We start from the raw sequence: 72089 nt of genomic DNA on the forward strand, positions 1-72089 counted from the left end.
TGTCTTGACCTCTTGACCTTGTAAAGAGTTTTTCTGAGAAGATGGCTGTACTGCACTTAGTTGTGCTCTGGCTTGGCTTCGTGTATAGGGGCGAGCTGTGGTTTTGTGCCCTGTGCCAGCCAGATCTGTGTAGGGATTGCAGGGGGGTGCAGCATCCGGAGGTGCCACTATGGTTTGGCTACTGGATGGTGTCTGTAATTTATCTGTGGAGAGGGTCTGGGTTTGGGTCTGGTGTGGTTGATTGGAGATGGCGTTCTGTGTGCCTCTGGTTCTGGTGTCGGTTTTTGTGGGGAGGGCTAATTTCCAGATGTCTGGCAGGCGGGACGTGTCGTCACGCTTGTTCATGTTGTGAGGGTGTTTCTCTATCTCGATGGCTTCCATGATTATTCTCTTGTGGTGATGTTCCATGTTAAAGAGCAATTTGGAATCTGCAAAATTAATTTCGTGTCCTGTTTCTTTCATGTGTTGGTAAAGAGAGGAAGTTTTTTCTTCTTTTTTGACGGCATTCTTGTGTTCTGCGATACGTGCATTTATTCGTCTGTTTGTTTGTCCAATGTACGTGGCTGGGCAGACTTTGCAGGGTATTTCATAGACCCCTTGGTTTTCTAACTGGATTTTATCTTTTGGGTTTCTGAGGATATTGGCTATTTTTTGGTTGGTGCAAAAGGCTGTTTTGATATTGTGTTTATGGAGGATTTTGCTAATTTTATCTGTAGTGCCCTTGATATAAGGAAGGAGGGCCATGCCATTGTTTTCTTCTGTGTCTTGGTTTTTGGGGGGTGTTTCTTTTTGGATTAGCTTCGTAACCCTGTTTTGCTGGTATCCGTTGGCGATTAACACATTTGAGAGATTCTGTAACTCAGTTGTCAAGTGGTCTTTGTCAGCCAGGCGTTTGGTTCTGGAGATGAGAGTCTTGGCTACGGAGTTTATTTGTGCAGGGTGGTGGTGTGATTGTGCATGTAAGTAGCGGTTGGTGTGTGTTTTTTTCCGGTAGATAGTGTGTCCTAGGGAGCCATCAGGTTTTTTGTAGATTAGGACGTCAAGGAAGGGAAGTTGGTTGTTGGCTTCTATTTCCATAGTGAATTGTATTTTGGGGTGTAGGCTGTTGAGATGTGTGAGGAAGCTATCTAGTTTTTCCTTCCCGTGTGGCCAAATTACAAAGGTGTCGTCAACATATCTGAGCCAAAGTTTGGGTTTGTGTTCTGACTTGTCTAAAGCATTGGTTTCAAAGTGTTCCATGTACAGATTTGCGATGACCGGTGAGAGGGGTGATCCCATAGGTGCTCCTTCTATCTGTTTGTATCTTTGTCCATTGTGGATGAAGTACGTGTTGGTTAGGCAGTGGTTGGTCAGGTCCAGGATGTATTCGGGGGGATTGTATTTGTTTTGAATGGCTGTCAAGGCTTCATTAATGGGCACTTGTGTGAAGAGAGATACAACATCGAAGCTCACAAGTAGGTCATCGGGATGTAGGTTTTGCTTCTTTATTGTTTCTATGAACTGGAAGGAGTTTGTAACGTGTGAAGCGATAGATTCTGCATAGGGCTGAAGTTGCTTAGCGAGAAATTTAGCGAGATTTTGTAGAGGTGAGCCTATGGAGCTGACTATTGGTCTGAGTGGTGTTCCTTCTTTGTGTATCTTGGGGAGACCGTAGAGTTTGGGGCATCTGGATGATTTTTCTCTGGGGATGATTCTTAGCTGGATTTCTTCACTGATAGGAGAGGCTTTTATTTTGGATTTGGTGGTTTTTTTCCAGATAGGTGGTGGGATCTGTTTTTATAGGTTGGTAGGTAGGGTCTTGGAGTAGATTTGATAGTTTTGCTTGGTAGTCCGATGTGTTCATCACAACAGTGGCATTACCTTTGTCTGCTGGGAGAATGATTATGTTGTTGTCTTTCCTCAGGTTGGTGAGTGCTTTCTGTTCTTCTTTGTGTAAATTGCTTCTGGGTGGTTTGCTGGAGCAGAGGATGTTGGTGACTTCAAGTCTGATTTTATTGGCTTCATCTGGGTTGATTTTGGTTAGGCTAGCTTCGACTCCGCATATGATGTTTTCCGTGGGGATGCGTCTCGGGGCGACTGCAAAGTTGAAACCTTTGGAGAGTACTTTGGTTTCAGTTGAGGTGAGGATCCTGTCTGATATGTTATGTACTGTTTGTTTCATGGGTTGTTGTGGAGGGTGGCTGGGCTTCTGGCGTTTCTCTAGTTTGTGGAGTTTGTTGGTGTGTATGTCTGTCTTATGTGAGGACTCTGTTTCAGCTCTCCAAACGGCTAGTTGTTTGCATTTGTCCCAGAGTGCAGGGTGGATTTTGTTACAGAGTTTGAGGTGAAGAGTGAGCAGATCTTTGTTGGTTTGGTTTAGTAGGTATCTTTTCTTATGTAGTTCGTTTCTGATTAGGGATAGTTCAGTTCGTTTCAGGATCCTTTCGGTAGCTGGGGTTTTAGAGTGGAATTTAAGTTGGAAGCATGTGGGAATTAAGTTGTTGTCTCGGCAGTTGCGTAGGAACAAGAGATCACATAAGATGGTGGCTCTTCGGATTTCTAGTTTCTCGTAGGTTCTTGTCAGCTGGAAGGTTTCCTCCCCGTAGAGGTGAGATATTTGCTTTCGTAGATTTTCACGGGTACAGGAATGTAGGTTTTGGTGTCTTCGGGTGTCTTCCCGTGTAAGAGTTGGGGTGTCTAGGCGACGTTTCGACGAGGTCTCACTCGTCATCTTCAGGCTGGTGCTTTCGGCTTCTTGTTACTAGAACAGAGCAGGATCTCAGTGTTTGAGTTCCTATAAATACTGTTGAGGGGGTGTGGTGTATAGCCTCCAACGTTCTGGGCAGAGAGGAAGTTCCTAGGTTAATGTGCCTTTTCTTCTTTTGTTCATTAATTACTTGAGGGATATCTTGAGTGATTACTTGAGTGATATTCTGAGTACCACTTAGGAGGGTCATTAGGTGTGGATTAGTTGCTAAAGCTTTCGTGTCTTGACCTCTTGACCTTGTAAAGAGTTTTTCTGAGAAGATGGCTGTACTGCACTTAGTTGTGCTCTGGCTTGGCTTCGTGTATAGGGGCGAGCTGTGGTTTTGTGCCCTGTGCCAGCCAGATCTGTGTAGGGATTGCAGGGGGGTGCAGCATCCGGAGGTGCCACTATGGTTTGGCTACTGGATGGTGTCTGTAATTTATCTGTGGAGAGGGTCTGGGTTTGGGTCTGGTGTGGTTGATTGGAGATGGCGTTCTGTGTGCCTCTGGTTCTGGTGTCGGTTTTTGTGGGGAGGGCTAATTTCCAGATGTCTGGCAGGCGGGACGTGTCGTCACGCTTGTTCATGTTGTGAGGGTGTTTCTCTATCTCGATGGCTTCCATGATTATTCTCTTGTGGTGATGTTCCATGTTAAAGAGCAATTTGGAATCTGCAAAATTAATTTCGTGTCCTGTTTCTTTCATGTGTTGGTAAAGAGAGGAAGTTTTTTCTTCTTTTTTGACGGCATTCTTGTGTTCTGCGATACGTGCATTTATTCGTCTGTTTGTTTGTCCAATGTACGTGGCTGGGCAGACTTTGCAGGGTATTTCATAGACCCCTTGGTTTTCTAACTGGATTTTATCTTTTGGGTTTCTGAGGATATTGGCTATTTTTTGGTTGGTGCAAAAGGCTGTTTTGATATTGTGTTTATGGAGGATTTTGCTAATTTTATCTGTAGTGCCCTTGATATAAGGAAGGAGGGCCATGCCATTGTTTTCTTCTGTGTCTTGGTTTTTGGGGGGTGTTTCTTTTTGGATTAGCTTCGTAACCCTGTTTTGCTGGTATCCGTTGGCGATTAACACATTTGAGAGATTCTGTAACTCAGTTGTCAAGTGGTCTTTGTCAGCCAGGCGTTTGGTTCTGGAGATGAGAGTCTTGGCTACGGAGTTTATTTGTGCAGGGTGTTGGTGTGATTGTGCATGTAAGTAGCGGTTGGTGTGTGTTTTTTTCCGGTAGATAGTGTGTCCTAGGGAGCCATCAGGTTTTTTGTAGATTAGGACGTCAAGGAAGGGAAGTTGGTTGTTGGCTTCTATTTCCATAGTGAATTGTATTTTGGGGTGTAGGCTGTTGAGATGTGTGAGGAAGCTATCTAGTTTTTCCTTCCCGTGTGGCCAAATTACAAAGGTGTCGTCAACATATCTGAGCCAAAGTTTGGGTTTGTGTTCTGACTTGTCTAAAGCATTGGTTTCAAAGTGTTCCATGTACAGATTTGCGATGACCGGTGAGAGGGGTGATCCCATAGGTGCTCCTTCTATCTGTTTGTATCTTTGTCCATTGTGGATGAAGTACGTGTTGGTTAGGCAGTGGTTGGTCAGGTCCAGGATGTATTCGGGGGGATTGTATTTGTTTTGAATGGCTGTCAAGGCTTCATTAATGGGCACTTGAAAACATGAAATATGAAAACATCATATGCGGAGTCGAAGCTAGCCTAACCAAAATCAACCCAGATGAAGCCAATAAAATCAGACTTGAAGTCACCAACATCCTCTGCTCCAGCAAACCACCCAGAAGCAATTTACACAAAGAAGAACAGAAAGCACTCACCAACCTGAGGAAAGACAACAACATAATCATTCTCCCAGCAGACAAAGGTAATGCCACTGTTGTGATGAACACATCGGACTACCAAGCAAAACTATCAAATCTACTCCAAGACCCTACCTACCAACCTATAAAAACAGATCCCACCACCTATCTGGAAAAAAACCACCAAATCCAAAATAAAAGCCTCTCCTATCAGTGAAGAAATCCAGCTAAGAATCATCCCCAGAGAAAAATCATCCAGATGCCCCAAACTCTACGGTCTCCCCAAGATACACAAAGAAGGAACACCACTCAGACCAATAGTCAGCTCCATAGGCTCACCTCTACAAAATCTCGCTAAATTTCTCGCTAAGCAACTTCAGCCCTATGCAGAATCTATCGCTTCACACGTTACAAACTCCTTCCAGTTCATAGAAACAATAAAGAAGCAAAACCTACATCCCGATGACCTACTTGTGAGCTTCGATGTTGTATCTCTCTTCACACAAGTGCCCATTAATGAAGCCTTGACAGCCATTCAAAACAAATACAATCCCCCCGAATACATCCTGGACCTGACCAACCACTGCCTAACCAACACGTACTTCATCCACAATGGACAAAGATACAAACAGATAGAAGGAGCACCTATGGGATCACCCCTCTCACCGGTCATCGCAAATCTGTACATGGAACACTTTGAAACCAATGCTTTAGACAAGTCAGAACACAAACCCAAACTTTGGCTCAGATATGTTGACGACACCTTTGTAATTTGGCCACACGGGAAGGAAAAACTAGATAGCTTCCTCACACATCTCAACAGCCTACACCCCAAAATACAATTCACTATGGAAATAGAAGCCAACAACCAACTTCCCTTCCTTGACGTCCTAATCTACAAAAAACCTGATGGCTCCCTAGGACACACTATCTACCGGAAAAAAACACACACCAACCGCTACTTACATGCACAATCACACCACCACCCTGCACAAATAAACTCCGTAGCCAAGACTCTCATCTCCAGAACCAAACGCCTGGCTGACAAAGACCACTTGACAACTGAGTTACAGAATCTCTCAAATGTGTTAATCGCCAACGGATACCAGCAAAACAGGGTTACGAAGCTAATCCAAAAAGAAACACCCCCCAAAAACCAAGACACAGAAGAAAACAATGGCATGGCCCTCCTTCCTTATATCAAGGGCACTACAGATAAAATTAGCAAAATCCTCCATAAACACAATATCAAAACAGCCTTTTGCACCAACCAAAAAATAGCCAATATCCTCAGAAACCCAAAAGATAAAATCCAGTTAGAAAACCAAGGGGTCTATGAAATACCCTGCAAAGTCTGCCCAGCCACGTACATTGGACAAACAAACAGACGAATAAATGCACGTATCGCAGAACACAAGAATGCCGTCAAAAAAGAAGAAAAAACTTCCTCTCTTTACCAACACATGAAAGAAACAGGACACGAAATTAATTTTGCAGATTCCAAATTGCTCTTTAACATGGAACATCACCACAAGAGAATAATCATGGAAGCCATCGAGATAGAGAAACACCCTCACAACATGAACAAGCGTGACGACACGTCCCGCCTGCCAGACATCTGGAAATTAGCCCTCCCCACAAAAACCGACACCAGAACCAGAGGCACACAGAACGCCATCTCCAATCAACCACACCAGACCCAAACCCAGACCCTCTCCACAGATAAATTACAGACACCATCCAGTAGCCAAACCATAGTGGCACCTCCGGATGCTGCACCCCCCTGCAATCCCTACACAGATCTGGCTGGCACAGGGCACAAAACCACAGCTCGCCCCTATACACGAAGCCAAGCCAGAGCACAACTAAGTGCAGTACAGCCATCTTCTCAGAAAAACTCTTTACAAGGTCAAGAGGTCAAGACACGAAAGCTTTAGCAACTAATCCACACCTAATGACCCTCCTAAGTGGTACTCAGAATATCACTCAAGTAATCACTCAAGATATCCCTCAAGTAATTAATGAACAAAAGAAGAAAAGGCACATTAACCTAGGAACTTCCTCTCTGCCCAGAACGTTGGAGGCTATACACCACACCCCCTCAACAGTATTTATAGGAACTCAAACACTGAGATCCTGCTCTGTTCTAGTAACAAGAAGCCGAAAGCACCAGCCTGAAGATGACGAGTGAGACCTCGTCGAAACGTCGCCTAGACACCCCAACTCTTACACGGGAAGACACCCGAAGACACCAAAACCTACATTCCTGTACCCGTGAAAATCTACGAAAGCAAATATCTCACCTCTACGGGGAGGAAACCTTCCAGCTGACAAGAACCTACGAGAAACTAGAAATCCGAAGAGCCACCATCTTATGTGATCTCTTGTTCCTACGCAACTGCCGAGACAACAACTTAATTCCCACATGCTTCCAACTTAAATTCCACTCTAAAACCCCAGCTACCGAAAGGATCCTGAAACGAACTGAACTATCCCTAATCAGAAACGAACTACATAAGAAAAGATACCTACTAAACCAAACCAACAAAGATCTGCTCACTCTTCACCTCAAACTCTGTAACAAAATCCACCCTGCACTCTGGGACAAATGCAAACAACTAGCCGTTTGGAGAGCTGAAACAGAGTCCTCACATAAGACAGACATACACACCAACAAACTCCACAAACTAGAGAAACGCCAGAAGCCCAGCCACCCTCCACAACAACCCATGAAACAAACAGTACATAACATATCAGACAGGATCCTCACCTCAACTGAAACCAAAGTACTCTCCAAAGGTTTCAACTTTGCAGTCGCCCCGAGACGCATCCCCACGGAAAACATCATATGCGGAGTCGAAGCTAGCCTAACCAAAATCAACCCAGATGAAGCCAATAAAATCAGACTTGAAGTCACCAACATCCTCTGCTCCAGCAAACCACCCAGAAGCAATTTACACAAAGAAGAACAGAAAGCACTCACCAACCTGAGGAAAGACAACAACATAATCATTCTCCCAGCAGACAAAGGTAATGCCACTGTTGTGATGAACACATCGGACTACCAAGCAAAACTATCAAATCTACTCCAAGACCCTACCTACCAACCTATAAAAACAGATCCCACCACCTATCTGGAAAAAACCACCAAATCCAAAATAAAAGCCTCTCCTATCAGTGAAGAAATCCAGCTAAGAATCATCCCCAGAGAAAAATCATCCAGATGCCCCAAACTCTACGGTCTCCCCAAGATACACAAAGAAGGAACACCACTCAGACCAATAGTCAGCTCCATAGGCTCACCTCTACAAAATCTCGCTAAATTTCTCGCTAAGCAACTTCAGCCCTATGCAGAATCTATCGCTTCACACGTTACAAACTCCTTCCAGTTCATAGAAACAATAAAGAAGCAAAACCTACATCCCGATGACCTACTTGTGAGCTTCGATGTTGTATCTCTCTTCACACAAGTGCCCATTAATGAAGCCTTGACAGCCATTCAAAACAAATACAATCCCCCCGAATACATCCTGGACCTGACCAACCACTGCCTAACCAACACGTACTTCATCCACAATGGACAAAGATACAAACAGATAGAAGGAGCACCTATGGGATCACCCCTCTCACCGGTCATCGCAAATCTGTACATGGAACACTTTGAAACCAATGCTTTAGACAAGTCAGAACACAAACCCAAACTTTGGCTCAGATATGTTGACGACACCTTTGTAATTTGGCCACACGGGAAGGAAAAACTAGATAGCTTCCTCACACATCTCAACAGCCTACACCCCAAAATACAATTCACTATGGAAATAGAAGCCAACAACCAACTTCCCTTCCTTGACGTCCTAATCTACAAAAAACCTGATGGCTCCCTAGGACACACTATCTACCGGGAAAAAACACACACCAACCGCTACTTACATGCACAATCACACCACCACCCTGCACAAATAAACTCCGTAGCCAAGACTCTCATCTCCAGAACCAAACGCCTGGCTGACAAAGACCACTTGACAACTGAGTTACAGAATCTCTCAAATGTGTTAATCGCCAACGGATACCAGCAAAACAGGGTTACGAAGCTAATCCAAAAAGAAACACCCCCCAAAAACCAAGACACAGAAGAAAACAATGGCATGGCCCTCCTTCCTTATATCAAGGGCACTACAGATAAAATTAGCAAAATCCTCCATAAACACAATATCAAAACAGCCTTTTGCACCAACCAAAAAATAGCCAATATCCTCAGAAACCCAAAAGATAAAATCCAGTTAGAAAACCAAGGGGTCTATGAAATACCCTGCAAAGTCTGCCCAGCCACGTACATTGGACAAACAAACAGACGAATAAATGCACGTATCGCAGAACACAAGAATGCCGTCAAAAAAGAAGAAAAAACTTCCTCTCTTTACCAACACATGAAAGAAACAGGACACGAAATTAATTTTGCAGATTCCAAATTGCTCTTTAACATGGAACATCACCACAAGAGAATAATCATGGAAGCCATCGAGATAGAGAAACACCCTCACAACATGAACAAGCGTGACGACACGTCCCGCCTGCCAGACATCTGGAAATTAGCCCTCCCCACAAAAACCGACACCAGAACCAGAGGCACACAGAACGCCATCTCCAATCAACCACACCAGACCCAAACCCAGACCCTCTCCACAGATAAATTACAGACACCATCCAGTAGCCAAACCATAGTGGCACCTCCGGATGCTGCACCCCCCTGCAATCCCTACACAGATCTGGCTGGCACAGGGCACAAAACCACAGCTCGCCCCTATACACGAAGCCAAGCCAGAGCACAACTAAGTGCAGTACAGCCATCTTCTCAGAAAAACTCTTTACAAGGTCAAGAGGTCAAGACACGAAAGCTTTAGCAACTAATCCACACCTAATGACCCTCCTAAGTGGTACTCAGAATATCACTCAAGTAATCACTCAAGATATCCCTCAAGTAATTAATGAACAAAAGAAGAAAAGGCACATTAACCTAGGAACTTCCTCTCTGCCCAGAACGTTGGAGGCTATACACCACACCCCCTCAACAGTATTTATAGGAACTCAAACACTGAGATCCTGCTCTGTTCTAGTAACAAGAAGCCGAAAGCACCAGCCTGAAGATGACGAGTGAGACCTCGTCGAAACGTCGCCTAGACACCCCAACTCTTACACGGGAAGACACCCGAAGACACCAAAACCTATATATATATATATATATATATATATATTGTATTATACAATACAGTCTCCATAGAGAAAAGAACAATTTTATTTTACATGGTCTTAGAACACTGGCATATAGGTTCTCCACAGACAGGCTTGTGAAGCTGGTGGGAGGGCTTTACTTTCTTTTCCCCTTAGGTATGAAAAGAAGGGAGACAAGGTTTCATCAAAAGTATTTTCCTTTATAACCTCATTTGCAACTCTTTTAAGCCCAGTTAGTTGTTCTGAACTAGCTATATCCCAAATATTATTAAACCATATCTCAAGAGGTAGCTCCACCTGGAATTCCACTGATACACTATCACTAGATGTGCAGCTACCAATAGAAAAAAAATTAAATCCTTATGCTGGATTGCAATCTCGGTTTAGTGAAAGCAAGGTTTGCCGAGAGAAGTTGTTTAACAATTTTGGAGATAATATCGAAGATCCCGGTCCAATTTTGCATTCCCACCAAGCATAAAAATATGTCCCAAGGTTCCCGCAGCCCCTCCAACAAAGGGGGGTTAGAGATTTATTGATTTTGGCTAGACGAACCGGAGTCCAGTGCCACTTGAGAATGACCTTCAGAGAAGCTTCTTAAAGGTGAGATAGAATAGTTTTCAAGGATGGGGTCTTCCATATGCCATCCCACTTAGTGCTGTTAATTCTTTTGCTTATATCTGTCTCCCATACTGAACGTAGACCCTTTGCATTCTCCATATAGTGTTCTATGATCCTACACTTTGTCAAAGGGAAACTCCCCACCGGAGTAGAAATCATATATTGAACAGATGGAAAGCTCTTCAATCTGAGCAGGCTGAAAGCAAAGAGTAAGGTTACCGTAACTTCCATCATAGAGCTTCAGCATGCTGACGACAACGTAGCGTGCGCACGCTCAGAGGATGACCTCCACACCATCCTAAATATCTTTGCAGAAGCTTACAAAAAGCTTGGCCTATCACTTAACAAGCAAAAAACCAAAGCGCTGCGCCAACAAGTACAAAATAACCCCTCTGCAGCAGCACAAATCCAACTCAATGGTGCAATGTTGGAAAATGTCAATCACTTCTCCTACCTAGGCAGAAATCCAGCATCGCCTGAGCTCTGCGAGTGCGGCTTTCTCCCGATTGAAGTGCAGAGTGTTTGAGGAGTGGGAGATTTGCAGGGAAACCAAACTGCTTGTTTACCAACCTTACTATATGCTTGTGAAACATGGACCACTTATAAACGCCATCTCCAACTCCTTGAAAGTTTCCATCAACGGTGTCTCCGAAAAATTTTACACATCACTTGGGAAGACAGGAAAACTAATATCAGTGTACTGGAAGAAGCAAAGATCACCAGTGTTGAAGCAATGATTCTTCAAAATCAACTTCGCTGGACTGGTCATGTTGTGCGGATGCCTGATGCTCGTCTTCCAAAGCAACTACTCTATTCCGAACTTAAAAATGGAAAGCATAATGCTAGTGGTCAACAAAAGAGGTTTAAAGACTGTCTCAAGGCAAATCTAAAAAAATTGTAGTATAAACGCTGATAACTGGGAAACACTGGCCTGTGAGCACTCCAGTTGGAGAACAGCCTTTACCAAAGGTATCATGGGCTTTGAAGACACTTGAACTCAGGATACAAGGGAGAAACGTGCTAGGAGGAAGGCACACTTGGAAAATCCACACCATGATCAACTCTCACCAAGAAACCAATGTTCCCACTGTGGAAGGACGTGTGGATCCAGAATTGGCCTCCACAGTCACTTACGGAGTCATTGTTAAAACCGTGTTTATGGAAGACAATCTTACTCAGCTATGAGTGATTGCCGAAGAAGAAGAAGAAGAAGAAGAAGAAGAAGAAGAAGAAGAAGAAGAAGATAGATAGAAATTTCTATCAAATTTGATAGAAATTTGATAAAATCAATTTTGATAACATCACTGACTCTTGCTGTGGTCATAATGAATCATAAAATCATAGAATTCAAGAGCTGGGAGGGACCCTGAGGATCATTTAGTTCAACCCCCTGAAATGCAGGAATAGGCAGGTCTCCCATATGGAGCTCAAACCTGCAGCCTCGGTATTATCAGCAGCACGCTCTATCCAACTGAGCTGTGAGTCACAGAACAGGTTGCATCTTTCACACCGATGAGTTGAAGGTGACAGAGGAGTTCGCGGTGATAGATTTGCAACCCCCGGCTTGGAAATAAACTGAACTACTTCCCCCAATTTGGGAAGCAGCTCAGGGTTTTTCTGAGCCTGCCTAAAGTTGCCATCTTTACATTTGCCCATCCATTTCAGCTGCTCTCATTTGTCCTCAGTGCCATGTTCTTTCAGCAGGGAAAGTGCAGCAGCGGGAGCACTAAATGGGTTGCATCTCTGTGCCTGCAGTGCCCCACTTCTTCCTTCCTGATGGTCATCGCAGAGTCAGTGCTGGTGGAGGGGGCAGGGTCATCAAAGCTGATGACACATGCACAGAAATGTTTCAGGGAAAAGAAAATTAAACTTTGTGTTAAACAGTACTTATGCCAAAAGATTCTGCAGACCTTACCCCCAAAATAGAAAACTCTCCTTTGTTTTGAATGCATGCTTCAAGCAAGACTTGCTCTCTGGAGCCATAACTAAAACAATCTCTGTCAATCCTAGTCCCTTTTTCAGGAAGGTAGAAGGGTGAGAAGGTTATATGTCTGGGAACAGAAGTGCAAACAGAAGGAATCTTTCTCTTATCCTGTGAAGTAAACGTCACACTCTTGACAAAATAAATGATAAATCATTAGCGAATCAGCTTCCATGCATTATGAAACACCAGCAAGGTTGGTCTTTAAAAAGTCAGTCCTTGACATATGACTTGGGCATCATTAGCCTTGTTTTCAAGGGGTGAGGAGAGACAGGCCTGTGGTTATAATGCCAGTCCTAGGGCTGAAGATAGACTGTAATTCATTTTGCCTTATACCAGCAGTTTATACCAGTATAAACACTGTGAAAGTTGCAAGTAGACAGTCAGCTCTAGGGGCTGGGGAGGAGGCAGCATGAGAGTGGACTGGAGGTTGTGGCATCCCAAAATAATGGGATTAGACTTCTGAAGGAAATGTAGTGGAAACGTTTACAGGAGGTCTAAGTCTGCAAAGGTGGGGAGACAGATAGACTGGGAATTCGGCTGAGAAGTGCAGTATTTGGTGGTGTTGATGGCCTATCTACACAGCCAGATAAAGCCAAAATATTACTGGTGTCCAGGCACAGATTAACCTGAAGGTAAATATAACAAGGACTGTTGCTCAGTAAAGCAAACCAATCATGCAGCATGATATGGTGCCAAACACATTTTTGATAAAAGTGTCCCTTACAAAGATGTTCAGAACTCCTACTAAAGTGTGGGACAACCCATCTGTGGCCCCTGCCCTCTTCCTGCTGCAATTCCTCACCTCCTTCCTAAGTTTCCATGTGGGGCACTTAGTACTCTCTGCTCCAGGGGTCAGCAAACTTTTTCAGCAGGGGGCTGGTCCACTGTCCCTCAGACCTTATGGGGGGCCGGGCTATATTTTGAAAGGAGGAGGAGGAGGAGGAATTCCTATGCCCCACAAATAACCAGAGATGTGTTTTAAATAAAAGCACACATTCTACTCATGCAAAAACATGCTGATTCCCGGGCTGGATTTAGAAGGCGATTGGGCCGGATCCGGCCCCCGGGCCTTAGTTTGCCTACCCATGCTCTGCTCATCATAGCATTTAAGAAAGAGGAGCAGGCATGCAGAATTCCTTCATTTGTATCTCACCATCAGACTGTCAACAAAGGGGATTGCAGATCCATATAAAGCAACAGAAGTTAACATCCATAGAAATCAGATCCCCGAAAAACCTTATGAAGCATAGACCAAGGGTGGGGAATGGGACCACCCCCACCCCCACCCCCGCCAGTCTCCTGACATCAGGTGATTTGACACCTACTGTCACCTCCTTTGAGGATGCACTTTCCATGCTAGCCAGGTGAACACACTGGGAACACATCTTCAAAGAGGCTTAGCAGCTCATCGGTAGCTACAGGGAGCCCCTTTGAAGTCTCTGCAGAGGGGGAAAGGCTCCTAACACCGGAACATTTTGCAGAAAGCGGTTTGTATTAAAAGTGCTTCTTCCAGGGCTTTGAATACAAACTGCTTCCTTTGGAAAGAAAAAAGAAATACTGGAAACTCAACCCAGTTGAGAGATCCATGATAAGCTAAGCAGAGTCCTCTGCCAGGTTTTAGGAAACAGAGGGACAATCTGAAAGGGTAGCCAAGGCACCTTCTAAGTTACTCTGGCCCTGGACATCTTACTGAGGATGATTGGCGCCTGCACGAGGGAAAGGGAGTCTCTTTCCCACACGCCAAGGGTTGCGTTCCCTCAGGAGAAGTGGCCAGGAGCTGCAGACTGAAGGCAGCTTCAGAAGACCCAGCATCTCTGAAATCAAGGTGGGAGGGTGTCACCCATTACTGGTTTTTGTGTGGTTGTTGTGACTGCTGTATTGACCGATACTTTTTTACTCACTCTAAAATCCCCCATTCACTGCTTCAATTTTGCTACTGTTATCTATAGAACAGGCTAGTTAAAAGGCCTCATCCTGTGTCAGGGCCTGCCATAGCACGAGGCAACCTGAAGTGGCTGCATCAAGTGGCGGAGAACAACAGCAGGATGCTGTGAGGACGGAGCCTGCCTCCCCTCAGTGTCCCCTCTTCAGTCTGGAAATGAGAGGGGGTGTCATCTTGACCTCTGCCTCAGGCAGCAAAACACCTTGTGCCAGCCCAGACCTGCATCCAGGCTGGAGCCCTGCAAAAGCTGAAGAGAGGGAGAAATCCTTTCCCTTTGAAAAGGAACCTAATTTGAACGGGATGTTAGAACCATCGCTTCTTTTGTCAAAACCTGTCATTTCCTTTCTCCTTTTCTCACATTATGGAAAGTGGGGCTTATTTTCCTATCTCCAAGTGGAAACAAAGATCTGTATTTAGTTTTGTGGCTTTGTGCTGCACCCTTCAAGCTAAATGCAAAAGGGCTGCCTATAATGAGCTCCTCACTTGCCGTTACCTGAAGACCATAATTGCTACTTCCTTAGAACAGGAATGAAAGCTTTTCAGTGACCATGGCTCGGTTGCTGTGGCAACGGGCTTTGCTGTTTACCACCTCACAATGTGACATAGAGAAAGAGGGTAAGAAAAAGCCCCCCCCCTTGCTTCAAGAAGCGATAGTAGGTATGTGCATTTTCTGGTCTCCAATTTGCAGATGGTTTCTAAAAGAGGATCAAAATGTGCTCCCTTTCGTAATGGCCCTCTTAAGGAAGAAGACGCACTTGTCAGACGAACAAAGCCTGATCTTTCTCAATGCCACCTCCAGTCATTCTGCTCAAGTAGTTGTTGTCGACCACTCAACCTTTTATTTTTTATTAACCTAGAAATGGAATAGAAAGCGTGATGGCAGGTCAGGCCAAATACAAAAGGTTTATTAACAAATAGGGATCACGGTGTTGTTCCTGAGTGGAACTAAATACTACAGTGACCAGGGCTGGATTTAGGTTTGATGAGGCCCTAAGCTACTGAAGGTAATGGGGCCCTTTATATGTCCAGCTGTCCTTTGTCAACAACAAAGTGCCACTGTTTTTTGTGTTGAATGTATGCTATATGGAAATGAGCAAACCAGTAATATTTGAGGGAGGAGGCTAGCAGGCGAGGCCCATATGACTTGCATCGTAGGAGCCTACACAACACAAAACACTGTTGCTGTTATGTAGCTTTTATTTCATTTGTTTTTTATCTTATATTTTGGAAATGTACATCCAGGGGTTTTTTCCTTTAAATTTTTGGGGACCCCCAAGAGAGTGGAGCCCTAAGCTATAGCTTGCTTTTTGTTGTTGTTTAGTGGTGCCCGCCTCTTCGTGACCCCCTGGACCAGAGCACGCCAGGCACTCCTGTCTTCCACTGCCTCCCGCAGTTTGGTCAAACTCATGCTGGTAGCTTCAAGAACACTGTCCAACCATCTCGTCCTCTGTCATCCCCTTCTACTTGTGCCCTCCATCTTTCCCAACATCAGGGTCTTTTCCAGGGAGTCTTCTCTTCTCATGAGGTGGCCAAAGTCTTGGAGCCTCAGCTTCAGGATCTGTCCTTCCAGTGAGCACTCAGGGCTGATTTCCTTAAGAATGGATAGGCTTGATCTTCTTAAATCTGGCACTCACAGTGACTGACATATGCACTGGATATATAACTCAAGGTACTTTGATCAAAATTATGAGAGTCTCCGATTGAAAACAGCAGAAACTGATGTACAATGTACCCACGTTTCAAGGGGGTGGAAATACAATGCCCAATGCCAACTACTTGCATCGCACACTGCCACACAAAAGCAGGGCTGTCAGAGGGGAGAGACTGCCAGCTGTCGTGCTTTCACTGGCCCCAGGTGGCAATGGCTAGCGGCCATGCTGAGGGGGGGGGGCAAGCCAGGGTTGGCAGAGGCCTGTAGGTGGCGCTGTGCCAAAGGCCAACTCAAACCTGGCAATGGGAAAAGCTGCCCCTCTGCCCTGGGCAAGTGCCCACCTCTCTCCCCGTTCCTGTTTCTTGTATGTATGTTTCACTGGATTGCAAGCTTTCAAGCAAGCAGTGCTTTTAATGGGCTTTTGATTTTGGTACAGTGTCCAGCATAAAATATTTAACCTGTGCCACCACCATCATCATGAGCAAAATACAACAAACACCATGCTAGCACAGCAAAGGAGCACATGCCAGCATGTTTCAGTCAATTGCCGCCAAATGCTTGGGCAAATATCTGGGACTGAATGATAACTAAGTTAATGCCAGATGAACAGTTTGGGTGAGGGAGTCCCAAGAACTCTTCCCGGGAGCCAGCTGTCTTGTCTCAAAAGGCACATTTTATTTTTTATTTTTGAGAGTATGAGTTGTAGGCGTGATGGGAAGTTCCCCCTACAAGAGAGCCAGTGTGGTGTAGTGGTTAAGAGCGGTAGACTCGTAATCTGGTGAACTGGGTTCGATTCCCCGCTCCTCCACCTGCAGCTGCTGGGTGACCTTGGGCCAGTCACACTTCTCTGAAGTCTCTCAGCCCCACTCACCTCACAGAGTGTTTGTTGTGGGGGAGGAAGGGAAAGGAGAATGTGAGCCGCTTTGAGACTCCTTAAAGGGAGTGAAAGGCGGGATATCAAATCCAAACTCTTCTTCTTCTACAAAATTTAAAAAACTGCATTTTCTATACTTTATAATAGACATCACTACAAAAAAATCACCATGCATTGAAAGAAACCGGAGAGTCAGATTTTTCTTTTCTTTTCAGAGCTTAACATTGCTAAGTTGAGCCTTAAATATTTCAGTGTGGCATTTTGAACTGACAAACATGGAAATGTGAAACCTGGATGAGAAGTAGCACCTTATTACCTCCTGCTGTGTCCCATGTTCAAAAAAGAAGCAGAAAAAAGAAATGAAATGAAAACAAGATGCTCCTCTAGAAGGTAATAGAATTACATAATCTTTGCTTTCAAAATGCATGCAAGATATCTCAGCCTGTCACAGGTAGAAGGTGTTTATGGCACATCTGGACAGATGCAAAAGAGTTTGCAGGCAGCCGAGGTTAGGCCTTGGCTCCTACCAGCTTTGCTCTGCTGCCTGCTTCCCAACACAACCACCAGAGAAAAAGTCCAGCAAGGGGATATCAAAAATTATTTTAACAGAAAGCCCAACTGTTTTTTGGGCTAAGCTAACCTTCTTTTGGGTATGTTAAGGGCAGTTTAAAATCACAGGCCTGGTATTTTGAATCATAACTCCCATTACCCCTAGCTAGCATAGCCAGTAGTCAGGAATGATGGGAGTTGTAGTCCAAAACATTTGACCAGCACCAGGCTGGGGGAGGCACAGGCACTGGGTACCGCCCAATTTCGGGGGGTGGGGGTGGCACACATGTCATGTGGTGGGAGGAGGTCTCAGCTGTGAGTAGACCCAGTGGGGCTGCAGGTACACCCAAGAGTCCCAGGTACTATAGAAGTCCCAGAAGGGTAGTGGGTGGTGTGATGGGGGAAATCCTCAGGAAAGACTGAAGTGGGGAAAAGCCACCCCTCCAATCCCAAATCCTGTTCGTGAGAGGTGGCCTATGCCCCAGATGAAGGCATAGATCCATGTGAAAAATTTACACAGTTTTTGATCTTTCTCCCCAAATCACTGTGATTGGAGTGGAGGGGACTCCAATTCACTGTGACTGAAAGCTAGATCTCATCTTCTGGGTTCTTCCCCAACCAAACTGGCCTCTCTCCACGGATGGGGGATGCGTTTTTTCACAGGCAAAGGCACAGAGGCACTCAGAAACTGAAAAAGTCCCTGATCAGCCTTGAGACAACTTTTGAATGACACAATCTGACCTGGAAACATGAGAACCTTCCCTGATTCATCCCAATTTGCCTTGTGATTTGGAGTGCCCACAAAATCAGTACCAACCCCTAATATATGTATAAAACCAGGACAGAACAGAAAACAACATGCCACAGCCTATTAACATGCCGGTTATGGAAAATATTCATGACTCAATAGTGCATACAATTGGATTGACTCTAAAGCTACAGAGAGAAAAGCATTTTGAAATTTACATTTGGATTATCTGCACTTAGACAAATTCTCTTTGCAGCAATATTTCCGTCAGAAACAAATGGGGGAGAAGCTGATGCTATTGTCATATTGCCGTGAAATCTAAGTAGAGCTTTTGCTAAGTCAAACCTAATGCACATTACTTTCTATGTCACAAGAGAGAGAGAGAGAGAGAGAGAGCGCTGAATGGGAAAGATGACTTGCAAATTTATTTCCAACAAAATAGACCTGGAATGTGTCCCAGAGCTCAGCACATGCAAGATGACTAATGATGTAGCACTCCTAACAGATACTATTAGTTTTGAAAGCCACCTACAGCGCTGGTAGTTTCAAACAGCTTGTGATATACATAACAAGACACGCAGACGTGAATTAGATTCACTAAGGCATTCCCTATAAACAGAAACACGGGATGAACCTTTACATATAATTTCTCCATTACTTCTGTTACAGAAATTATGGGGGGTGGGGCACGTCTTTAAAGTTAAATGTTACAAATATTATGCCTGAATGTATCCTTTCAACTTGACAGCTCAGGGAAGTTACCTAGCTTAAAAAATAATATAAAATCAACTCCTTTGCCAGTTTCCTCCATTCCAAAGCTATTTTCCCCTTGAAAAGGGACTCCAGGAAGTGCCCAGAGGTGACAATCGCTGGGCTCATTGTTAGCCAAGGGAAGCCAAATCTCATCACTTGACTTGCCTCAGGCTCCAGACATGCAAAGGAACTTCTATTGTACTTTTGGGTGGTGGGTACTTAAGACAGATTTGTCTATGCTAATCTTATACCTGAGTGTTGCCCTGCCATGTCTGCTTATGATAATCTTGTACCAAGGACTTGTCTGGACACGTTTGCCAAGGTTGAAATAGTGTAACCCCTGTCTACCCCTCCCCTTTTGTGACATGTCAATGATGTAGCAATGATGTAGCAATGATGCTGTACGAACTGTATTCTGCGATATGGTAGGAAAGTTTTAAAAGTCTGGTGACTGAGCAGCCTCACACCTAGATTTTTCCGTAACACTTCCCTCACAGGACTCTCAGATTGGATAGCATGAATTTATGGTATTCATTGATGGGTTGGGACACACAAGATGGGTCGAGGTCTCAATAGCAGTCACATGCTGCCAGAATAACATAGGAACTGGGCAAGTATCTCCACATAAGGAATTCCTCTAAGTGTTCACCAGCCTGGAGTGGACATCTTATTCCTGAAGGAGAAGGTTGTGCTATACATTTCTATGAGCTTTGTATGATCTAACAGACGGCAGGGCTGCATTGAATATTCAATACTCACTTCGGAAATAGGAGATTTAGCACACAGAAAAATCGCCAAAAATTAGCAACAGGAATTCGCAGCCCACCAAATATTTGCAGTTCCAATGCTACTTGACATCCATTTTGTCCCCCTGGCTGTGACTGCAGTGCGGTGAGGGCAGAGGCACAGAACTGCCCTCCCCCTGCCCCTGGCATCATTGCAGTTTGCCAAGACAGGGCTGGACCAGGGGGTCAGCAGGGGCAGGGCTAGGTGGGTGCCTTGGTTCCTCATCCTCCTGGGAAGAAAGGGCCACACGGAGTGCTACAGGGCTCTGTCCTGGAACCGTTGTTGTTCAATGTCTTTATAAACGACTTGGATGAAGGAATTGAGGGGATGTCCCCACTAAATGCTAGAAACTGGGAAATGATCAGATTTTGATTCTTTGGAGTATTGAAGTGAAGACCAGAGACCAGGCTAAGCTTTCTTTCCAAGCCAGGGCTTCACCTTGGATAGAGGCATGAACATAACAAAAAGGTGTTGATGGCCCATCTAAGAGGAATCTTGGGTCTGGGCAGACAGAGGTTGGCAGGGTAACTGGGAGTGAGGGGACAGGAAAAGAGCATCTTTAGCAAGGTGTGCTGGGAAGAAGAAGCAGAAGAACAAAGAATGAGATCCTTCTTGGGCAGGTTTGGACTCCAGGGCTGCACTGCTGTGGGGAACAAGCCCCTCTTGAGATGACCATGCTGTAAGATCAGGACCCCCTCCATGCAGACTGAAGGCGCAAATTGGTGAATAAATCATATTTCGTAAAGTTGCGACAGTCTCCACTGTGTCTTCAATTCTCCAAAGGAGCAAAAACCCTGGATGAGCACCTGCAACCTCCTGTAATCTTGGTCCCCCTCAGCAGAGTGTGGGGGCAGTGCCCAACTTTTGTAACAATATACAAAATACAAATTCTAAAAATCTGGTCTTTGGTGGTAGTGTGGTGTGGGGGAAGTAAAATAATAATTTTAAAAATGCACATTTGCATTTGCAGATAAAAGTTCCAAACTTGCAATGTCACTTTTCAGGAAAGTGAAACTAGCTGTTTAAGAAGCTCTGTCCTTTATTACTGTTAATGCACCAGCAAAGGTAGCCAGCAGTGAAAAGAGGCATCTTTTGAAGGTTGTGCTGACTACATTAGAAGCAAGCATTAATTCTTTGCACTGCTGCATATTACAATAAAGCCAATTGGTTTCAGATTGTGTTAGAAATGATGCAATATAAATGCAAGTTGTACAAAAGAGATTCAGCTTTATGCCTCATAAAGCAGACAGAATGGAAAATCAATATATCTTTATGCAAGTGATAGAGTTTAGAATTAATCACTGTACTTGGGTAAAGTAGCAGACCATTTTCCTAAGCAGAAAGAAGTCAGAGTAAGAAGGGCAAAGTAATTAACACTGAACAGGTATGGAGTGAGAGCCGAGTGGAAGATTTTGCACTTCATGACAGGTTGCTTTGGTGCCAGAAGTACAGCTGTCAGCAATCAAAAAATTAGTTTTCATAGAAAACTTTGGTTCAGGGGAAAATGGTTTACAATTTGAGCAAAAATGTTCAATTTAAAACTTGGTAGCTGGAGCATAAGAAATTTATTCTAAAGTTATGATTATTTATATATTTTTTTAAATCCTTCACTGGGATTGTAAGCCAGGTTGCCATCTGTTGCCAACAATGTTATTTCAAGCTTTGTACTCATAGAATCATAGAATTGTAGAATTGAAAGGGACCCTGGGGGTCATCTAGTCCAACCCCCTGCAATGCACGAATACAGTGGTGCCTCGGGTTAAGAACTTAATTCGTTCTGGAGGTCTGTTCTTAACCTGAAACTGTTCTTAACCTGAAGCACCACTTTAGCTAATGGGGCCTCCAGCTGCTGCCACACTGCCGGAGCACGATTTCTCTTCTCATCCTGAAGCAAAGTTCTTAACCCAAGGTACTATTTCTGGATTAGCGGAGTCTGTAACCTGAAGCGTATGTAACCCGAGGTACCACTGTATGCAGCTGCCCCATACAGAGATCTAGCCTGCAACCTTTATGTTGTCAGCACCAATGCTCTAACCAACTGAGCTATAGACAGTAAGTTCATTCTCTTGTGGCCTTAACTGTATAGTCATTTCCATTGATTGGCTGTATACTACTTATTTATCTTACTAGTAATGCTAAATGAGAGGATTGTGTAGTGAAACTGGCTTTTCCCCAAACTGATGGGTTGTTTATTTATTTATTTATTTATTTATTTATTTGCTTCCTTGCTAATCATAAGAAATAATCTTAGGTGTACCCCTAACAATATAACGTGAGAATTGTCCCCAAAAAACATGTGTTTTCAAGTGCCACTCCCTGTTTTGCTGTTTTAAAAAATGTTTTGCACTATATTGCCCTGGGATCTTTGGATGAAGGGTGGTATACAAATTTAATAAATAATCAGATAGCTAATACTGCAAATCTGGGAGAGGTTCAGAAAAGGACAACCAAAATGATCGTGCAACTCCTTTGTGGGTATTTGGGGCTTTTCAGAGAAAAGTCATGTAAGATGGGACCTGACAGAGGTGTTAAATTCTACAAAACATTGAAGCTCAATGTTAGAAGACTCAGGAGGACAGATGAAAGGAAGTATTAATCATAGAATCATATAATTCTAGAGCTGGAAGTCATCTAGTCCAACCTCCTTCAATGCAGGAATCTCAGCTAAAGCATCCATGCCAGGTGGCCATCCAAGCTCTGCTGAAAAACCTCCAAGGAAGGAGAGTCCACCACCTCCCGAGGGAGAATGTCCCACTGCCAAACAGCTCATGGTCTCAGAAAGGTCTTCTTCCAGATGTTTAGTCTGAATCTCCTTTCTTGTAACTTGATCCCATTGGTTTGGGTCCTACTCTCCAGATCAGGAGAAGACAAGCTTGCTCCATCTTCTTCACAGCATAGCTAGTTGACGGCCTGTTGAAGGATGATGCCCATCAACAGACTAACTAATGATGGAATTCACTGCCGTGGAAATGGTGACATATGCCAACTCAGATGGCTCTAAAGGGGATTAGACCAATTCATAGAGAAGCAGCTCATCAGTGGCCTACTGTACATGATGGCTATGTTCTGTCTCCAGTGTCGGAGGCACCACTTCCTGGAAGTCACAAGCAAGGAGAATGCTGCTGCCCTCAGGTCCTGTTCGGTCACTATGTGACCAGAATGATGGACTAGATGGGCCTTGTGTTTGAGTCAGCAGGGCTCCCCTCACCTTCTTACGAAAGCACAGCATGCAGAAGCTCTCAGCTTCTAAATGAGCTATTCCTCTGTGTTAGCTTTTCCGATAATGAATAGCATTTAGCACCATTTTGACTTAATTAGCCAAGCACTTGCAAACATTTATTAATTTAAGCTTTTTATTATTAATTGTGATGCACAATAACAAAAGGACTTATTACAGTAGAAGGGAAACAAACCATTAATGACCCACGATATATAAAGATGTAATTCCAAAATGATTACTGTTCGCTTGCATCCTTTGGGAAGTGTCAGAAGAGATTGGTATATATACTGTAGACTATTTGCTGAAGGTTGTCAGGTGGGAGAGTTTTAACCCTTTCCTAGTCCTCCTGTCTGGCTTCTCTGTTCCTCCTCCCCATTCCCCGATTCACAGGTCATCGAGTGGCAGGGTGACTCTTGGGCCTCAGTGCTTTGCTTCCAAAAGCCAAGCACACTGTGCCCTGTGGAGGAGCATGAAATGCCCCACCAGCGCTACCCCCCAGAAAATGAAAGCAGCATTTGCCATGGGAAGTGGGGGAAGAAGCCAAGTTCTGCATTTCCCCCTTTCTTTTTCTCCTTCCCAAAACAGATCTTCCAGTTTGCAGGCGAAGCGTAGCTATCTTCCAGAAGGAGAGGGGGAGGGGAGGATAGACAATATTTCTTCCCACATACAATCCTTTGCAGGGCCAAATCTACTCAGTGTCTGGCAGTGGGCAGATTTGTTCCACCTAAAACCTTATAATAATCCACATCACAAATTTAAAGCACATTCAACACACATGACCTCTCCCAAAGAATACTGGGAACTGTAGTTTGTTAAAGGTACTGGGGATTATAGCTGTGAGAAAGAAACTCCAGCTCCCAGTATTCTTTGGGGAAGCCATGTGCTTTAACTGTGTGTTGGCTGCACATTATGGTATGGCTCTGCCCCTCTGACATTGTCCTTTCCCCCATAGAAACAAATAACAGCAGCCAATTATATGGGCAAAAATGCCCCTGGTGATCCCAGTGTTCTGGGCTCCTTTCCACTTCAGTGGCAGCTTGTTTTCTTGGTTTTTGTTCCCCAGAACTTCAGTGGGAGCCACTGAGAAGAGAGTCAACCCCAAAACTTCTTGACTCCATCACAGACATGATTTCTTTCTCAGGCTTCTTCCATCTGATAGGATGCTGGGAGAGTGAGGTGGAAGATTGGGAGCTGGCTTTGAGAGAAATGAAGACACCAAGCAATTCTCTAAATCACACAAGCAAAATACCCGCTGTATGTTGGCAGTACCTTTGTTTTCGATTACAATCCTATTATAAAGACGGGCATTATTCAGAGAGCTGTTTACCAATCCGATTATTTTCCTCTTCTGAAGTGAACCATGGATTATCTCATATTTAACACTGCGAAAGTAAACAAGGGCTGTAAACAGAAAGAGAAAATGACAAGAGATACCTGATGCTTGAGAGCCAACCTAGGCATTACACGGTGGGGAGAGAGAGTTGTAGGGAGGGGCTCGTGTTAAAATAAAAATAACTGTGGAGTGGAGGAGAGGAAGCAAAGGAGAGTTGCTTAAAGAGGGGACACCTCTATTTTCAGAGAGAGGACAGAGGCACAAAGCTTTTATACAATGGCCTTGCAGTTGCAACTGGGGATACAGGGTGGTTGTAACTGTGAGAACGTGTTTATGTAGACGCGGCGCTTGTTGTGCATGTGATGTGATCATTTCAGTGTCATGATACCTCTGAATTATGGCACCCAGGTATGGCACTCAGTATCAGAGACATGTACTGTGTGAGCAGAGAGACAGAGGATGTGGGCATATGTGCATGATGTTCTGTGGGTCTTGACAGCTTCCCCAGGTGATGGCATTCACCTGGGTCCCAGGTCATGACACCCAGGTATCAGGAAGAGGCTCTTGAGGGAAGGTTGAAGCTGACATAACAGCTTGCCTGAGATTATGTAGTTGCTGACAAGGTGAGCTTGGCTTGGGAATTTCTGGGCTCCAGGAAAAGCCTACAAAAGCCCTAGGTGTGGGCTTTCTAATAATCCAGTAAGAGGATTTAAGGACAAAACTGGAAATTGGCAAGAAGAGCAGCTAAAACTGCTGAGGAACATCAAATCTCCTGCATGAGCCACATGCATCTTGGAATCACAACTGTACATGTACACACAAATTGTGGAAATAGGCTTGTGTGAATTCATATCTAGAAAATATATATATTCTAAGGATCTAAATTGCACTGCAGAATATAATGCAATATAGACTCAACATGCTTGACATTATTTTATAAAAGCACTGATAATGGAGATTTAATGTACTGATTCTCCATGCTTTAGAGTCATAATAAAATAATTTAATGCACACTGAGAAAACAGTTTTCAGAGTGACTTACAAATATCGACAGCAAGACACTCCCTTTAATCAGATTTAGCATGTAAAGCAACTCCCAATCCCCTCTATTTGTCCCTCGTACCTGGTATTCAGAATATATGTTGCCTATTGGTTTATCTATATTTTATTTAAGATTCAGTTTGTATCCCATCATTCATCACTTTCTTGATGCCGGGACCCATGGATAGAGGGGATCTATTCAGCATTCTTGGATAAGACTTCACCAGCAAAAAGGGATATCCAAAGAACATTGCAGTTTACATGAATATAGGCCCACAGCTAAGTGACAGGGGAGCAAGCTGGAGGCCTCAGGTTCATTCCACAACATCTACTTAGTTTAGTGTTTGTTTTTTAGTGGGTTTGGGAAGTCCTTTGCTCGGAAGGTGAGAGGACCATGGCTCACCAGAGGAGACAATGCTAGGCTGGATAGATCAATAAGCTGACAATATAAAGGAACTTATGTTGTGAGCAGCACATCCTCCCAACAAACTTATTTAATTGGAGCCAGAAGTCTCTTTGGCATCATCTTGATGAGGAAGAATAAAAAGTTGGGGACGCAGGTTAAGGCCACAGCTGAGCCCAAAATGTTTCCAATTCCAACTGTCGAGCAAAGCCAGAAAAGAGATGGGCTTTAGGTTAAATAGATCCTTTTAAAGAAACTGATTGTTTACCACAGACTTGTATTCAGAAAAAAAAATATTTGTGCTTTTCTGAGCCTCTGTCCCCTGCTGCTCTGAGGCAGGTGTTCAGATAGGAAATAATACAGGTTAGCGTTAAGAATACGGAGAGCTCCATTTCACACACTTCCACCTCAGCGGGTGAGACGCATCACTATAATTATTGTTCAAACCACACAGAAATCCCTCTAAATAGCTCCTGAAAGCTTTTCGGTCATGAAAGTCTTCCTCCCACTCCTCTAACATAAGGAGAAAGAGGATAGATATGAAATATACTATCTATGGAGAACACTGTCCTTCCTCACAAAGCAGTTTCACTTTTCTAGTCCATGCCTTTGTCTGCCAGATCAGTTGATTCTATTACCTCGTCACATATGGGAACCTCATTTTGTTTAATCCTGCACATACCTTGAAACAAGCCATTACGGACACGGTGGGGCTTAATTCTGAGCAAATATGCATATGACTAGGTTTGCTGGCCAATTTTCTATTGAAAACATACCCCAAAGCAAAACACAATGCTAAAATGTCTCACATATTATTTTTTTGAACACTGCAATAAGCTCAGTATCATCTCTCCACAAAATACAGATATATCCTCCAACATGAATCACACATACAAAAGCAGGAAAACATGGACCTGGGCAGGAGTGGAGGAGGCCAGGGCTCCTGTACCTTTAACGCTTGTGAAAAAGAGATTTTCAGCACATACAGCTTGAGGGGGGCATTGCGGGGGGGGGGATTCCTTCTGAGGATTGTACTTGTTGGTGCAAACATACAGTATACACAGAAAGGAGAAATTCTGGGTGCCAAGATCCAAGTTTAGATCAAGTACTCTTGGGTGAGAGAACCCCCACAGAGATTTGAAGTCATAAAATATGCAGCAAAGTGTGGAAATATAGGCTGTCAGACCTTTAAAATATGTCCTTCTGGGTGAGTTCCAAAGTTTCTCATTTTTGCTAGCATGGGAAAAGACCACACATTTGGTAAGTTAAAAATGACATACTTACAGACTCTTCAAAGGTGTGGTGCATGTGCACACGCCTTGAGGCATCAGGCATAAGCCTGCATTTTATTAATGTTTGATCAGGACTTGTATATTAAAGAGTGAGCTTAAAAGATTTTCAAACGATTCATGCCAGGCAAGAAGGCTAGCTGCTTAAGAAAACCTTGGCCATTCTCCTAAGACAAGGGGCCTCTTGATTTATAGCAGAAAACAATTCTCAAAGTCGTAAAAGCTGAAAATACAGACTAAGAGCAGGACATTGACCCTACATGTTACAGAAGATAACAAAGGCAGAGATAAATATAATTAGGAATGGGCAAATAGTAAAATGATACCATGGGCCTCTCTTAAACCTTGAGCTGTATTTTCTAAGGCCAGAGGCAAATGGGAGAAAAAACATCTAGCTGGCAGAAAGAGAGGCTTTTTGGGAAGTCTTTTTAAAGCATCTAGCTAGGAAGTCTTTTTTAAAGCTGTTTCCTCCTTAAACAGATAATGGGAAAAGCAGCTTGCTGAAGGGGGGGATGTAAACTGAAGAGCCTTCTTCTGAAACTGTTTTAAACTGAGTTCTTCTTTTTTTCTCTTTCTCTCTCTACTTTAAAAAGGCCTTATTCCTTTTAAAAGGTTACCTATGATAATGTATGAAATATATTAGCTTAAATATATTGGCTTAAATGTAACTATGCAAAGGATTTAGAAAGTAACAAATTTAGATGTTAGATTCTTATTTCATAGAATCATAGAGTCCTAGAGTTGGAATAGACTACAGGGGCCATTGAGCCCAGCCTCTTGCCAAGACAAGAAGACGCCATCAAATGCTGTCCTGATATATGGCTGTCAGACATTTGTTTAGAAACCTTCAAATGAAGGATATCTTTCAATGTTGATGTGAAACTCAAGATCCTTGACATATGTTTAAGATAAAAATTTAAGATTAACCATTTGTTTTAGAAGGCAATAGGGCAGGGAGGGCAAGAGGTGAGCTGGTAATTAAGATTCCTTGTTGAGACACATGTAAGATATATTACTACTTATTTGTCATTTATAGATGTAACAATATATAGCTCTTTGTGTTCCTTATAAGGACAGGAGGATGTGGGTGTATCTTTTAGGATTGGTTCTAGCAATCAGCCAATAGGAAATTCAACCAGGCTGATTGGACAGAGGCAGCCACAGGAGGAGCAAAGGGGGCTGGATTAAGGGAATATAAGGGCTGGCCATAATGGCAGGAGCCAGGCCAGAGCTTGGTAACCATATACCACTGTGCCTCTCATTTATTTGTCTGACAAATAAATAATTATTTTAATTTCTCTATTGCTGCGTTGAATATTTCATTCCAGCTAAGCGTTAACCACAAGCAGGGTGCTACATTTTATGGTGCCTGCGACTCGGATAAGTGGTCTGCTGGAACGCAGCCCCTTCGCTCTACTGAGCAGGGTACAAGAGAGAGGATCTTTAAACTGCTTACCCAAGCGCGCACTGGTAAATTTTTCCAGGGGGAACGCAGAAGTCTCGTCTGTCTGATACCCTGCTCACTGGCGGCGACGGACCGGGGGGGAAACGGAACCAACCAGGGGTAAGTGCACAAAGGGATTTTTGGCCCTCCAATTAATTGGGAGGAAGAGAAGTCTTGATCAAACTTCTGCGTCTCAGTAAGTGGGAACTGAGTACGCTAGGTGGTTGGATACATCAGATGGTGATCTGGTGGGGGAAAAGGGAAGAATGGGAGGTAGTGTGTGGTGAAGTATCTAACGCATTGTATGTGTGAGAAAGTACAGAGCAATCTGTAGCTGACCTGAGTGTGGAGTGGGTAGTACTTCGGTTCCCAGTGAGGCGACTCCATCTGGGCAAGGAAACCCACGAAGCGTGTGTGTGAGTGACTGAGTGGATACTTCACAGGGCCATACAATGGGAGTTGGGGGTTCAAAAGGGGAAAATACACCTCTTGAATGTATGTTAAATAATTTTAAGAAAGCCTTCTCAGGGGCGTATGGAGTCAAAATGACGCCAGAGCGCCTGAGAACGTTATGTGAATTAGAGTGGCCGAAGCAAAATACTGAATGGCCATCTCAAGGAACCTTTGATATAAATTTAGTAAGCAAACTTTGGCCTAACATCGCCAAAGAAATTGGAGGGTGCCCAGAACAATTTTCATATATAGATTCCTGGCTGAGCACATTAAATAAAAATCCTCCATGGATAAGGGAATGCAAAGTCCAACGATGCAAATTATTGGCTGTAAAAGCCGAAGCTAGGAAAGGAATCTTGCCAAATAAACTCAAACCCATTTTTGAGGGACCAGAGGAAGAGCTGCTTCCACCTCCACCTTATGCTCCACATCGAAGGGAGCCTAATCCAAACACTCCACCAGTTGTAACCCCAAGGCAAGAAAGTGGAATGAATAATGGGGCTGGAGTCACAGAACTTGATTCCTTGATAGATTATGATAAATATCTTCAGGAGGCATTGGAGGCCTATAATAAAGCCCAAGCAGAAGTGGTTATTCCATCTGTGAGTCCCAGTAGAACTCCATCTACAGTCTCTTTTAGTGAAACAACTGATTGCCTACCCCAAACCCCTGTACATCCAAGTCCTAGAGAATTATTACAGAAGTTACAGGGAGACCTTAATCGGTCAGCAAGCAATACAGCCAGGCGTATAAAGCTGCTAAAAGAACGCCTTGGGACAAATACCATCCCCTATGATTTGAGGCCTCTAGAGCAAAGCGAAGAGAAAGATCACGTAGTAGCCCCTCTCAGAAGAGTATTTGATGCACTTGAGGAGCCTGTGCTGGTTAACGGGCAACTCGGACCACGGCCACCTCGAACTTCGACCCTGCAATATATTCCATTCACGACTACAGATCTGATGAATTGGAAAACACACACCCCATCTTTTGCAGAAAAACCTCAGGCTATGATGGACTTGGTGACTTCAATAATAAATACTCATAGTCCTACTTGGACAGATTGCCGCCAGCTCCTGAATACTCTGTTCACCACTGAGGAAAGGAGAGACATAATTGAAAAGGCACGAGAGGTAACTAAGAGACTCCTCACTGAATTGATCCCGAGGTTTGGATTACCTAGATGCATTGGAAGTGACAATGGGCCAGCGTTCATTGATCAAGTAGTACAAGAAGTATGTCGAGTCCTACAAGTGAAATGGAGACTGCATGCAGCCTATAGGCCTCAGAGTTCAGGGAAAACTGAAAGAATGAATCGGACTCTGAAAACCCAATTGGCAAAATTAACCCAGGAAACGGGATTGGGATGGGTAGATGTGTTACCCATAACACTGTTTCGTGTTCGGTGTGCACCCACAAAAAGACTTAAGTTGTCACCTTTTGAGCTCCTGTATGGGAGACCGCCCTCCTTTGTTCAGGATATTTCAGCTGATCTTAAACAAATAGGAGACCATGTGACACAGGGACAAGTGCAATCTCTCTCCCGTGTTTTTGTTTCTCTTAACAGGTGGGCCCTCGAGCGCACGCCGTGCAGCATTGCCGAGCCGATTCATCAGTTCCAGGCTGGCGATAACGTATGGGTGAAAGAGTGGAAACGTGATCCACTTGCACCTAAGTGGCGTGGACCTTACACCGTCTTGCTCTCTACTCCAACAGCGGTGAAGGTAGCTGAGGTGACCCCCTGGATTCATCACTCCCGTTTGAAGAAGTCCGAAGGCAGTTGGACGTGCAAAGGTGACCCCTCTAATCCTCTTAAACTGACTCTCTCCAAAAACCCCTGTATCTAGCCCTACCGGGAACGGGCTAGGTCACGGGCAACATTTGACGACCGGCCTGCTGCAGCCACAACCTGGAAGCTGGCTGACCTGCGCACGCCTGAAGCTTGAGGAGCATCTGAACCAGCGATTGTGAAAGGAAAGATTCTCTTATACAATTGATTGACTGCCCCCCCCCCTTTGTGGAACAATTATCAGGGATATTACACATTGGGGATCCTCGGGATATATGTTTTGGTCTTGGTGGTTCCCCATTTCTGTCACTGGGGGAATTATATTGGGACTAATATTTATTTGCTATCACTATAAGGTAATCTTTTGTGGAAGGAATGCATATGCTAGACATCAACATGATTCTATTATTAATCCTGATCCCTTGGGAAGGGGAAGGGTCCTTGAATCTGGCCAAATTGACTAAATATGGATTCCACCATGACCACAATATGTGGGTAGGTTTAGCTGAAATGGTAGCCAATGTTGCAAATAGGACCAATTGCCTTGTTTGCTCTCTCGGGCCAGATGATTCAGAGGGAGGTATGCCCTTATTACCGATACCATTAGATGCCATTGGTATGGTAAGCGAAATACCACACCAAACAGAAGTACAGAATTTCCCCGGATGGAACTCAACTAAACCATTACGAGTTATACCTGTACAAGGGGAATTCTGTGTACATAAATCATCAGATGCAGCTGATTCTACCATGATAGGCTCTTCTCATTGTCACTATACTTGGGATAATATTAAGAATACCTGGGCACACGATACTACCTATCGAACTCGGGATGCCTTGCCCTGTGCACCTCCTTTTATTCATGCATGGAAAGTGGTATGGAACATAACTGTGACAGAAAAAGGCAATCTAACATACTGCACTGTGAACTCTCTACCTCTTTTGCTATTTCGCCTTCTGTACTCCACGTACCAAAGACCTCAGACACGATGGTTGTGGTGGATATGTGGAGAATGGGCATACAAGAAACTCCCCTCCAAATGGAGTGGGACTTGTTTCCTGGGATGGGTATTACCACCAATGTGGATTATGCCCACTAATTTGGCCAAGCGTACACGAAGAAACGCTGATATTTCTCATATAGCAGGAGGAAGTACCCAAAGTTGGAGCGGTACTGATGATTGGCCACCAGAGCGCATTATAGCCTATTATGATCCTGCCTCCTGGAATCCTGGTGAGCTCATACAAGGGGCACGGGATCCTATTTATAATCTAAACAGAATAATTCGATTGCAAGCAGTAGTGGAACTTGTAACCAATGCAACGGCCAAGAGTTTGAGACTTATTGCACAACAGTTGGATGAAAGTAGAGCCGCCATTTTGCAGCTGAAAATGGGAATGGATTATGTACTTGCCAAGCAGGGAGGCCTATGTGGAGTCTTGAACTTGACAGGGAATGCCTGTTGCTTTAACATTTCAGATAATGGTGAGGCAATCCGTGTGTTGGCCACAAAGATGGAGAATATAGCACATGTCCCAGTACAAACATGGGAAGGATGGGATATGGGATGGCTCACCAATTGGTTACCTAATGTCACAGGACTCAAAGGGATACTATTGTCTTGCTTGTTTTTCTTGACAGTGGTGGTAATGGTTTTATGTATGATGCCATGTATCATTTCATGTTTTAGAAGTACAATTAGCAAGATGGTTTCAAATGAAACTCTACCTCATATCATGGCCCTATACAGAGCTTTACCTCAGGAACATGATGAAGGTCAAGCTATCAAGGACACTTGGGATGAAGGTCCTTGAGCTTGAAAGGGGGGAATGAGGCATCAGGCATAAGCCTGCATTTTATTAATGTTTGATCAGGACTTGTATATTAAAGAGTGAGCTTAAAAGATTTTCAAACGATTCATGCCAGGCAAGAAGGCTAGCTGCTTAAGAAAACCTTGGCCATTCTCCTAAGACAAGGGGCCTCTTGATTTATAGCAGAAAACAATTCTCAAAGTCGTAAAAGCTGAAAATACAGACTAAGAGCAGGACATTGACCCTACATGTTACAGAAGATAACAAAGGCAGAGATAAATATAATTAGGAATGGGCAAATAGTAAAATGATACCATGGGCCTCTCTTAAACCTTGAGCTGTATTTTCTAAGGCCAGAGGCAAATGGGAGAAAAAACATCTAGCTGGCAGAAAGAGAGGCTTTTTGGGAAGTCTTTTTAAAGCATCTAGCTAGGAAGTCTTTTTTAAAGCTGTTTCCTCCTTAAACAGATAATGGGAAAAGCAGCTTGCTGAAGGGGGGGGATGTAAACTGAAGAGCCTTCTTCTGAAACTGTTTTAAACTGAGTTCTTCTTTTTTTCTCTTTCTCTCTCTACTTTAAAAAGGCCTTATTCCTTTTAAAAGGTTACCTATGATAATGTATGAAATATATTAGCTTAAATATATTGGCTTAAATGTAACTATGCAAAGGATTTAGAAAGTAACAAATTTAGATGTTAGATTCTTATTTCATAGAATCATAGAGTCCTAGAGTTGGAATAGACTACAGGGGCCATTGAGCCCAGCCTCTTGCCAAGACAAGAAGACGCCATCAAATGCTGTCCTGATATATGGCTGTCAGACATTTGTTTAGAAACCTTCAAATGAAGGATATCTTTCAATGTTGATGTGAAACTCAAGATCCTTGACATATGTTTAAGATAAAAATTTAAGATTAACCATTTGTTTTAGAAGGCAATAGGGCAGGGAGGACAAGAGGTGAGCTGGTAATTAAGATTCCTTGTTGAGACACATGTAAGATATATTACTACTTATTTGTCATTTATAGATGTAACAATATATAGCTCTTTGTGTTCCTTATAAGGACAGGAGGATGTGGGTGTATCTTTTAGGATTGGTTCTAGCAATCAGCCAATAGGAAATTCAACCAGGCTGATTGGACAGAGGCAGCCACAGGAGGAGCAAAGGGGGCTGGATTAAGGGAATATAAGGGCTGGCCATAATGGCAGGAGCCAGGCCAGAGCTTGGTAACCATATACCACTGTGCCTCTCATTTATTTGTCTGACAAATAAATAATTATTTTAATTTCTCTATTGCTGCGTTGAATATTTCATTCCAGCTAAGCGTTAACCACAAGCAGGGTGCTACAGCCTCAGATAGAAATGTTGCACAGGCAGTAAAACTTAGCTTAGTTACAAAGTGGTGAAAGTTCCTAGATTATTGGTCCGGCGGGAGGAAAAGAGTGAGAGCCTGAGCAGAAATTTGTGTGGGCAGATTGTGGGTTCATGAGGAGGATAAATTTATCACAGGATGCAGGCAGAGGGTAGGGTTGGGCTGAGAGAGAGAGTTTTGGTGTGACCAGGGGGTGGGTCGCGGAGAGCAAGAAAGGGGGGTTGCATTGCAATGGTCAGCTACGGTGGACTCTTAGGTTTTGTGGGGGGTGTCAGAGAGTGAGACAGGGGTTTTGCAGGGGCCTGGTCTGGTGTGGGAGAAGGAGTTTTGTATGGACAGAGGTGAATTGAATGGGCAGAGAGGGTTCTGGTTCCCTTCTGTCTGGTGAAGAGCTTTGAAGTCATTTCTGCACCAGGTAAAGTGATTTTTAGCCCCCAAATTCCCCACCAACCTGTCCTGTATTTTGCCTAACCTGCCCTTTATTTTGCCCAACCAAAGGTGGCAACCCTAGTCCAGTTACATTGGATGAGTTTCAGTTAGTAAGGCCCAAGGACATGGACAAGGTACCATATTTCTCGCTCTATATGACACACCAGACCACAAGACACACCTAGTTTTTGGAGGAGGAAAAAAAATATTCTGAATCTCAGAAGCCAGAACAGCAAGAGGGATCGCTGTGCAGTGAAAGCAACAATCCCTCTTGCTGTTCTGGCTTCTATGATAGCTATGCAACCTGCATTCACTCCATAAGACGCACACACATTTCCCCTTACTTTTTAGGAGGGGGAAAAGTGAGTCTTATAGAGCAAAATTACAGTATTTGGTTTGGTCTGGGTGGCCAAAGTATGCTTGATCGCATAGTTGATCTGGTTGTACTTAGCATGCGATGAGTGAAACATAAGCAAATCCAGTCCCATTTACTGTAAGATTAGGCATTTATGGATAAGTGCATGTCAAAGAAGCTATCCACCTTCTCTGGGACTCACTGTTTTCTGTGTAGCTTGACTTTGGAGTCTCTCTCTCTCCCCCTGTCCCTCATACTCACACACCAGCAAAGAAGGCAGAGACAAAACCAACACCCCACTCTCAGCTGTGCAACTGAGCATCCAGGCAGAGTCCCTCAATGCTCAGGGCTCCGATTCTTTTGGGAGGGATCTTTTCTTAGCTGCTAAGCAACCGCCCACCATGGCTGGCCATGTGGACAGCTGATTGCAAAAGCAGATTCCCACTGCTCCAATTTTAGCTTGGTTTTTCCTGAAAACTATGGAGGGTGGAGAAGTGTGGCTTAAGAACAGGTAACACACAAAGGATTATTTCTGAGAAAATGGAGAGGCTGAGCCAAGGGGAAAAAGAAAATATAACCCTATATCAGAGAACAACAATATGAGGCAAAGAACTTTTTGTTTAGCTGGTCATCTCATCCGGCCTCCTAGTGAAGACTGAATGCTCCCCCCCCCTTAGTCCTAAAAGGACATTTTAAAATGTGAAATGCAAATACAACAAACATATATATTGGATGGGTGCATTGAACAGGAATGCAGGATTTACTGACTTAATGGCATGCTCTGCTTGAAGCATGAGACAGCCTCATTCTCAAGGTCAAGATATGAGAGCTTCCTCATGTTTTACTCCTATTTTCCTACAACTGATAAACTGATCCTGAAGTATTTATGCACCTGCTATGCTCCTCATGACCTTCCAAAGAAAGGGAAAGAAGGCACTGAGAAATTACAGGCTGGTCCCTCTGATCTTGTTGACATCCATCTGTTTCAAGAGACAATGGAGTGTGCCTCCAGGGGGGAAGTGAAATCTCTGTGTTACAGCACTGAAGTGCCCTCCCAGGGCCACAAGCCTGGGCATTGTGTCTGGAGGTCCTGGACTGCCCTCTTACGGTCTGGCTGAACTGGACCAAAGGAAAGGAGGGCAATATGTTTGGCACCAACTTGGCTGCAGGAGTTGCTGGAGGGAGGCGTACAAGGTGTCATCCAACCATTTTAGGGACTGTACTCTGGATTTGTGTAAGGTTTACTGCTTAACTCCTCCTTCTCCCAAATATATCCCGCAAGGCAGCGGATGTTTAGGACCAGAGTTTTCCTTCTCCTGTCTTCCTAGGTTGATGAGCCCCACCTGCCCCTCACTTCCCTCTACAGCATGTGCAGAAACTGCCTCCTTGACCACTGGTCCTGCCCACTCAATCTGACAGAGCCTGTCTCTGCATGCAGGGGAAGTCTCTAACTCACCACAGGTTTGAGACCCATCAGATACCCTCACCTGGTTTATCTGGTCAGTCGAAGCTATTTCCTATGGTGCTGACACCTTCTAGGAGCCACAGGTGAGAGCTGATTGACGGGTGGGGACCAAAGGCAGACAAACTACCCCAAAAGGAGCACAACGTGTCTCCCACCAGATGTACTGCCCACCCTCTGTACCCTATACACCCCACAATCTATACGAGAGAAGATTATAAAGCACCTATTTGTACGCATATTGATAACAATGTTATGATTACTAGGAGCCATTATGGACTTGTCAAGAGCAAATCTTGCCAGACTAATATTATTTCTCTTTTTGGTTGGGACACTAGGTTAGTGGATGTGGTTTTTCTTGATTTCAGCAAAGCAGTTGACAAAGTCTCATACATGCATTAGCAAACTAGTCATGTGAGGGCTACATAGGATCTTAAATTGCAGGGGGGGGGGATTTCAGTAGAACGTTAGAAGATATTTCTCAAAAGGTGGTAAGAGTAGTTGAAGGGTTGAGTAGAGTAGTCATGGGCCTCTTCTCCTGGAGGTCTTTGAGCAGAAGTTGCTCTATCTGCTCCATCTCACATTTTCTGTCGTGAGCAGGGGACCGTAGGAGTGACCTGCACGACCCCTCCATCTCTGTGAGTCTTTTCTTCAGCTCAGTTAGAATTATTAAGTTGAAGTGTCTCTAAGCAAGCAGGATTGATCACATTTACTATAAAGATGCTGCATCTGCGACCCAGTTCGGATCCATGGGGGACATTTCCCTATCTGCCAAAAGAGGCCTTGCCATTTGGATTGCTGTTCAAAATGTATTAGAGAAGGATTTAATTAACCTGAATACTCCCTACTTGTTCTACCAGCTGCTCCATCAGTTATGTGGTCCTTTTCTGGGTTTTCATGCCATTTCCAGATGCTGTTTTGCTTCAGCTTGCTGTGAGCCGAATTATTGCTTGATTCATGAGCCTAAGAGAGTGAAGAGACACCAGAACCAGAGTTTTTAAAAAATAGTTTTGTAAGCTACGTGTCTTTGCTTTTCTGTTTATATGCATAAAATACCATTTGGTATTTTATGTGACTTGTTATTTTTATTTTTATTTATAGTTTAGAAATTATTTATTGTAATTGTTGAGAATTTCTGTTTAATTATTTTTTGCTGATATTAAATTTTATTGTGTATTATTATATTCTAATGGACTATTGAATATTGCTTTATTTGATGTAAGTTGTTTATTTTAAAGTTATGTTTTTATTATCACATTTTCGTCTTAGTTCAGACTGTTGTAAAGTGTGTGATCTTTGTTGTGTCTTCATCTTGTAAACCACCCTGTGTATAGTAATATAGAAAAGTGGTATGCAAATTAAAAGTGAAATGAAAAAGAAATGAGATGCTGGGAATCCTTGAATTTCCTTATCACTACAATGGCACAAATGTTTCATTTGTGCTGTCACACAGTGAAATATACAGGGAATACACAAAACCTTTAGGAATGATTCATTCTGCCGGCCTCCGGCAGATGCATACTCAAATTCTGGTTGTCCATTAGTGCAGCTATTAATTTTCAGGGACTGGCTGGAGGCAGAGGAGAGGTGGGAGGCACTAGCTGGGGAAGCCCAAGGGACACCCCAGAGGAGGAAGGCTCAGAGCCAGGAGATTGGTGGTGGGACACCAAGGAAAGGTCAGAGGAAAAGAGTGGGGCGAGAAGTTGTTGGATGCTGAAGAGGCAATGGGATTTAGTGAGCAAGGAGAGGAGTTCAGACTCATAGGCTGAAGCAGATGGAGGGTGAGGAGAGGCTGCAGAAGAATCCCAGGAGATCTATCTCTCCTTCTGCAACAAGCTCCCCTTGCCCCTTGTCTCCAAGGACACGCCGGATGGTGCGTAAAGCCGAACAGAGAGTACAGGTGCCCAGGCAGCTTCAGAAACATCCATTAGGGGAAGAGCCTTAGCGCTGGCAGAAGGAGGGCACCACCAGTTCTGGTAACTGCTCTATAGGGGCAAGACTTGCTGGGAACTGATGTTGAGTTGTATGCCATTCGTTCTTTGACTAAAGAGTTAACTTCTCTGACAAACTCTGCTTCTTTCTTGTGGACCTGCGTCTGACTCCAGCCCTGAAACACATATGTACTTCGTTCACAAATGCACTTTTGGATGACTGCTCAGGAAGATCTGCTAAAAACAATGTAGATTGTTGTAGACCTGCTCTCCATTTTTATTAGGACCACTATACACTAACAGAACCCCAAATTTAACACAGGGTTCTGCTTTAAGTGTAATCTACCTGCCACAGTATTTTTCGGTAGACTGCACTCCTTATGAAAAGACGTTCAGGCATATGACAGTGAGCCTGTTATTGCAGTTCTGCTCCAACAGCAAAGTCACAAGAAGTCTCCAGGGCAAAAGAAGGGGAAATAGGTGCTTATATGTTTTTCAATAAAATGTCAGAAAGCTGCAACAGAAGCTGTTCATTCCTCATTTAAAAAGCGTGCAAAGAAGTGAAGGAATGACATAAACAGAGTCACCTTTCCTCACACTGATGCCTTGAAGAGGTGCGCAACTGAGAGGAAAGATGTGGTCTCTGCCCCCCATAAAAAACCCAAACAGTTTATTATTCTTTGTGCAAGAAAAAGCAAGAGTGAAATGCCCTTAATATTCTCTATCATTCACAAGTTCCGATCCAGCAATGTCTTAGTCATCAATCCTATGCATCCTATTTACTCACTTCAGTGTGACTTACTCCCAAGTAAATGTGCCTAGGACTGCAGCTTTACTAACTTAATGGAGTTCTAAACACAAAATCTGCTTGCAGAAAAATTATCAGGGAGGGATGTGGGTAGGTGGATTGTTTTCAAAGCCACCAAATTTGTCTAATCTTTTCCTCCAAGCCACTGAATCTAGTGGCCATTGCCACAACTTCTGTCAGGGTGACTCATAACTTAGTGATGCAAGCAGGAAGTTTCTTCTTTCTTGTCTGTTCTGGCAGCTAATACCAATCAATTTCATGTGACACTTACGAAACATGTGTGATTGATTGATTATTGATTACTGTATTTCATTTCTAGGCTCAAGATAGGTGGCCCTTCCTCAGGCTGCCCACAGCTGTGTCCCATTCAGCTGCACTCTCCACACCCAGTTCCAGGCGCAGGAAGTTTGTTGAGTTTCCCTGGGGGTCCAGAGGATGAAAGGGGAAAGGGGGTGTTATGTACTGAGTTGAATAGGATCCAAATGCAGCAGTCTGATTGGTCCTAGAACAATAGGATTCAGAATGCAGCAGTCTGATTGGTCCTAGAACAATAGGATCCAGAATGCAGCAGTCTGATTGGTCCTAGAACAATGCAGCAGTATGATTGGTTGGCAGGAACCACCCAATCATGCTCCAGATAGAAGTGAATCCACAACCTGATTGGCTTACAGTAGAATTCCGGAATTAGCCAATCATGTGCAGCCCATTGTGTAAATAATGTATATAAGGCAGATACTTTGAGGGGACATTCATTCATTCCTCCTCACCACTATGAGCTGAATAAAGAGCATTAAATCACTTTGCGACTCTGAGTACAGTGGTACCTCGCAAGACGAACGCCTCGCAAGACGGAAAACCCGCTAGACGAAAGGGTTTTCCGTTTTGGAGGCGCTTCGCAAGACGACAGCCCATAGGGAAATATCCAGGACAGCGGGGAAGCGCAGCGCGTCTTCCCCACTGTCCTCGGACCTCCTCCGAAGCCGGGCGGTGGGGCGGGAACGCCTCCTCCCGCCGCCGCCGGGCTTCGGAACGATGCTCCGAAGCCGGGCGGCGGGGAGGGAACACCTGCCCCCGCCGCCGGGCTTCGGAACGATGCTCCGAAGCCGGGCGGCGGGGCGGGAACACCTTCTGAAGGCGGGCGGGGGCGAAAGTCTTTGTCCCCCTGCCTGCCTTCCCGGGAGAGCGGAGAAACACAGCGCGTTTCTCCGCTGTCCCGGAGGGCTTTTGAAGGCAGGTGGGGGGGAGCAAAGACTTTTGCCCCCCGCCCGCCTTCAGAAGAGGTCCTGGACCTCTTCTGAAGGTGGGCGGGGGGGCGAAAGTCTTTGTCCCCCCTGCCTGTCTTCCCAGGGGCTTTTAAATCGCCCCGGACAGCGGAGAAGTCCTCCGCTGTCCCGGGGCGATTTTAAAATGCCGCCCGCCAGCATTTTAAGATCGCCCGGACAGCGGAGAAGTCCTCCGCTGTCCCGGGGTTTTTTAAAATGCTGGGGGTGGGAAGAAAAGCCCTTGTCCCCCCCCCCCCCAGCCTTCAGAAGAGGTCCGGGGACAAACTGTCCCCGGACCTGGTCTGAAGGCGGTTTCCCTAGGAACGCATTAATTGATTTTCAATGCATTCCTATGGGAAACCGTGCATCGCAAGACGAAAAAACCGCAAGACGAAGAGACTTGCGGAACGAATTAATTTCGTCTTGCGAGGCACCACTGTATATTTCAGGGCCCTTTTCCACTCACAGCTCTTTCTGCACCCTCTGTCCTCTCCTCCTTCTCCAGCTCTCTCTCTCTCTCTCTCTCTCTCTCTCTCTCTGAATTGTATCTCTACTCATCATTCCGTTACCCACTATTTCTTTAAAGTGTTCAGTGTGGTGGGTGCCCTTCTTTGGTGCCAAGGAGGGGTAACGATCATTTTAAACTTCTCAGAAATTAACAGCCAAGGCCACAATCAAATGAAGCTATACATGCAGAAGAGGAAGGAGCCACAAGATCAAGGAGTGGCTTTTCTGAGAGCTCTGCACAGATACCCTCTTGAAATTCTCCACCCTATTTGTGGGCAAGAGATATTGGGGGGGGGCATTTGACCATGTTGCTCAAGAGGGAAGAGCAGCACATCTCAGCACCCCATTGAGCTCTCGAGTTCCTCGTTTAAATTGCTTTGGTTTTTATTAATTGGATTGTTTCATGGTCTAGCTTTGTTATTTTAATGTTTTGATAGGATTGTTTAATTGTATACTTTAATTAGAGCAGGTTTTTCTATTCTAATGTTTGTGTCCCTAGTTTTTATTCATTGTTAGACCACTTAGAAGCCTACTTTAGCATCAAGTATTATATATTTCATCAGCACTGCCACTCATATTGCTGAACAGCCAAGATGACTTACAGTTGAAAATGTTTCACTGGATCATTTTACATGAGTTTGTGGGATTTGGGAAGGGGCGTTACTGCTTTGCTTTGCTCTTGTTCTTATTATGTATTTTGTGTTTTATTTTTGTGTTTTTATGCTGCGAACCACCCAGAGATCTTTGGGTGAAGGGTGGTGTACAAATTTAATAAATAAATAAAACCAATAATAAAATCCTGTCCCAAATTAAAATAAAAGCACCGACAGGATGGTTTTAGGGCCATAAGGTTATGGGAAACTCCTACGGGAGCCTGATGCTGACTAACTGGGAAACAGATGAGGCTTCCCTTTGGAAATGTTCTGTAGTCTGGTAAAAAGCATTGAACAAAACACCATTAGGACCCAGGGACATTTCAAGATTACTTTAATTTTAATTTAAAACAGAAAAACACGCACCCACTGCCCAAGAGTTAGAATGCAGGCATGTGGGGAAAACAAGCCACATGAACATTAAGAAACCCAAACAATCATTGGGGAATAAGTATGCAACATTCCAGGAAGGAAAGATAATTATTGCAGAAAAATACACCACTTGCCCCCCAAAGCCAAACGACCCATCTATTTTCATTTTAGAGCCAATTGTAATGGAAAGATGGGCTGTGGAGATAGTATTCTATGGTTTTTACCCTAAGTGATGCAGCATTCCATAAACCTCAATTTAGAAAGACTTTCCATGAAGTAAACATTTTTAGGCTTCAAGAAGCTTTCATCCTGAATCTTCCTGACAAGCTCACGAGTTCACCACTTCCTTTCTCTCTCCTCCTAAGAGGCTGGGGAAAGGAATCTGAAGGGTATTTGGATCCAGAATGCCTGGACCGAGTTCCACAGGGCTGCTTCTTAAGGGAAGTTGCAGGAGCCAGTGCTACTGTGCTTGAGGGAGAGGGAAACAGGGAGCCTGGAGAAGCAACGTCTGGTCTGAAGAAGCAAATTGGCAGCTCTTTCCCTTCTCAGGGAGGAGAGAAGCACGCAAAACAGGAGTGGACTACATATGTAGGCTTTGTCTAAGAGTTAAAAATCTTCTCTAGGCAACATGCAAACATTAAACAGAAAGCAGAATTTGAAGCCCAAGAAAAACACAGCAACAAAGTTCCAGCAGGAGCCCCATCAGTTCCACCCAGCTGGTGAGACATAGCAGACCCGAGAACGCAGGAGGGAGGGAGGGAGTCTGGGCCAAAGGAGTTGCTCCTGACACTGCTTTTTCACCCCAGAAGCTGCTTCCAGGCAGTGCATGTCCACACAGTGGGTAGTTTTCAAACATCACAAGCCACACTCTGGAAAAGGCTAATTATGGATAACAACCTTGTTTCGTAAAGCAGGCATTCATTCTCATTGGCCGGGGGGGGGGGGCATTTTAGTGCAAAACCTCTAGAGGCTGGGGAAGTCTATCCTATTCTCTCTTTTTTAAAATAAAAAAAAGATATTTATTAAAGTTTCAACATATTACAAAAATAAGCAAAAAAAGAAAGAAGAAATAAAGAAAAAAAAATAAAAAATGAAAATACAAGATAAAAACAATTAAAAAACAGATTAGTCTTTCCATGTCTTATCATTCATTTGCTTGTTTCCCCGACCTCCTCACACCTCCGTTTTTGTATTCCAGTTCAAATTAGTTAGTTCAGCAAATCCTTTCCCTCTTTGATTTTATCTTAATCCCTTATCTTTAAATTATCACCTGTTAACAATCCATTTTTACATATTCCTTTTAACATTGCTTGTAAAAACCACTTCAATCCAACATCATTCTAACATTCATTAATTTTGCAGTATTTCTGTAAATAGTCTTTAAATTTCTTCCAATCTTCTTCCACCGACTCTTCTCCCTGGTCTCGGATTCTGCCAGTCATTTCCGCCAGTTCCATATAGTCCATCACCTTCATCTGCCATTCTTCCAGAGTGGGTAAATCTTGTGTCTTCCAATACTTTGCAATAACTATTCTTGCTGCTGTTGTAGCATACGTATCCTATTCTCTCATTATTGTGCCTTATATACACACACAGCTGTATTGTGGTCCATATACCCAGAATACATAGTACAACTTAGTGTATATCAACAGTTTTCAAAAATTAAAAATCTTTATATAGAGACAAATTCTAAAGTGATTTTCAAAGAGTACTGGTTTTATGTATACAGGTTATCACACCTAAGAATGTATGGACATTTATTATTATTCCTATATAGTAAATATACCACAGTGATGGTTTGATACAAGCAGCAATTCACAGGATTCACTCAACTGTTCTTTCTCGTGACAGAAAGCTTAGGCTTATTTTAGTCACTCCGTGGACTAAATGTCAGCGCAAGAGGGTAGATTTTCCAATTACTTTTGTCCTGACAGAACCGCACCTCCCTTCTTCATTTAGCAGAATTGTCTGCCACCTGTCTGCATCATATGTTCCATGTGTCTGTGAGAAAGAAGGCACACCAGGCTACTTCTTCCTGGACCAGTTTGTCATTTGGAAGGAATATCCTAATGAAAAGGGGGGAAAGAGGGTGAATAAAGAGCAGTGAGTGTGGGGAGGTCCTTTCCCCTGACAGGAAGGGCAGCACCTGGAAAGGGGGCGGGAAAAGCCTCTGGCCTCATCCTGGCACCCAGGGACATACACCGCATCTTCTGCGTTAAAAGTCGCTGGGGGATGTGGGGATGGAATCAACCAAAGAAATGAATGCAAGAAAGCAAGATACTTACTCTGAGGTGGGGGAATCTTCTTGAAACGAGAAATGCTGCTGGCCACTAGTTTCCTTTCTGCCTCACTTCATAGAATCAGAGTTGGAAGAGACCACAAGGGCCATCGAGTCCAACCCCCTGCCAAGCAGGAAACACCATCAGAGCACTCCTGACATATGGTTGTCAAGCCTCTGCTTAAAGACCTCCAAAGTAGGAGACTCCACCACACTCCTTGGCAGCAAATTCCACTGTCGAACAGCTCTTACTGTCAGGAAGTTCTTCCTAATGTTGAGGTGGAATCTTCTTTCTTGTAGTTTGGATCCATTGCTCCGTGTCCGCTTCTCTGGAGCAGCAGAAAACAACCTTTCTCCCTCCTCTATGTGACATCCTTTTATATATTTGAACATGGCTGTCATATCACCCCTTAACCTCCTCTTCTCCAGGCTAAACATGCCCAGCTCCCTTAGCCGTTCCTCATAAGGCATCGTTTCCCAAAGGGCATAATATCGGAGTTCCTGCAGGAGGAAAGAGCGTCTCAGAGTCAGGGGCCAGTCTGGGCCAAAGCGGTCCTGTGCAAAGGGAAGTGAAAGCAGAGGACATACCTCTTTGTCCTCCTCCTTTTCTGCGCCCCCAAGAACAGCCTCCACTATCCTATGCAGGATAGCACTGACCATATCACAGCTGAAATGGGGTCCCATGAAACTGGAGAGAGAAAGGGAAGGGATTAGATGCTGCCTCCTCCAAGTTTCCCTTGCCCCCTTCTTCCTCCTGCCTGCTTTTGCCCACCTGGAGCTCCCCCTGGAGTTCTGCCCCCACCCCCGCAACCCACCCCAAAGACCCCACTCACCTCAGCTGAAGGAGGGCTTCCAGGGCCAGGCTGAGGGGCAGATCCCTGAAGCGCTCCAAGTGGCCAAAGATGTGCTGGAAGAGAGCAGAGGAGGAAAGTCAGCTCCTTCCGGGGGTCTCCAGATGGACCCTGGGTTGGAGCTGTGCATCTTTTGACTAGCTGCCCCCCCCAGCCCATTCCTGCCTTCCTCTGTCCCAAAAAGGAGGGCCACTTGCTCACCTGATGCCACGGGCTGCTCCGGGTCTTGCAGGGGGGACAGCCTGTTGCTGTGGCTGATCAGGCATCTTAAGCACCTGAACCTAGAAGAGACAAGCAGAGAAAGCGACTCAGAAGCCGGCATTTTGGGGGGGGGGTGAGAAGGGGCGTCTGACCCAATTCCATCCATCTATCTGCAGTTCAGTGACCTGAAAGGGCATCACCAGAGCTGGAAAGAGGCAGCCCAGAGCACGAAGGGCTGGCAGAGAGAGAGGCACCAAGTGCTATGGGTTCAAGAGCTCCAGCTCAAAGGAAAGAAAAACATTGCCAGCTGTGAAAGAGCTGCTCTGCCTCATCTTCTCAGGACAGCACTGCCCTTCCTGGAGCGGGAGGAGACCCCTAGGAGGGGCCTCCAAGCCTCAAGGTGTCCCAGAAGAGGAGCAGAACATGAGGAAGGGGGTGGAGTCTTCCTTGGAGCCAGAGAGACCCCCAGGAAGGTGGGAGATGGCCGATGTCGTAGGGCAGCTGGAGAGATGCAAAATGGAGCCAGGCAGAGGTGTGGTGGTTGGAGGGCTGGACTAGGACACGGGAGAGCAGGGTTCGAATCCGCACACAGCCATGAAGCTCCCTGGTGGACCTTGGGCCAGCCTAGCCTACTTGGCAGGGCTGCTGTGAAGATAACAATTGGTGGCAGGGAGAACCACGAAGGCCACCTTGAGCTCCTGGGAGGAAAGTGAGCTAGGAATGTCCTTTTAAATGTAAATGATGAGAGAGGTGACGCGCAGTGGTAAATTAATCAACGCAGAGTCTTCTTCATAAACAGAATAAAACTTTTACTTGAGAAAACAAAGTTGTTCATGAACAGCATAGTCAAAGAGCATACACAGAGTGCTCATAGCAGCTATCTGACTCTTCACAGAGACATAGTCTCTGATTAACTGGAGTCCTGGAGCCACAACACACTCAGGCACCATATTCTACCACTGCAGAGAGAGACTGGCTATAGGGAGAAAAGAGTCATCACCTAAGATGAGTGACTTAGCAGGTTGCTTAACAGCTATCAGGCTTGGGCTTGAATGGTTGTGTAGGCCTTGCCTTACTTCTTCTGCTCTCAAGAACCTTTGTCTCATGACAAGGGGAAGGCAGGGAGAGAGGGTGGAGGAGCTGAGCTCTCTGGAGAAGACTGGCCAGGTGGATTTCCAGAGAGCTAAGGCTGTGCAGGGGAGCCCAGGACTCACACCACACCCCCAGGAGACTGAGAGAAAGGGAAGGAATCCTGCTTACAGTCTGCACATCTTGTTCATGAAAAATTCCCACCCTCCTTTCTAAACCAGTTAACTATCTAAAATGCCCACCCAAGCCTAACTCTCACCCCAGCCCTAAGCCTAACCCCCGCCTAACCCCCTACACTTACCCCCTAACTACTACTCTATGCCAAAATAAATATATACAAGATGTGCACAAATGTGCACAAAATGAAAATGTAAAATAAAAAAAATGAAAATAAAGATCAAAAAATAAAATAAAAAAGTAAAATAAAAGTGGTAAAAAGTAAAATAATAAATCAAATAAAAATAACAATCAAATGAACACCTCTCCTTATCGTCTCCAACCACCACCAACTCCTCTCTCTGCTACTCAACTCGCCTCACTACTCACCCACAATGGCTGCCTGCAAGTGTGTGGCCTTTAAGGGAGAAGCAAGAGATGTCACAAAGGAGGGCAGGTCCTTGTCACCGTGGCAACCCCCCCCCCAAGGACCTGGCCCCTCCTGAGAGGTGATGCTCCTCTGTCAGAACTTGGAGCCCCTGCTGTTCCGCCTGCAGCTGGGCTGCATCTTCATTTCACATCCTTCTTCCTGCAGCCCCATTTCCAAAGGGAGACCATCCCCACATCCTTCAAGGCAGGCTAGGGGTCTCCATAGCGCAGGATTGGACCATCTGCTTTGCATGAAGGTCTTCTGTCCTGGGAGGCATCTCCGGGGGGGGGGGAGGGCTGGGAATGTCCCCTCCCCATCCGAAACCTTGGAGAGCTGCTGCCAGTCAGTGCAGGGCAGGCTAATTGAAGAAGGATATTGAGCAGCTGGAAGGTGAGCAGAGGAGGGCGACCAGGGTGATGGAGGGCCTGGAAACCAAGCCTGATGAGGAACGGTTGAGGCAATTGGGTATGTTTAGCCTGGAGAAGAGGAGAATGAGAGGAGAGGGGAGAGCCAAATTCCAATATCCGAGGGCTGCAAGAGGGAGTAAGCTTGTTTTCTGCTGCTCCAGAGGGGAGGGCAGGAGAGGAGATTTGGACCAAGCATTAGGAAGAACTTTCTGATGGTAAGACTCATAGAATCATAGAATCATAGAATCATAGAATCATAGAGTTGGAAGAGACCACAAGGGCCATCGAGTCCAACCCCCTGCCAAGCAGGAAACACCATCAGAGCACTCCTGACATATGGTTGTCAAGCCTCTGCTTAAAGACCTCCAAAGTAGGAGACTCCACCACACTCCTTGGCAGCAAATTCCACTGTCAAACAGCTCTTACTGTCAGGAAGTTCTTCCTAATGTTTAGGTGGAATCTTCTTTCTTGTAGTTTGGATCCATTGCTCCGTGTCCGCGTCTCTGGAGCAGCAGAAAACAACCTTTCTCCCTCCTCTATGTGACATCCTTTTATATATTTGAACATGGCTATCATATCACCCCTTAACCTCCTCTTCTCCAGGCTAAACATGCCCAGCTCCCTTAGCCGTTCCTCATAAGGCATCGTTTCCAGGCCTTTGACCATTTTGGTTGCCCTCCTCTGGACACGTTCCAGTTTGTCAGTGTCCTTCTTGAATTGTGGTGCCCAGAACTGGACACAGTACTCCAGGTGTGGTCTGACCAGAGCAGAATACAGTGGCACTATTACTTCCCTTGATCTAGATGCTATACTCCTATTGATGCAGCCCAGAATTGCATTGGCTTTTTTAGCTGCCGCGTCACACTGTTGGCTCATGTCAAGTTTGTGGTCAACCAAGACTCCTAGATCCTTTTCACATGTACTGCTCTCAAGCCAGGTGTCACCCATCTTGTATTTGTGCCTCTCATTTTTTTTGCCCAAGTGCAATACTTTACATTTCTCCCTGTTAAAATTCATTTTGTTTGTTTTTGCCCAGTTCTCTAATCTGTCAAGGTCGTTTTGAAGTGTGATCCTGTCCTCTGGGGTGTTAGCCACCCCTCCCAGTTTGGTGTCATCTGCAAATTTGATCAGGATGCCCTTGAGTCCATCATCCAAGTCGTTGATAAAGATGTTAAATAAGACCGGGCCCAAGACAGAACCCTGTGGCACCCCACTAGTCACTCTTCTCCAGGATGAAGAGGAACCATTGATGAGCACCCTTTGGGTTCGGTCAGTCAGCCAGTTACAAATCCACTGAGTGGTAGCAGAGTCAAGACCGCATTTTACCAGCTTCTTTACAAGAATATCATGGGGCACCTTGTCAAATGCCTTACTGAAATCAAGGTAGGCTATATCCACTGTGTTCCCTTCATCTACCAGGCTTGTAATTCTGTCAAAAAATGAGATCAGGTTAGTCTGACATGACTTATTTTTCAGAAATCCATGCTGACTATTGGTGATCACAGCATTCCTTTCTAGGTGCTCACAGACTGTTTGCTTAATGATCTGCTCCAGAATCTTCCCTGCTATTGATGTCAGACTGACTGGGCGGTAATTATTTGGGTCCTCTCTTTTCCCCTTTTTGAAAATAGGGACAACATTTGCCCTCCTCCAGTCTGCCGGGACTTCGCCTGTTCTCCAGGATTTCTCGAAGATGACTGCCAGTGGTTCTGAGATCACATCTGCCAGTTCTTTTAATACTCTTGGATGCAGTTCATCTGGCCCTGGAGACTTGAATACATCTAAACTAGCCAAATATTCTTGTACTGTCTCCTTAGTTATTCTGGGCTGTGTTTCCTTTGCTGAATCATTTGCTCCAAATTCTTCAGGTCGGGCATTGTTTTCTTTATCGGAGAAGACTGAGGCAAAGAAGGCATTGAGGAGTTCAGCCCTTTCTGTGTCCCCTGTTTGCATTTCACCATCTTCTCCTCTGAGTGACCCCACTGTTTCTTTGTTCTTCCTTTTGCTACGAACATACCCATAAAAGCCTTTTTTGTTGCTTTTAACCTCTCTAGCAAGCCTGAGTTCATTCTGTGCTTTAGCTTTTCTGACTTTGTGTCTACACGTGCTGGCTATTTGTTTGAATTCCTCTTTGGTGGTTTCCCCCCTTTTCCATTTTTTGTACACATCCTTTTTTAATCTTAATTCAGTTAAAAGTTCTTTAGATAGCCACCCTGGCTTCTTTAGGCACCTTCCATGTTTCCGTCTCATTGGTATTGCCTGACGTTGTGCTTTTACTATCTCCCTCTTAACAAACTCCCAGCCATCATGAACTCCCTTTCCTTTTAGTATTGCTGTCCATGGGATCTCACCCAGCACTTCCCTAAGTTTTATGAAGTCGGCTTTCTTAAAGTCAAGAAATTGAGTCCTAGTATGCTTGGCTGCTCCTTTCCGCTGTATAGTAAACTTCAGAAGAGCATGATCACTCGCGCCTAATGATCCTTCCACTTCTACCCCACTAACCAGGTCATCAACATTGGTTAGGACCAGATCTAAAATGGCTGTTCCTCTTGTTGCTTCTCCCACTTTCTGGACAATGAAGTTGTCTGCAAGGCCAGTGAGGAATCTGTTTGACCTTATGCTCTTGGCTGAGTTTGACGTCCAACAAATATCCGGGTAATTGAAGTCCCCCATTACTACTATCTCCCTTCCTTTTCCATGCTTGGCCATCTGTTCCAGGAAGCCATCATCTATGTCCTCCGTTTGGCTTGGGGATCTATAGTAAACTCCCACAATGAGGTCTCTGTTATTCTTCTCTCCCTTAATTTTGACCCAAATGCTCTCACATTGGCTTTGAGGTTCTAAATCTTGGATCTCTTCACAGGTATACACATCCCTGACATATAACGCCACTCCTCCTCCTTTCTTGTCTGGTCTGTTTCTCTGAAATAGATTGTATCCCCCCATTATTACATTCCAATCGTGGGACTTATCCCACCAGGTTTCAGTGATGCCTATTATGTCATATTTAGTTTGCTGTACCAAGAGCTCAAGCTCATCTTGTTTATTTCCCATGCTTTGTGCATTAGTGTACAGACATTGAGGTCCATTAATCATTCCCCCGTGTCTCTTATTTAAGGATTTTTTCCTCCCACCACTAGGTCCGCGTGCTGTTTGCTCCATTTGGTCTATGACATTTGGATGATCATCTTCATTAATTGATAGACTCCTACCTTCAGGAGCACTGTCTCCCTCCCCCACATTAGTCAGTTTAAAGCCCTCCTGATGAGGTTTCTGAGATTTTTGGCAAAAACATTCCTCCCAACCGTTGTGAGGTGCAGCCCATCACTTGCCAGAAGTCCATCTTCAAGAAACTGCAGTCCGTGATCTAAGAATCCAAACCGTTCCTGTTTACACCATTTGCGAAGCCAGCTGTTCACTTCCACTATTTTCCCCTCTCTCCCTGGGCCACGTCGTTCAACTGGGAGGACAGACGAGATGACAATTTGTGCATTTAGTTGCTTCAATTTCCTGCCGAGAGCCTCGTAGTCTCTTTTGATCTTCTGGAGGCTATTGCTTGCAGTGTCATTGGTTCCCACATGAACCAAGAGGAAGGGGTATTTGTCAGTGGGTTTTATGATTCCTTGCAGTCGTTCAGTTACATCTTGGATCTTAGCCCCGGGGAGACAGCACACTTCCCGAGACATCTTGTCAGGCCCACAGATCACTGCTTCTGTTCCCCTCAGTAGGGAATCCCCTATCACCACTACACGCCTCCTCTTGGGTTTGGTCGGGGTTCTTCCGTGAGCTGTCCGTTCCAAGGTCGCCTGCACATTCCCTGAGGACTGACTTTGCTGCTCGTCTTCATATACCTGATCGACTGTAATGAGGGAGAGATCCTCAAATGGAGTCTGCTCTTCGTCTTCCATGCTAGGGGAGAGGACCTCAAAGCGATTGTGTATTTCTAAACAATCAGAGTGAACCCTGGGCCTCCTACTTCTTTGAGTCACGTTTCTCCATATATCTGGCTCCTGTGTTGATGAACTAGCCTCCTTCTCAGGGGAGTCCCCTGTCTCCTCCTTGGTGGGGACGGTGTGCTCTGTTGCTTCCAAGAAGAGCTCCAGCTCTCTAATTCTTTGGAGCGTAGCTACACGTTCCTCCAGTTGCTGGACTTTGTCTTTTAAAAGGGCAATCAACATGCAATTGCTGCAGGTGAAGCTGCCTGCAACCTTTGGCAAGATGGCAAACATTGCGCAGGAATCGCAGGCGACTGCAGCTGTTCCCTCCCCTTCCATCTTGAGATCGTGTTGTTGGGGGTGGCTACAGAGGTCCTCCATCATAAAAAGCTTGAAGACAGGACAAATAACTTCGCCCACAAAAAAAAAAAACCTAGGTCTCCCCCAACAAACGTTTGAGACTAGCTCCCCTAAATCTAAAAGATGGATATAACTGCGCGCGCCGCTGCCCTACAAACTCTGATAAGCTCCTCCCACAGCTAATCCCCTGCCTCAACAGAAACCCTGCCCCCTCTGACCTTTACACAGGGAAAACAGCTAATCAGCCACAAGAAACACACACACACAAGAAAACCCTTTTTGCTCCTTCTTCAACTGCTGCCCTACAAACTCTGATAAGCTCCTCCCACAGCTAATCCCCTGCCTCAACAGAAACCCTGCCCCCTCTGACCTTTACACAGGGAAAACAGCTAATCATCCACAAGAAACACACACACAAGAAAACCCTTTTTGCTCCTTCTTCAACTGCTGCCCTGCAAACTCTGATAAGCTCCTCCCACAGCTAATCCCCTGCCTCAACAGAAACCCTGCCCCCTCTGACCTTTACACAGGGAAAACAGCTAATCAGCCACAAGAAACACACACACACAAGAAAACCCTTTTTTCTCCTTCTTCAACTGCTGCCCTACAAACTCTGATAAGCTCCTCCCACAGCTAATCCCCTGCCTCAACAGAAACCCTGCCCCCTCTGACCTTTACACAGGGAAAACAGCTAATCAGCCACAAGAAACACACACACACAAGAAAACCCTTTTTGCTCCTTCTTCAACTGCTGCCCTGCAAACTCTGATAAGCTCCTCCCACAGCTAATCCCCTGCCTCAACAGAAACCCTGCCCCCTCTGACCTTTACACAGGGAAAAGAGCTAATCAGCCACAAGAAACACACACACACAAGAAAACCCTTTTTGCTCCTTCTTCAACTGATGCCCTGCAAACTCTGATAAGCTCCTCCCACAGCTAATCCCCTGCCTCAACAGAAACCCTGCCCCCTCTGACCTTTACACAGGGAAAACAGCTAATCAGCCACAAGAAACACACACACACACACAAGAAAAACCTTTTTGCTCCTTCTTCAACTGCTGCCCTACAAACTCTGACTCGCTGGGGCGGTGGAGGACTCTCCTTCCTTGGAGGCTTTTAAGCAGGGGTAAGACACCAATCTGTGAGGAATTCAGCTGCAGTTTGGGGAGTGCATAGCACTGGCCTACTTTACAGGGCTGCTGAGCATCAGAAAGCCCACAATAGGGCTGCTGAGCATCAGAAAGTGCCTGACAAACGTTGAGCCTTCCATTTCATTGTGGGGAGCAGCTGCAGCGCATCAGGAGGTGTCCCTCAACTTCCGTTTCGCCTCTCTCCTGCAGCCAAAAGGGCTGGTCTGAAATACCAAATAGGCAGAGTAGGCGCTGGTCTATGGGCCCCACTCTTTTTAGGGGTCCCGCAACAATGGATCAAAACAATATTGATTTGATCTTGAAAGAAAACGACAATCAAGCTTTCTTAGTTCAGTGTGATTCCAGCACGCGCATGAGGCCTGCCCCCTGCCCAGATTTTGGCTGCCAAGGGGCCTCCGCAGGGTTTAATCCAGCACTGTCCCATGAACGGCTCAGTATACCTGACGGAGCATCTGCACTCTCATCATTCAGCTCCACCCCCACCCACTGAGGTCCCGCTCCGAGGGCCTTCTGGCAGTTCCCTCACTGCGAGAAGTGAGGTTACAGGGAATCAGGCAGAGGGCCTTCTCGGTGGTGGCACCCACCCTGTGGAACGCCCTCCCATCAGATGTCAAGGGAATGAACAACTATCTGACTTTTAGAAGACATCTGAAGGCAGAGGCGCAGGAAGGGGGGTGCGGTGGGTGTGGATCGTCCCGGGTGTCATCACTGAAGGTGGTGGCAAAATAGCAAAAATATGGGTTTTTAAAATAAAATATTTCTCCCCCCCCCCCCAGGTAAGGGATGCCACGTCACGCCACTCCTGTCTGGGCAGCTGCCTCAGAGCGACTGAGAGAGACGCTGGCAGTGGCGCTGCTGCTATTGCAGCGGGGGGGGGGGAGAGGAGGCAGAAAATAACACTTGCAACTGTAAGTATCTTATTTTTCCTTCTTTTAATAATTTCAATGGGGGGGGTGACAAGAAATTTTTCGCACCGGGTACCTGACCTTGCTACCCCACTGCCAGGACCTCCATACACGGCTTGCCCAGGCTTGCGCCCCAGGAAGGTCGCTCTGGCGCTGCAAACGCAGCAATCTAAAGAGCCAGTCAATTTCCTTCTAAGCATCTCACATCTGCTGGGACCTAAAACAGCAAGGGACCATCAACACTTAATTTAGAGTGGCATTTAAAAGCATCCTTACTTCAGGATTTCATTTAGGTGTGGGAGCTTACTTTGCCCAGCAAGTAAACAGGCAAGGGAGGTGGCTGAGGAAAGGAAGGAGGGTCTGTGGAAAGGGAAGCAGGGAGAAAGGGAAGAGTTGGGGTTGCGCTGGCCTTGAGGATGAGAGCAGATGAGAGAGAACAAACACAGGGAAAGGGGAAAGAAACAAGGCTGGAGAAGACCTAAACAGAGGGAGTCAAGCGGGGGGGGGGGGGAGATGCAGCAAGGCCAGCTGGGAAGAGGAAAGGGAAGTTTGGACTAGCACTTGCCTACCCATGCTCATGCCCATTCACTGGCAGAGGAAAGGGGGACAGGAGGAGCGCACCACCCCCTGCACCATCACGGCTGCCACCTCGGTCACACGCCGCGCATCCCCTCACCACGCCGGGTGGCACGCCCTGGGATGAACGACACGCCCCCGGAACACGTGCCAGCCATGCCCCCACCTGCTCTCCACCCCCAGTGTCCTGCGGCTTCGCCACTGTGCCCATTATCTGCTCAGCATCTCATCACAAATAGCGGACGGGCACAAAAGAAAGCAAGAGTGTAAAACTATTACTTTTTAAACTTTATTTTTCCATTTCTGAAAAATACTTGCAACAAACACTCTCCATATACCCCACCCCCAAACGTTCCATTCAACAGTGAGGAATTATTAACCCCAGTTTATTGTCAAATGTTTGGTGTTCCTAGAATATAGATATATTCCATTGAGTCAAGTCTCAGTAATTCTCTTGTAAAGTTTTAGCATCTGTTCCCTTAAAAAACTCATTTGGTTGTGCTGTCAGTTACACTCACTGTCAAATTTTGATGGGTCGTGGGCCCTGGAAAGTTTTAATAAACTTGCTTACCATAAAATCTTATCAAGTGACAAAGAAAGCCATTTCCTAGTTATTGCCTGTAGGAAAAAAGGACAGTATTGTTTGTTTCGTACGTGATATTTAATCCACTTCAGAGGAGAAGGAGGCAGACAAGTTTATGAAACATTACCTTTTTGTTGATTTTTCTCATAGTTAAATACGCTCCAAGAACTTCATTTTTCTGGACAACCTAAATTCTGCCATTTATGACATGCAGACCTGGGCATTTTACACACCTTTTAAAAAAAAAACCCAGCTTGCCTGACCCTGGGGCTGAGGCGCCTCCTCCTGTGACTTGTGTAGTTGCCAATTACCAATTAATACAAATGCAGTGGTACCTCGGGTTACATACGCTTCAGGTTACAGACTCTGCTAACCCAGAAATAGTACCTCGGGTTAAGAACTTTGCTTCAGGATAAGAACAGAAATCGTGCTCCGGCAGCACAGTGCAGCGGGAGGCCCCATTAGCTAAAGTGGTGCTTCAGGTTAAGAACAGTTTCAGGTTAAGAACGGACCACTGGAATGAATTAAGTACTTAACCCAAGGTACCACTGTAAGTGACAATGCCTTTTGTACTTCTTTGCCTATTATATAGGGATGGATCTGCCTTGTCTTTGATTATTTTCATCATCATCCAAGGGTGGTCCTGCAGAAAACGTTGTCAATCAAAAAGTGGAATAAACATTCCTGTAGCAGCACATCAGGGAGAGGACTAGAGGAGAATGTCTTCCCAAGAGGCATTTGTGTTTCATCTGTTGAGATTTTTATTATTATGGCTACATAGGGAGCATTAAAAATGTTGTCCTTTGTCTGCAGAGTGATGGAAGAATTCTACCATATGATTTCGCTGAATGTATAGTTCCGCTATTGCATAGGGTAGTAATGGGGGACTTCAATTACCCGGATATTTGTTGGACGTCAAACTCAGCCAAGAGCATAAGGTCAAACAGATTCCTCACTGGCCTTGCAGACAACTTCATTGTCCAGAAAGTGGGAGAAGCAACAAGAGGAACAGCCATTTTAGATCTGGTCCTAACCAATGTTGATGACCTGGTTAGTGGGGTAGAAGTGGAAGGATCATTAGGCGCGAGTGATCATGCTCTTCTGAAGTTTACTATACAGCGGAAAGGAGCAGCCAAGCATACTAGGACTCAATTTCTTGACTTTAAGAAAGCCGACTTCATAAAACTTAGGGAAGTGCTGGGTGAGATCCCATGGACAGCAATACTAAAAGGAAAGGGAGTTCATGATGGCTGGGAGTTCTGTCTTGGGCCCGGTCTTATTTAACATCTTTATCAACGACTTGGATGATGGACTCAAGGGCATCCTGATCAAATTTGCAGATGACACCAAACTGGGAGGGGTGGCTAACACCCCAGAGGACAGGATCACACTTCAAAACGACCTTGACAGATTAGAGAACTGGGCAAAAACAAACAAAATGAATTTTAACAGGGAGAAATGTAAAGTATTGCACTTGGGCAAAAAAAATGAGAGGCGCAAATACAAGATGGGTGACACCTGGCTTGAGAGCAGTACATGTGAAAAGGATCTAGGAGTCTTGGTTGACCACAAACTTGACATGAGCCAACAGTGTGACGCGGCAGCTAAAAAAGCCAATGCAATTCTGGGCTGCATCAATAGGAGTATAGCATCTAGATCAAGGGAAGTAATAGTGCCACTGTATTCTGCTCTGGTCAGACCACACCTGGAGTACTGTGTCCAGTTCTGGGCACCACAATTCAAGAAGGACACTGACAAACTGGAACGTGTCCAGAGGAGGGCAACCAAAATGGTCAAAGGCCTGGAAACGATGCCTTATGAGGAACGGCTAAGGGAGCTGGGCATGTTTAGCCTGGAGAAGAGGAGGTTAAGGGGTGATATGATAGCCATGTTCAAATATATAAAAGGATGTCACATAGAGGAGGGAGAAAGGTTGTTTTCTGCTGCTCCAGAGAAGCGGACACGGAGCAATGGATCCAAACTACAAGAAAGAAGATTCCACCTAAACATTAGGAAGAACTTCCTGACAGTAAGAGCTGTTCGACAGTGGAATTTGCTGCCAAGGAGTGTGGTGGAGTCTCCTACTTTGGAGGTCTTTAAGCAGAGGCTTGACAACCATATGTCAGGAGTGCTCTGATGGTGTTTCCTGCTTGGCAGGGGGTTGGACTCGATGGCCCTTGTGGTCTCTTCCAACTCTATGATTCTATGATTCTATGATTCTATCTCTTCCTTAGCTCTTCCCAACTAGTGGATCCAGTCTAAAAAGCCCTCTACTCTTTCCTTCTCTACTTCTTTTTTAAAAATTTGGATGAGGTTATCTGTGCTTTCTCCATATTTGTCCACTTCACAAACAGTACAAGGAACTGGGACCAAGAATGGCCACAGAATGTGCCACAGAAGATCAGTGCTGCTGCCAAGGATTCCCTTCCAGTTTTATAATCCACCTTCTAAAGGTTAACCTGGTGTGTGTCCAGAGGCAAGAGTTGGTTCTTACACAGAAATCCATTAATCATGGCAGAACCTCCTGCTGCACAAGCAAATGAAGATATATTTCTAAGCACTGTGTGCAGCGTGTGAGAATTAATTATAGTTTTATGTTGCTAAAGTTGGCCAAAGCCTCAAGCTTCATACTGTGAAAATTAACAGTAGGTTCTTTTCTTACAGCTGCTTCAAGTGGAATTCTTACAGATGTTTCCAGCAAGAAAAAATCAGAGTAAGTTACAGCTTGCGCTGTGTAATTATCTGAAGCAGTTCCTCTGTCGCTTCAGCTCTGCTATTAGGAACAAGAAACTTTACTTTGTGGCTATCATTCAGTAGGCACCTATAACTGTTTTACAGACATCTTTTTATAGACTGAATTACTTGCTTTTGCTCCACTTGAGTATGTAGAAAGGATTCCCTCCCCCAATAAGTAGACACACACACAAACATTGTTGCTATTAAATGTGGGGAGACTGGGATAAAACTTCTGGAGGGATAGACCCACCATTTAAGAGAATAAACTCAATAGGGCAAGTCCCCCACGGAGCAAAAGACTCCCAGGAAAAATTGTCTTGGGGAAGCAAACATGACTGCCCTCAATATTTAACTGACGGCAGTCATTTCCCCCACTGTACAATTCTCCCTGAGAGCAGCAGAGCATCATCAAGTCCTGTCATTCCCAGGGGAATCTGCAGTATTGCATGGAAAGTATGTAGTGGCAAGGAGTCCTGCACACAAGCCATTTCAAGCTCTGGGTGACCAGATTAGCCATTGTTATGTCTTTGTAGGACTTGAACCCCTTTTAGAACAACAGAGAGAATGTAAACGAATCCACAGGACAGTGGCAGGGATGCACAATCCAATCTGGTTCCTTGACCTAGATCAATTCATTTTTGGATTATATTAAGAACTACGGTAGATTATAAATTTGACCTGCGTGTGAAAGACCAGGCCAGGACCAAGACAGCTGTGCTGAATTCTAGGGTGTGAAGCTGGTCAACGTGGAGAAGGAGGAGGCTGAAATATTGCAGGCATGGTATACTGCTTTGTTGACCCATGCAATGGTAGGAGGCTCCAAACATTTATCCAGAGGCATCATACCACGTGTCTTTCATTTTCTGCTGAATTGCTCCTATATCAGCAGACTCCAAGTTTTAGCATCCCATCCTGATATCCCTATATCAGGACTCCAAGTTTTAGCATCCCAGGCCACTGACTGTTCATGAAAGACCACGGGATCCTTATCCCTGCCTTTGGCAATCCTTTCAACAGTTGGTAATCCTTTCAACAGGGAGGGATTTGCTGAATTAAAAATTTGAATTGGAATACAGAAAAGGGAGGCGTGAGGAGGTCCGGGAAATAAGCAAATGAAAATATGTGATGGAAAGACTGAATTGTTTTTAACTATTTTTATTTTGTATTTTTTCTGTTTTTTTCTTTTTTCTTTTATATTTGGTAACTTTTTTGAAAATCTCAATAAATATCTTTTTTTAAAAAAAACCAATAGTTGCCAGTCCCAGTTTCTGTTTTACAGCAAGAAGCTGGGACAGAGCAATAGGAGCTCACTCCATCACACAGATTCAAACCACCGACCTTCGGATCGGCAAGCCCAAGAGGCTCAGTGGTTTAGACCACAGCGCCACCTGTGTCCCTCCTAAAAAAGTCCAGTAGCATAGGCTATCTCATTGCCACAAAACTTGGGAAGCAGGATGAACCTGTTTTACTTATAATAGTATATCTGATATTAGTTTAAGGGGGCAGATCTCAAGTATATATTTCCAACTCAGATTTGCTTGCAAAATTTGAATTTTATGGAGCTTACTGTATATTCAGTATTCCTGATTGCAGATGGAGGGATTCTTAAGAGGGCAACGTGTCTATATTTATACTGGTTGCCTCGTAATCCATCAAGAGGTTTTTGAAATATCATTCAGTGTCTGTCTCATTCCAAAAGTGAAATCTACAAATGTAGTGAAATTCAAAACATCATGCAAAGTATTCAGGGATTTTCCTACCCAATATGTGCAAAATATCCTTTCAGATTTAGCTACTCCCATTACTCAGCTACTCCCAGCTACTCAGAAAAATGAAGATCATCGTTCTCACTGATTTTGTTAATCTACTTTCCTCTCCTACTCTCTTTTTCTCTCTCTCCTATCTTCCTCCATCAATAAGTCATTTTTCATTCTGACAGGATCATAGATCCTCACATAAATGCAGGCACTCTCAAACTTTTGAGAGATGCTGAAGCAGTCTGCTGACATCCTGACTCCACACCCTCCATACCGTCTCCCTTATCAAATGTTGACTGATAGAGAGGTCTGTGCTTGCTTCAGTATGAGTCAATGTGAAGTTCTTTATTTTTGCATTTCACTTTATAACACTAGGCTCGACCCCACCCCAGCCCTACCCTCTTTGGGTGACATTCTGTAGGCAGTGCAACATCTCCTTTCTCCCTTTGTAGGCAAGACAAATGGATTTAATGACTGGCCAAAGGCTCAGGGGCTCAAATGTTTTGCAGCAAGCGCAAAATATGGTCTGAAGCTCAACATAAAAAAACCTAAGATCATGGCCACTGGTCCCATCACCTCCTGGCAAATAGAAGGGGAAGAAATAGAGGCAGTGAGAGATTTTACTTTCTTGGGTTCCATGATCACTGCAGATGGTGACAGCAGTCATTAAATTAAAAGACGCCTGCTTCTTGGGAGAAAAGCAATAACCTAGACTGCATCTTAAAAAGCAGACACATCACCTTGCCAACAAAGGTCCGTATAGTTAAAGCTATGGTTTTCCCAGTAGTGATGTATGGAAGTGAGAGCTGGCCCATAAAGCAGGCTGATCACCAAAGAATTGATGCTTTTGAATTATGGTGCTGGAGGAGACTCTTGAGAGTCCCATGGACTGTAAGAAGATCAAATGTCTCCATTCTGAAGAAAATCAGCCCTGAGTGCTCACTGGAAGGACAGATCGTGAAGCTGAGGCTCCAATACTTTGGCCACCTCATGAGAAGAGAAGACTCCCTGGAAAAGACCCTGATGTTGGGAAAGATGGAGGGCACAAGGAGAAGGGGACGACAGAGGACAAGATGGTTGTACAGTGTTCTCGAAGCTACAAACATGAGTTTGACTAAACTGTGGGAGGCAGTGAAAGACAGGAGTGCCTGGCGTGCTCTGGTCCAGGGGGTCACGAAGAATCGGACACGACTAAACAACAACAAAGCAGCCCAGAGTGGCTGGGAAAACCCAGTCAGATGGGCAGGGTATAAATAATAAAATTATTATTGTTAAAAATAATAAAATTATTATTGTTAAAAATAATAAAATTGTTGTTGTTGTTGTTGTTGTTGTTGTTATTTTATGTACTGAGCTGAATCCTAGAATAATAGGAGCCAGAATGCAGCAGTCTGATTGGTCCACAGCAGCCACCCAATCCAGCTCCAGGTGGAAGTGAATCAGTGACCTGACTGGCCTGCAGGAGCAGCCAATCAGGCTCCTGTATGAAGTGAATCAGCAACCTGATTGGCCTGAAAGCAGCCCGGAATTAGCCAATCACGCGGGGCCCATTGTGTAAATAATGTATATATAGCTAGACGTTTTGGGGAAAGTTTCATTCATTGCTATTATGAGCTGAATAAAGAGCATGAGATTCACACTCGACTCAGAGTATATTTCTATTCTTATTCTTATTCTTATTCTTATTATTCACACTTTGAAGAAATCCTTCCTTAGCTTTTCTCTCACATAACAAGTGATAGACTGACCAAGAGAACGTGCTTTTTGTTCCACTTTCAAAATACATTACTTCATGCACATCCCTGCATTAAAAAGTGAAATTCATTTCTCCATGAAAGAAGTTCAGGTGCCCCTTTCATTAAATAAGAAAAGTCATTGTGTTTTGTCTGCATTTGCTTTGGCTGTTTGCATATTTGTTTTGCAGCCAATATGTTCCTCAAATCATTGGAAGCTCATGTAGGGCAGTTAGTAGAGCCACAATCCTACACACATCTATTTCAATATATTGAGGAGCACTGAGCACAGTGGGGTTTTATATCTGGGTAAACATAGAATAAGCTCTGATTCACATCTCACCACAACCAAAATAAGCTTAACAAACATCCTCCTGAAAACCATTGTTTCTTTTAACCTCCACCATATGCCCAGACAAATTGTGCACCTTGTAATGCTGTGATCTGCTATATAGTTTGGCAAATGGTTTTTCCATCTGTCTGTTCTCTATACAGATTTGGCATCGCCAAACTCAGCTTAAGGGTTCCCACAGTAGGAGTGGAGGTTGCCATCAATATTTGGATGCCAGCCGTGATTTTGAAGCAAGATGGCAGACTGAAACATCAGGTTGGCATGATTTTGCCTGGTTTTGGGCAAATGTTCAGCTGTCTCTCTAGATATAGTCACCAAACTTGGCACAAGGGTGCAATGAGGTCGAGGCAGTGGACTTTGTTGTCATTCAGATACCAGGTGCCATTCTGAACCACGATGGGGGAACAAAATGTGACTTCTCTCAGTTTTTGGTGTGACAGACCAAACTCACAAATGACACTATCCATTTAAAATTCACAATATTTTGGTGGTTTCTACTGATCTCTGGGATACACCAGGCACTCCCTGCTACTGATATACAGCTGCAATCAAAATTATTCAACCCCCATTGCAAATCAGGTTTCAGTTAAAATTTACAGACTTTCAGCTGTTTGCAATGAGTAAATCAAACAAGAGCAATTGAAATAGCTCAGCCCAATGGAACTTCTTCTCCCAGCCCTTTGGCTAATTAAACAATCTATGACCTTTTAAACTGGTGAGGGGGCATATATTAGGGCTGCCATATGTCCGGATTTTCCAGGACATTACCAGGATTTCAAAGGTGGGATTGCCGTCCGGAGGGAATTCTGAAAGGCAGCTCTTTGTCCTGCATCTTAGGCAAGTCAACTGAAAAATCGTGGTTTTTTGGCATTTTTGTAAAGAAAAACTCAACAACTTTCAGGTTTTCATTAAAAAGCTAAACAATTTTGGGGTGTTCTGCTTTTTACTTTTTGAAATATGACAACCCTAGGGTGTATTGTTTTTCTTTGTTACCATGTTATGTATTATATTATTGTGCTTATATAGTGTAAATGGCCCTGTGATCCTCAGATGCAGGATGGTATAGAAATTGAGTAAATAAAATAAACAATAAATACATTTATCTGAAACAATGACATGCTATCCACAAACTATCCAAGTAGGCAGAGAAATGTACAGTGGTACCTCGGGTTACAGACACGTTCGGTTACAGACGCTTCAGGTTCCAGACTCCGCTAACCCAGAAATAGTACCTCGGGTTAAGAACTTTGCTTCAGGATGAGAACAGAAATCGTGCTTTGGCGGCGTGGCAAATGAGGCAGTGGGAGGCCTCATTAGCTAAAGTGGCACCTCAGGTTAAGAACAGTTTTAGGTTAAGAACGGACCTCCAGAACGAATTAAGTCCCGAGGTACCACTGTATTTGTTTTAAGCTGGCTTGTAGTTGTATCGCTACCCTAGAATAATGAAAGAAAATGTAAATGAAAGAAAACCTGAAAAATGTAGATAAGAAATACAATATAATTCAGTCCATTAATCAAACCATTGACTGACATTTGCTTATTGCTTCATGTATTGCCTAAGTCAGAGGCTGCTTCACTGCTTTTATGCACTTCTATATATCAATCATGAACAGAAGTTTTATTCCAGCCCTTGGTTTATTCTTAAGGCAAAATTCTACAACCCTGAAATGTTTTGCTGAACTGCATTCCTTACAATGGGAGTCTAAATGGTTTTTTAAAAGACCAGCTTTCCTTCTCAAGGGAAGCGAGATCACAATCTCTTCTTGGAAGCAACCCCTACTTGGTGCAAGTGGGATTTATTTCCAGGTCATTATCCAAATTTAGGTTTGCAACCTCAGTTAAGGCAGCAATTGCAAACATACTTGCCCCAAAGAAAACAAAGAGATTTACTTCTGAGTAAACATGCATAGGATTGTGTTATAGGTCCCATTGGTTTCCAGAGAACTTATTTGTAAATGGCTTTAAGTATATTTTTTAGGTGTTGACTATTGGGCTGGGCAGTGGTGGTGGAGGGTTTTTTAAAAATATTTTCAGGTGATCTTCTGGATGAACACTTTCACATAATTGTTCTGTATTGCATAAATGTGTTACTATTTTATCTTATTTTTTATTTTGTAAATCCCTTCATTATTTCCATCCATTGTGGGAAGAGACTGATAAATTTAATAAATTAAAATAGACTAAACATGTGGTATAAATGACACAAATAGGGCTGCCCCTATGTCTAGGCAAAGGGAGTCAACTGCCTCAGGCAGCTGATTTTGGATCTCATTGCATATTAGTAGATAATTAATTAAACTCATATTTTTACTGGCAAGGACATTTTCTGCTCCAGGTACCCACACAACTTGAGCAACCTTGACTTCTCTCTCAGGCAGCGAAATGTTTTGGGTCACCCCAGGACACAAGCCTACAGACATCTGATTCAGCAGTAAGCATCACTGACCTCAAGAGGGATTCCTTTCCGTATACAGGTAGATCGCATCTTATGCTGATTTCACTTGCATAATTGTAGCTGCTTGCAGAAAAAAATTAAAAATTAATAAAAAGGGGTGGGAGAGTGAGGAATCAACCCCAAAAGGGCCATCCAAGATCTTCGTTTATAAAATATTGTAGAGTTTTGCATGGGAGTTTTGCCAAAGTGCTCTTGTTGACATGGTTCCACCTAGCACTTGATAGGTATGGATTAGAGGAAATATTAATTATATTTAATCCCAGAGAGCCATGTGCTAATGAACAATGGGGGGGATGGCAGGTGTTTTTTTTAAAAAAAAAATTAAATGTGGGTGTAGCTCACAGAGAACCCCAATAGCAGAGTATTAAATCCCATCGTTAGGCATAGGCTATTTCTTAATTAATTTCCATTCAGCTGCATGAAGCAGCTGACCCCTCCATTTTACCACTTTTTCAATGAAACAAACCACACACAGTGAAGTAAGTTTAAAATTATTTACTTACAGTTACTGGGTCTCAGACATACATCTTGCCTTATGCAACAGCATTCAAGTAATGCAGGTAAAATATTGAAATACTGCAAGGCAGCCTCAGACACCTGCCTGAGGCTGGGGGCTAAGGTGAAGCATGTGCTCCTCCACTGCCTGCAGGATGAGACGGTGAGGCGGGAGAACAGGAAACAAGCTTTACTTCCTCCCTCTCAGGAGGAAGAGGGGTTGTGATCTCACTGAGCCTACTCTAGCAATTAGAACTCTGTTAACCCCTTTCTCTACCAACTAGCAAAATATGCATTCTTAGGTTTCACTGCTAAAATCTCCCACAGCTTTTGCCTATATTGAGTAAACAATGAGCTTGGTTATAAATCGAAAGAGTTACGGAGATGGTATGTCGGTTCAAGGTGCTCCTATTTGGATTGACAATGAGCTTTTTCCTCTCTCACATTCAGAGGAAAACAAAGAATATTAGTTCACCTCCTATGCCAGACATCAGCAGGGGAATTAATAATTTAGTTTGGAAATTCCATGCACAGAGAAACGGATGAGAGTGGAAGCTATCAGAAGAGCCATACAGAAAGCATGGCTTCAGAGTATTCAGAAGAGGTTTACAAGGAATCTCTGAATTATTCAGTCAGCCCCTTTTTATATATGGCCCAGGAAACTGATGTTTCCATATCACTTGGAGCATTCAAGGTGTTGAAAAAAGGAAACTACTAAGAAGGAACACAAGCATAACTGCATTCTTCTCTTAAGCAAACTTGGCAATTCACATATGAACAGTCTACATTTTAATGGTGTTTGCTCCAGATTCTACAAATTTAACACCTAATTTCATACAGTCAAAGCTTTCCGGTACAATTCTCTGCCATATTTTAATTGGAAATTCCCTCATCTGTGAGAAGCAGAAGTAGCTTTCCTGCATGCCCGAGAGATCATTTGGCTCATCCAAACTTGTAATTAATAATTTCTGGGGTGTAATAGGATGAACACAGGTTCTCTTTTTGAATACCTCAGCAGCTTCATTTAAACTTTAAGTCTTATGCAGTTGTCTCTCTATTTCTTCAGAGTCAATACCCAAAGCATCTGGAAACTAAGTCTTATGAGGAACAGTTGAGGGAGTTGGGTATGTTTAACTTGATTAAGAGGAGACTGAGGTGACATATGAGAGCCTTCTTCAAATATCTCAAGGGCTGTCACATGGAAGAAGGAGCAAGCTTGTTTTCTCCTGTTCTGGAACGAAGGACGTGAACCAATAGATTCAAGTTACAAGAAAGGAGATTCCGACTAAACACCAGGAAGAACTTTCTGGCAGTAAGAACTGCTCAACAATGACAGTGGACTCTCTTTCCTTGGAGGCTTTTCAGCAGAGGTTGGGTGGCCCTCTGTCATGGATGCTTGAGTTGATAGTCCTGTACTGCAGGGGGTTGGACTAGATGACCCTTCCAACTCTATAGTTCTATGATCCTCATTTCTAATAGTAATACTTCTGGTCCCCCCCCAAAAAAGCTCAAGGGGACTTGCCACCAAGTGTGCCATAGATGGCGGTTCTAGTTAGGACTGCCATGTCTCCAACATCTCAGAACCTAAAGACCAAGCGAGATGAGATGCAAGCCCTTGCAAAGCTTGTCTGAGGCCCAGAGCAGGAGTCTTGTCCATGAGATGAGCCACCACACAGCTGCTGTCTATTCTGATCTGGCATTACATGCTAGTGTGCAGTGGGGCAGGTCAAGATTTTTCCTCTTGCAAGGCATATAGACAGGTGTGGCCATTTCGCCCGTTCAGTTTCCAGTCGGCTGGGAGGCACGGGGCATTCCTGGCATAACAGCATAAGTCCAGCAGGCGCCTAGCAGAGCCCCCACCCCCACCTGCTTAGCCCTCGGAGGCCCAGGGCTGCATGGGCCTGAACAGGTGCCATCTGCACAATTAGCAAATGTGTGGATTGCTTTTAAAAAGTAAATGGCAAAAGAGAGAGCAACAGAGAGAGTGTTGATGAACTTTAACCTACTGAAGTCCCAGTCTGGATTGCATGGGGCTGTCATCTGCTCATGGGAGTGGCATGAATGAGACCTCTTCTATCTAAGGTGAATGGCAGGCACAGAGAACAATGAAAGACTGTCACCTTCTGATTGTATGTCAGAATTGGATGCAGTTTGCAGGCTTAGTCACCCCTTCTCAGGGGGTGAAGCTTAGCAAATGTTGGAATGATAGCTATAATGGTTTCCATGGAAAGGCGGGCTTCACCATTTTAAGGTGTCTGCAGTAGGATTCCTGGGGTGGGGGTGCATGGGTGGGTGAGAGAGAGAGAAGAAATGGGGTCCCCGGAAAGGCTGGGGAAGGAAGTTACACACACCTCAGCAAGGACCTTGTTACTCCTATTGCGGTTATTGGGTATTTTCCTCCTAATTCAGGGTACCCAAAGTGCACATCCCTAGCATACGTGTGATGAGAATTCACTACTCTTTATTGTTGCACACTTTATGAATGTGTGAAATGAATTCATTAAAATGCTTTGCAGCTGAGAATGTATGCAAATTCTATCCATTCTACAATGGCCCATTCATGAATGCACATTGCTATCAAATAATGAACAAGACCAAAATGCAGTAATCTGCTGAAGTGAAATCAAATTGTGCACAGGCATATGCGAAGAGAACTTGCCCTTAGAAGCTTCTCATTCAACAACTTGCATCTTGATGTGTGAACTAACTCCAAGGGATTGTGCCAAGTGAGAAATCTCCATCTGTGACATTTAATTTTTGACAGCTGTGTCACAGAGGGTCCCCCACTTGCCTGTTCCCCACTTAATGAGTGCAACCTCATGTTCCACTGATGATTTCTAGCTTTGATTAAGCCTTGCCAATTCTTTACCATTTGTGCACTAAAACCTCAATTTATTTTAAAAATACCTCTTGAACCAGGGAAGGAGGGGGGAAATCTCAAACCCAAGCTGCGTATTGTGCTATATGCTCGTTTCTTTTACAACTCTAATGCCAACTTAGCTGTCAAAAGCGTGCTTTAACAGTGCATTGAAAAGAGTGACACCTGTGGGCACAGATCTTTGAAAGGGGACATTTTTGCTCTGCTTGCTTGCTGAGCAGCTGGAACCAGAAATGCCTTTTCGTTTTGTGAGCTGCCTACAATTTGCTCAAGAGCTCCTAAGTGCCAATCTTTGAGACATTGTGTGGGTTCAGGGAGAAACTTGGATGCCAAAATAATTAGCACAAACTGTCACTGCTGATCAATGCCAGTTGGCAGTGCAGGGGAACAATCCAGTTGGCTCACATATTCAGCTGCCCGGCGTTGGAACAGTGGCCAGCTGTTTCCCCCAAGACATTTGTTGTATGTAGTGAGAGGAAGTTTCACCAGGAAGTGGTCTCGTAATGGAATCTTTCAGTATGGGGAATATACATTCCCTCCAAGCACCCAGGTTAGTTATACTAACAAGATTCTCCATGCCATCACTAAGACCATGTCAGGCACTGACTTTGCAAAACAAAGAGTCATGTCTAAAATCAGAGATGCACTGAATATTGTGGGTGCATACCTCAATAAAAAAGGCAAATTATATTCTAGGGATCATTAGGAAAAATATTGAAATGTGTTTATGTAAAACTCTAGTGCAAATGTATTTGGAGTATTGTCTATAGCTGTGATTGCCTAATCTCAAAAGGGATATCATAGCCTTGGAAATGTCCTGTGAAAGAGGGCAAAGACAATTGCCAGGGGCTTGGAATACTTTCTCTACAAGGAAAGACTACATTATAAAGTATTGTACCATTATGCACACTGTGGGGAAACTGGAGAGAAGTTTTTCTCCCATTCTCATGATATTGGGACCAGGGTCATCCCAGGAAATTGATGGGCAGTAGACAGAAGAAAGTACTTTTTCAAACAATGCACAGTTGGTTTGTAGAATTTATGGCCCTTAAATTAAGGTTGCCATACACCCTGAATTTTCCAGACATAGCAAGAATACTGCAGTTGGAAGCAGTGTCCGGGAAGAAATTGCAAAAATGTCCAGGAAAATCTGGATGTATGGCAACCCATGTTGGCAGTGTCGTTTGGGGCGATTTTCCTTAAAAACAGCTTTAAAGCTTTTTTTTTTTAAAGCGATTTAGCCAAAAGAAGCTCAACAACTTCTGTGTCCGGATTTTCACTTTTTGAAATATGGCAGCCCTACCTTAAATGTGTTGATGGCCACTAAGAGAGAGGCTGGGGCAAACCAGTCAGATGGGCGGGGTACAAATAGTAACATTATTATAACAGGCTCATGCGCCACTTGTGGGCTTCACATAGCCATCTGATTGACCACTCTGGGAGATGACGTGATTCAGCAGGGCTCTTCCTATGTTCTTATTTAAGATCTGGTAATCATTTCTACTATGCTGTTCCGAGATGGCCTAATCAAGATACAGTGTTCACCACCCATGCTTAAAATAATCTTTCCATGAGACTTGGGCAAACAAAAGCAGCAGATCCCTTTGGTGTCAGTGATGGGCATGTAATCTTGGTCTTTGGCGCTTCAGAAAGAAAGCAGAAGAACAAATCACCCTCAATCCGTATGTAAAGCCAGACTGCTCTTTTCTCCTCTCCTTAATGCACAAATCAATTGGATCCGCCTGAACCATATGGTTAAAAATGGGCAGCCAGTAACACTGTTTTATGCCAGTGAATTCCTCCTGCCAGGGGAACAGATTGTAACCAACAGGTGAGGAAAAGTGATCCTTGTTGTCATAATGCATTTGTGTAATTCAATTTTCAGCTGATACATCATTTACTAGTTCAGTGGTTACAAGATCAGCATAGTAAATAGAACAGTTTCTGTCTGAGGTTAATGAAGCAAGCCTCACCCTTTGCGTTTGCCAACCAAACTAAGCCATAGAACCATCAGAGTTATCAGACGACAGGTAAGCTTTGCCTCAGAGGTGCTTTGTGCTTTCTTTAGCATCTGTGTTTGCCACAGGTGCACTAATGTTTCCAGAGGTAAAGCAGGAAGAGTGGCTGCACATCCTTTACTAAGGCTGGGTCTACACCAACAGCTCATCATGTGCTAAAACTCTTCTGAGACCATATTAGTTCACCTCAGGCACAAGGAAGGTGTTCATGGTGAATTCTGGCACCTCTTTCTAACGTTGGGGTTTGACTTTACCCGCAGAGCTGCACTCCATTGTCCCTCGAGACAAATGGATGCTAACAATGAACAAAAGTCACCTGCTGGATCATGATTGGGCTGTTGTTCTTCAAGTATAGAATTGTTCCTCTCTCAAGTAGCTTTGCTTTCCCTGGCTGGAGGTGAAAGTGACTGGTCACAAAATGCTTCCCTGAGGATCTCATATTGTGATATGTTGCCCCAAGGATGCTTTTCCTGCTGGCAGCCTTAAAATAGAAAGCAGAAGGACATAAGTTTTTCATCTTAGCATTCACTGGCTCTGGCATTCTGCAGCTTGGGTCATTTTGTAGCAGCCATTTTTTTGTATTGATTTGTGTTCCCAGGTGAGAAGTTGAATACAATGCTTCATTTCCCGTCTGGCTTACTCATCCAAGATGTCCTGGTGATTTCAACTGACTGTCTCAGGCTATTTATTTTTATTTTTAAGTCTCCCTCTTAAATCCAAACACATCCCAGTGTAATCCCCATCATAAGTCTATTAAGCCCTAGAAACTAGTTCTTTGGGATTCTGGGGTCCCGTGACATTTTACAAAATCCATCTATAGCATTCTCAGTTGAAATGAAATACTTGTGTTTGTGTTTCTTTTTATATTTGTGTAGTGAAGTTTTATCAGGCTTCAAAGTACATCAGCAAATAGGCTTACAGCTGGTGGTCGACACATTCATTTGTCTTGTGCCTAGAAACCCCCTGGGTCCAAGCAGTTTTCGGCTTTCCCTAAAATTTCTAGGCACGGGTCTGAGCGGTTTTCCATATGCACTGCAGCTTTCCCCTAGAAAGCACGCTCTTTACTGCTGAATCGGAAGAAACCCAAACTACAGAAAACCCATTGCCATTTGTTCCGATTCAGCGGTAAAGAGCATGTTTTCCTGGGGAAAGCAGTAGGGCAAAGGGAAGTGTGGATGAGCCCTTACTGATATAGAGTCAAAGTTTTTGCCTGTCTGTTATGTTTTAATTAATAGTAATGGCTCCCAACACACAGAAGGGAATAAAAATTCTGGGATTCTGCACATATAAATGAACATAGAGCAATAGGGTTGCTAGGTTGCACTTTAGAGAACTCACCACTTTTTAAACTGCCTTTGACATCCCTAAAAATGAATCCTCAACAGTCCATCTCTCCCCCTTGGTTTAACTGAACAACGAAAAGCCATCTGAACAAATAATAAGAGACCTCTGATTAATTTGTCAGCAGGTTCTTTTTAAAAGAAAACAAAAACAAACAGCAAGGGCTTACAAAAACCCCAACCCCTGTTCTCTCACATGAAGAGAATGTGCCGTAGTGGGAGAGGCATTCTGCGGTGTGGATCAGAGAGCAGGGATCAAATCCCCGTCCAGCCATGAAACTCAGTGGGTGATGACCTTCCGGTTTGGTCGCTCTCTGCAGACAGACTTCACTCTCCCACTGTGGAGGGAGGGGGGCGCGTTCGGTAGTGGAGGAATTAAGGAGGAAGCAAGGCTCCACATACACTGAAATTCCAGGAGGGTGTCCTGGGACGAAATGGACATGCTGAGGCGTGAAAGAGAGGTTTCCCAAACCAATTGCAACTATCGAAATGGGAGAGAGGGGACTCAGTGGGTGACATTGGGCCAGTTGCCGTCTCTCAGCCTAGCCACATATGATGCTCTGAGCCACTTGGAGGTCGGGTGCAGTATAAATGTCCTAAATCAGTCAAGAGGTGCCTCTTCTACAGTGATGTCAGCTGTGACATCTGTGGAACATCATTCCATATCAGCCAACGCCATGCACCCTCTTCAAACAGGCATTTCTTCTGCTTGGGAGAACATGTATTGCTAGCAATGGATTTAGGGTGGTTCAGGCCCTGCTCCATAATTGAGGAGCTCCATAACTGAAAAGATTCATTCGGAAATGCCAATTTTGGCCTTGCTCAGGGTACCATATTACCAAAAATTACCAAAGAGGTCCTGCTTAGCAGCAGCGCTGCATCCATCAGTAGGATGGCAGAGCAGAAACACCCGACCCCACCTCGAATCCACACAGCTGATAAAAATGATACATTTCTCCTCACAGCAACCCAGTGAGGTAGGATCACGTGAAAGAGGGTTCCTTGCAGTGAGGTTCATAGCAGGTCCAATATTCTGCTTCACGGATGAGGAACCTGTGGCCCTTCTGGTGTTGTGGGGCTTCCATCAGACCTAGGCAGAAGGACCAATGGTCCTGGATCATGGGAGCTGCTGTGGTCTAAAAACATCTACAAGGTGGCAGCTTCCAACCTGCTATACCACAGAGTCCCTCCCCAAGGCAGGAGCTAGAGAGGACTATAGCTCCCATAATCTCTTACTAACAGCCATGCTGGCTGGAGCTGATATGAGTTGGAGTCTGACAGCATCTGGAAAGCCACAGGCTAGCCACCCCTGCCCTAAATAAAAGCAGCAGCTTCTAACACAAAATATGCTTGATAGTATCACTCAGCCATATTATTTCTACATGCTCTCATTAACCTTGCCAATATAATGTGAAGGTAATAAAACAAGGGTCCAAGTTCTAATTAAATCATGCAGGACATAAATATGCAGTAACCGAAGCCTGCACTGGGAGATGGCACTATGGATTTCCCCCGAATCAGGACACTAATTGGAGTTCTCATTATGGAGTTTTTAACTAATGAGAAGTACATTGACTGAGTTAATTTATTCCACCTAGAACAGAAGCACATAGAGAACAGAACCAACTCTGCAAAACAACAACATGCATGCGAAAACTAGGTCAGCTGAACAGCTTCAGGTTGAGGGATCCGAACTTATACTGTAGTTTGCATTTCTCTGTTCAACTTGATAAATAGAACCTACATTGCTTTTTAAAATTCCAAGAGCTTCATTGCAAAGACAGCTATCTCACACTCCAAAGCTTTCAG

The 72089-nt window shown here is 44.4% G+C and overlaps 1 long non-coding RNA gene across 2 annotated transcripts; it reads left to right on the forward strand.

Moving 5' to 3' along the window:
• Positions 1–14901: 14901 nt before the first annotated feature.
• Positions 14902–24199, forward strand: LOC308585853. 2 transcript variants are annotated; one of them, XR_014007631.1, is made up of 3 exons: positions 14902–14959; positions 17080–17217; positions 24025–24199. It is a non-coding gene; the product is annotated as an uncharacterized lncRNA (long non-coding RNA). The 2 variants fall into 2 exon arrangements; XR_014007632.1 differs by having other exon boundaries at positions 14931–14959; positions 17043–17217.
• The last annotated feature ends 47890 nt before the right edge of the window (positions 24200–72089 follow it).

The sequence above is a fragment of the Podarcis bocagei genome, assembly GCF_964188305.1.
Source record: "Podarcis bocagei genome assembly, chromosome: 4".
In the NCBI taxonomy this organism is placed as follows: Eukaryota; Metazoa; Chordata; class Lepidosauria; order Squamata; family Lacertidae; genus Podarcis; species Podarcis bocagei.